At 35.4% G+C, this 72,089-nt stretch overlaps 4 long non-coding RNA genes and 3 pseudogenes across 5 annotated transcripts; 3 read left to right on the top strand and 4 right to left on the bottom strand.

Moving 5' to 3' along the window:
* Positions 1-27,656: 27,656 nt before the first annotated feature.
* On the top strand, positions 27,657-29,747 carry LOC147496233 (uncharacterized; annotated as a pseudogene).
* Positions 29,748-35,162: 5,415 nt separating this feature from the next.
* Positions 35,163-35,720, top strand: LOC147496232 (uncharacterized). The gene is made up of 3 exons (XR_015197162.1): positions 35,163-35,294; positions 35,379-35,540; positions 35,636-35,720. It is a non-coding gene; the product is annotated as an uncharacterized LOC147496232 (long non-coding RNA).
* Positions 35,721-35,805: 85 nt separating this feature from the next.
* LOC147496231 (uncharacterized) lies at positions 35,806-40,035 on the top strand. Its single transcript, XR_015197161.1, has 4 exons — positions 35,806-35,890; positions 35,980-36,075; positions 36,159-36,257; positions 39,910-40,035. It is a non-coding gene; the product is annotated as an uncharacterized LOC147496231 (long non-coding RNA).
* A 10,065-nt stretch (positions 40,036-50,100) lies between these two features.
* LOC147496230 (uncharacterized) lies at positions 50,101-52,308 on the bottom strand. The gene is made up of 4 exons (XR_015194567.1): positions 52,123-52,308; positions 51,859-52,005; positions 51,629-51,698; positions 50,101-50,374 (listed from the first exon to the last, which is right to left on the bottom strand). It is a non-coding gene; the product is annotated as an uncharacterized LOC147496230 (long non-coding RNA).
* Positions 52,309-52,334: 26 nt separating this feature from the next.
* On the bottom strand, positions 52,335-56,566 carry LOC147496229 (adenylate kinase 4-like; annotated as a pseudogene). Its single transcript, XR_015196549.1, has 7 exons — positions 56,279-56,566; positions 55,923-56,059; positions 55,727-55,837; positions 55,441-55,608; positions 53,915-53,977; positions 53,781-53,837; positions 52,335-52,378 (listed from the first exon to the last, which is right to left on the bottom strand). The product of XR_015196549.1 is annotated as an adenylate kinase 4-like (transcript).
* Positions 56,567-59,573: 3,007 nt separating this feature from the next.
* On the bottom strand, positions 59,574-66,262 carry LOC147496228 (uncharacterized; annotated as a pseudogene).
* A 532-nt stretch (positions 66,263-66,794) lies between these two features.
* Positions 66,795-67,372, bottom strand: LOC147496227 (uncharacterized). Its single transcript, XR_015196583.1, has 3 exons — positions 67,200-67,372; positions 67,010-67,095; positions 66,795-66,924 (listed from the first exon to the last, which is right to left on the bottom strand). It is a non-coding gene; the product is annotated as an uncharacterized LOC147496227 (long non-coding RNA).
* Between the last annotated feature and the right edge of the window lie 4,717 nt (positions 67,373-72,089).

Below are 72,089 nucleotides of genomic sequence, written 5' to 3'. Positions count from 1 at the left end.
GAAAAATCTTTGATAAAGCGCCTATAAAAACCTGCATGGCCTGGAAAGGCTCTAATATCACGGAAAGTCCATGATATAGGTAGAGTCGCTATCTTATCTAGTTTGGCCTTATCTACTTCGATGCCATCACTAGATACGATGTGACCTAGTACTATGCCTTTTTTCACCATGAAGTGACATTTTTCCCAATTTAAAATGAGACTCTTCTCTTCACATCGTGTTAAAACTTTAGATAAGTTAGACAGGCATTTAGTGAAAGAGTCTCCATAGATAGAAAAATCATCCATGAACACTTCCATGAAACGCTCTACCATGTCACTAAATATATGAAGCATACACCGCTGGAAGGTACTAGGAGCATTACAAAGGCCAAAAGACATTCGTTTATAGGCGTATGTTCCAAAAGGACATGTGAAGGTAGTTTTTTCTTGGTCATCAATATCAATAATAATTTGGAAATAGCCAGAGTAGCCATCCAAAAAACAATAAAAATTATGACCAGCTAGACGTTCAAGCATCTGATCTATAATGGGTAAAGGAAAATGACCCTTTAGTATCATGGCATTTTAATGTCCGTAATCAATATAGATCCTCCATTTCATAGGACCATGCGTGGCAACATATTCACCCTTGGCGTTACGTACCATAGTAATCCCTGATTTCTTTGGAACTACATGAATAGGACTTACCCATTCGCTATCAGAGATTGGGTATATGATACCCACATCGAGTAACCGTAAGACCTCTTCCCTGACTGCTTCTTTCATGGTAGGGTTTAAATGTCGCTGAGGTTTGCGAGAAGTCTTTGCGTTATCCTCTAAATGGATACGATGAGTGCACACATTAGGGTCAATTCCCTTAATGTCGACCAGGGACCAACCAATCGCAGAACGATGTTCCCTAATCACGATCAACCGTGTCTCTTCCTCCTTGGATAATAGAGAAGATATAATTATCGGATGACTACCATCCGGATCAAGTTGAATATACTTTAACTTAGGAGGAAGAGGTTTAAGCACTGGGGTGGAAGGAATATCGATAAATGGTTCTGGAGGGTCCTCATCTTAAGTAATGAATACTTGCTTAGGCAGCAGGTCTTCAAACTTTGTGTATGGAGCAACCGAAGGGTCTACGATTTGTGTAGACTCGAAGATGGTGCTGACTTCCTCTACATAGAAGTCATTGACAAAATCTGAACTTCCAAAAGAAAGGAATTTATGCATATGGTTTTCTGGAAACGTGTTATTAAAGTAATCTTGAGCTAATCTCTCGATCATGCTAACCTCTCCATTTATAGACGAATTTGGTAACTGTTTCATAATTTTAAAAACATTTACCTGAACTGAAAGATGGCCAAAAGACAAGGACATCGAACCATCGCGACAGTTTATAAACGCATTGGTAGTCGCCAAGAAGGGACGCCCTAAGGTGATCGGAACAGAGTCGTTAACGACTTCTATATCGAGGATAACAAAATCAGCAGGATAGTAGAAATCCTGGACCTTAACAAGCATGTTTTCAACCACACCCTTAAGGTACTTAATAGATCGATCTGCTAATTGCAACGACATTTTTGTAGGTTGCATCTCTTGTAGACTTATTTGTTTGTATAGATAATACGGGAGTAAGTTAACAGTCGCCCCCAGGTCTAGTAAAGTGGTCGTCGTGTGGGAATCTCCTAAGGTGCATTGTACAGTGGGACGACCAGGGTCCTTGTACTTAATGATTCCATTGTGTTCCATTAAAGTTGGAAACTGTTTAGTTAAAAAGACGTCTTTAGGAATATTTGTCTTACGCGTTTTAGTGCACAACTTTTTGAGAAACTTAGCATGGTAAGGTAATTTTTTAATTGCAACTAGAAAAGGTAAGTTTATCGTTAGATTTTAAAAAACTTTCCTAATCTCGTCAAAGTATGTATCCCTGTTTAACATAGCTAATTTCTAAGAAAACGGTGGTTTCTCTCTATATTTAGCGTATGGATCAACTGGATGTCTAACATTTGCTTTCTGTATCTTAGGTTGTGGTTTAACTGGTACCTCTACAGGGGTAGGCTCTTCAGTTTCTATTACAGTATCTAGTTCAATCTTTGGTGTAGGGACAACTGGTGGGGTAACTATAGGCATAGTTACTTTGTTATCAACCACTCTCCCTGAGCGGAGAGTGGTGATAGCATTTAGCTCACCTACGTTTGCATTTTCCGTACTAGTATTACCGTTCACCTCAAATGTTATGTTTGTTGTTTTAGGATTAGCTATCGCTTGTCCTAGAAACACACCTTTGGGTTGTACTTTCTCTTGTGCTATTTGATGAATGGTGTGGAACCTAAAGCTGCGATTGTATCGAGCGCGCAAGGAGAAAAGTGTTTTTTTTTTGTTAGATGAAGTTGTAGAGGGAGAGAGAACGAAGAGAACCAAAAGGTTTTCTAATCCCACAAAACACGGTCTCCAACTCTTCTAATTGTGGTTTAAGTCTGGAGAAACGAAGGGTTTTTTTGTTTAATTTCAGAATTAATGATCTAATTAATTTACACTGCCATCATGGCACTCGTCCCAACCGTTGATTTATCCACCCTTAGATTGAATCCCAGCCGCGAGTCAAGAAAGTGAGAAAACAACCCTGTTTTGTTAAGTTGATCTCGACCGTCGATTTATCCACCTTTAGATGAATCCCAGCCGCGAGTCAGGAAAGTGAGGAAACAACCCTGTTTTGTTAAGTTGATATTAGGAGTAACGGCTGCTCATATGTTGATTGTGGAAGCTCTTTATGTGGCTGATTTTATTTGGGTAGAAATTAAAATTTCTCCTATGTGAGCTTACTGAGCTCCTCTTATCAATTTATTTTCAACGTTTTGAATACGATAAAAAAAAGAGGGCTTCTTTAGTGCGCGAGATGTACCAAAACTCTCGGTGCGCGTGATTCCTGGCCACACAATTGAAGGGTAGAACCGGAAACCACCAGGACAAAAAGTTATTAATGAACTAAAAAAAAATTAATTTCCACCTCCCGCGGATTACTGGAGTTCTCAAAAACAAACAGAGTTCACCCCATGGGTCGTGCGATCTTTCTCTCCCGCTAAACCAACCAACAACAATTGAAATATTTGTTCTTGAATCTGATAAGTTAGTTTTTGTTCTCGTTCTATTCTGTTTAATCTGGAAAGAAGAAAAGAAAGAAGAAAGAAGAAAGAGAAAAGAGAGGAGAGAAGGACTCAAGGTCCAGAAGAGTGAAGAGAGAGTTATCGAGAAAAAGAAAAGGAGAAGAGAAGGAAAAATGGAGTGGGGAGAGAGGTGAATCCCACGAGAAAGAATTAAAAGTAATTGAGGGAGAAGATGAAGGCGATTTTGTCCAAGTTTGGAGCTCGGGAACTCTGTCGATTGAAGATTTGGGAAATTGCTATTAGGTGAGTAATCATTTCTTTCCTAAATCCATATTTTATGTGTATGGTTGACTGTTCTTAGAAATTTAGAAATTTTGAGTGGTTAGAGAGTTGTTGTTCATTGATTATTGTTATGTGAATTCAATTGCATTCAATTTGTATGTATTAAGTGAACTTGGGTGAATTGGAAATTTAAGCGTATTGAAAGCTATGGATTGATTTTGGGAGGAATCCAATCAATTCGATGTTGCATAATTTAGTTCCGTTGTTTGGGGTCATCTTTGTATGGTATTTACACGTGATTGTTCATTCGATTAGGGGTTTATTGTTCTATGAATAGGTTGCGAGGAAAATACTTCAACAACCTATTTGTATTAATTTAGAGTTTCTAGCTATGGTTATGGGAGAACTTGTAGGTTGGTGAGTGGATTGTTATATACGTGTTTTACATATTCTTATGATTTAGTAGAAAAAGTACTAGGTGGCATGTTTCTCAACTATATTTCGAGTAGGGCTTTGCATCTGGGACGCATAAATCGAGCGTCCAGACGCAATTCATGCGTCTGGACTCATTATCTATGCATCTCAGACTCAAGAAATGCGTCTGGACGCTCGATACATGCGTCCCAGACGCATAAGCCGATTTTCTCTCTTCTACTCTATCCTTCTATCCTCTTTTGCGGGCTTTGGTCCAAACAATGAATCCTTTGGCCTTGGGCTTCCAAATAGATTTTAAAATAGGTCCAAGTTGCATCTTTAACAGCTCCAATTCCTTGGCCTTCTCCATGATGTCCACGGGCCTCCCATGTGATCCTTAATGCTCCGAATTGCTTCGTTTTACCCCATTTTCTCTAATATTCTACAAAACTCTCTTTTTCACCTGTAGAATCTTAAAACACAACTTATAAACACTATTAGTCCACTAAGATGGCTAAACAAGAGGCATAATCGAGGGTTAAATAGCACTTTTTGAGCACTTATCACAACTCCCAACTAGCCTTTTGCTAGTCTCTTAGCAAATAAGATAAAAAAATGGGTAATTTTGACTTAACCCCCCACAGATGGGTAGTGGTTTGACTAAACCCCCCATTTTTAAAATTATTTGAGTTTGCCCCCCACTCCGTCAATTTTGTGTGTAACAGACGTTAGTATTTTAGCTATTGACCATTTTACCCTTATGAAATAGATGTTGCATTGCCCCCCACATTAACACGTTAAACCTAGCTTGATTTTGTAGATCCAGGTTATAAGCATACTAAGTAAAAATTTCAGTATAATTTAAAAGCTGTTGCTGTAATGACTTCTAACTATTGAATGCAACTGACAACTAAATATTCATTTTTCCACTGTTTGCAAATTTTGCTACTCATCATAATTAAATGGTAACTGTGTATGTGTTTCACTTCGCCAGTTAGTGCTTTCGAGAATAAGTTTGGGTGATGACTGGTAGAGTAACTTCCTAGCAGTTCGCAAAACCAACTTTTATTACCTCCTAATTAGTCTAGGTCAGAATATGGTACCGAATTGCTCGTAAGTTATTTCATGCTCCTGCAGCTGCCATATGGGGTGTATCCATCCATTTATCATCAAACTTCCACTAAATTGAAGGCAAGAGTGTTATTTCATGCTCCTGCAACTGCCATATGCTGGTCCACGTATGAAGCCATGAAAATATTTCTTCATCATGTTCATGAGAGCTCAGTACCCTTCCAATTGTGAGAACTTTGGAAACTGAATAACTATGTCCCAATCGTGAGATTTCTTCTTCTTGTTTACTGTTAACTAAAAAATTGGGGGGTTTATGCAAATATCATATTGACGTTTGGGGGGTTTACACTAACTAATAGTAAACCTCTTAATTTGTTTTAACTAAAGGAAGGGAAAAAAAAAAAAAAATCTTAATTTGTCAGAAAGGGCAAAATGGTTAATAAGTAAAATACGAGAGAGAGAGTGCAAGAATTAAATAATGGCAACGTTTGGGGGGTTTTCGCAAAGCTAGGTTTAACGTGTTAATGTGGGGGGCAATGCAACATCTATTTCATAAGGGTAAAATGGTCAATAGCTAAAATACTAACGTCTGTTACACACAAAATTGACGGAGTGGGGGGCAAACTCAAATGATTTTAAAAATGGGGGGTTTAGTCAAACCGCTACCCATCTGTGGGGGGTTAAGTCAAAATTACCCTAAAAAAATAGATAAGTGATCAAAATCACATCCTAATAACAAAAATAAAATCCTAACTCATTTTCGCAGGCATCGCGATTGCATTTACCATATGCAACAAGGCTTTAAACCTTTATGTTCCCCAAAAAGGACGAAGTTATAGTCTCGTGAGGAGGGTTTTCAGTGATATACCCACAAAATCAATCAATAGCATGTTCAAGAATGATAGTATTTTTCAGAGAGAGAAATTCCTTACCCACTTAGTGCTTACTCCAATAGACAATCTCCATTGCTAACTACATTGCTGCAAAGACTCATAGATTATGATGGGAGATAGTAAAAATTGACAAAATTCTCAATCAAGGCTTATATGTGTACTTAGTCAATCTCCTATACTCTCCTATCTAAGAAACGGAATCCCTAGTTTACCATAGGTAGATAATCTCGACTTTCAATCCTCACCGGTCATACTCTCAGAAAAGAATCTTTCAGAAGATGGTCTACTATTTTACCTCATGTATGTGGGGAAAAGAATAATGCATATGAACATGCCACATACTACTTTGAAAAACAAACTTCTGAATAAAAGTAGTCTCATGGAAAGAATGTCAATCACATATGAAGTGTCGGGTCCTTCACTTTAGCATCTTCTCACCTATTCTAGACTTCGTACCATACTGTAGTGATAAGCCATGGGTTGTAACTTGGCTTGGGTATTGGTTTATGAAGGAAAGGTAAAAAGGATTCTAAGGTTGTTTCTGAGAAAAACACTAAGGGTTTTGCTTCTTTCTTTGGAAGATTTCTTTAAATTTTGTATTCAGAGAAAATTCTTCCTTTGTCTTAGCTTTTCCATCCATTCAATTTCAACTTTTTTTTTTTTTTTTTTTTTTTTTTTTTTTTTGGTATATCCTTGATTAGTCTTGGATATGCTTGTTTTCCACTAGCTTCTTTTCACTTTGAACGAATGATGGTCTTCATTGTATCTCTCGATATTTCCTTGTAATCTTCCTTTTATGGTCTTTCTTCCTCCTTGTGCCCTCGTATTCTCATAAACATATGGGTATGGCTGATAAAGATTTTGGCTATACTCCTTGTCTGGAGTTGGGTAAAGGATAAAGGGTTTTGGAAGAAAATGGCTTATTGTAAAAAGCATAAAAGGTTTAACATGATGGTCCTACTAGGTGGGATAAAGGCTGAATGGGTTCACTACTTGGCTTATCAAGATGATACTACTGTTTGAATAGACTACAAGACCTAATGGCTATCTCCCCAGTTGATGTCACTTCGTGATTAACCAAATCAACAAAATAATGAGACTATATTACAACGACATAAAGAACTGAAAGATGTTGAGTCACTAAGACTCGGATTTTTTGTAAGAACTCTCCAAAGAATGGGTATAAAGCTCAAGTCTCACGGGCTAAGTCTAAATATTCTACTTCCAGTTTACTAGGGGTTTAAATCTCTCTTCTAGCAAAAGTATACAAAACTGATCAAGTATTATGGTGGTGCCTTAATAAAGAATTCTATCAACAAGAACTATGTCCGAGCATAATAAATAGTCTAAGCGGTAATGAAATCAATAATATCAACTATCTATCAAACTCAACACTAAGCAATTATAGAATATATATCCCGGACTCATCATTAAAATTCATTTTTCTCATGCAACTCGATATAGAAACAAAAATATTTTTGTTTTGAAAACTAATTTTCAAATTCATTTCTCAAGTACACACTGCTTTACCCCGGTGAGAGTGAGAGAAAAAGAATCAACTTGATACTCTCATCTTTGATATTCGGTTCTTGAAAGTTCGAGGGATGATAGAAATTTGTTCATGTGAACATATGGCTGAACATTGTCTGAACCATTAAACTTTGGAAGCATAGAGATTACTGATGCTCTAAGCTCAAACTGGTTAGCTTCACGTTTTCGGGAAAACAATATTTGGGTGGGTCTCCAATGATTGGCGAATAGAAATCGCTCAACTTCTTCCTCTGTTGTGCTTGCATGGGTGGGATAGCTTCAGGATTATTGGTGTCCAAAACACCTCCATCATTGCGTGCGGCCATTATATCAATCCTGTCTAGTATTCTTGCTATGGGAAGATGATGAAAACTATCCTATTATGCTTGAATGCAATTAAACTAATATGCAACTATTCTAAATTATACTAATATGCAAAACTACTTTCCTTCAACTTGGTTGGGCTTTGCAGCTATTATCTCGCCCGTTGTCTAAAGCTGTCTCTTCTAGGGTTATGGTGAATCACTTGGATTGCTTAAGTACCACGTCCCACAGACGATAGTCCGTTTGTCAAGATTCAGACAAGAAACACTAGAGTTTGATATTTCGCTGTGTTGCTTACAACTTCAATTGTTGAACAAAAGAAGCGTATTAGTATAATTATCCCTCAATAAGTAAAGGATGAGTAGGGTATCGTTCCACTTTTAAGTGTATGTTTATATGAAGGACATGACTAGAAAGGGGGTTTGAGGGATTAAAACTATTATTATAGATATTGTAGATTCTAATGTTAAACTAAACTAAACTAAACTAACTAACTAAACTTATACTAAAACTAAGAATTGGAAATAGGGAGAGAATATGAGAGAGATAGATTCAAGAGATTCAAATCCACCAATGCTTTTGATTCAATGACTTTTTGCTTCATGTTGTTCTCCAAGTAGACTACAATCGGGCAATCGAGCGAGTGCCGATGCCTTTTTGGGTGAAACATCGTTAACAAATTAACTCTACTTAAGGTTGTTCCTATGTTCATGTTACTAGTATTTTCTTTCCTTTTATGTGAGCTTGGGCAGCTATTCAATGAATCACCATCTAAGGCAAACACAAGGAATACTTCCCTTACTCTAAAACACTACACAATTAGAAGAAAAGTAGAGAATAATAGTATAATATTCAATTACAATAAATAAAACTTTATTCTAGCATTATATTCAATTGCAATAAATAAAAACATGTTACTAGCAAATATTCAATTGCAATAAATAAAACCCTAAACTAGCATGATATTCAATTGTAATAAATAAAAACCTTAATCTATACTTCCATCCCCTGGTGTGGGCAATGGAACTAATAACTAAAAACATAAAGAACTAACCTGATTGAAGAACACCATAAACCAGAAGAATCATTAAACCTTAAGCACCGGCTTCATCTCCTCCCTTGAAGGAGAAGATTAGCCTTCCATATAGAAGGAAGAACACGAAGAACGAGAAGAAGAAGAGTCGAAGAACATAAGACTAGAAAGACTAATTTATTAAGACTCAGCTAGTTAAAACCGATCTTTTATTATTAATCTCTCTCTGCCTCAAGTTCTGGAGACAAGAATATAAGTGAATTGGCAAATTACATGAGGCACTTATGTCCTCTATTTATAGGGGTTACAATGAGCTCTAGAAGCATTCCAAACCGTCATTTGTTTCCTAATACAAATAGACTTCTTTCAGAGTCCAACTTCGTCTCCAAAACTGAGAAGGAATTGGCTACAGTGTCGATTCATGCGTCTGGACTCATTATCCATGCGTCTCAGACTCAAGAAATGCATCTGGACGCTCGATTTATGTGTCCCAGACGCAATCAATGCGTCTAGACGCTCGATACATGCGTCCCAGACGCATAAGCCGATTTTCTCTCTTCTGCTCTATCCTTCTATCCTTTTTTGCGGGCTTTGGTCCAAACAACGAATCCTTTGGCCTTGGGCTTCCAAATAGATTTTAAAATAGGTCCAAGTCGCATCTTTAACAGCTCCAATTCCTTGGCCTTCTCCATGATGCCCACGGGCCTCCCATGTGATCCTTAATGCTCCGAATTGCTTCGTTTTACCCCATTTTCTCTAATATTCTACAAAACTCTCTTTTTCACCTGTAGAATCTTAAAACACAACTTATAAACACTATTAGTCCACTAAGATGGCTAAACAAGAGGCATAATCGAGGGTTAAATAGCACTTTTTGAGCACTTATCAGGCTTTTTCGGTGCGCGAGATGTACCAAAACTCTTGGTGCGCACGATTCCTAGCCACAATTGAAGGGTAGAACCGGAAACCACCGGGACAAAAAGTTATTAAGGAAGGAAAAAGAAAAAAGAAAATGATTTCCATGTTGTTTCCCCTTCCCACATACTACTTTTTGAGAGAGTTCGCCCCATGGGTCGTGTGAAATCAGCCTAACTCAAAAAAGAAAAAAGAAAATGATTTCAAACAACAATTGAAATTGAAATATTTAACCAACTCGAATCTGGTAAGTTAGTTTTTGTTCTTGTTCTATTTTGTTTAATCCGGAAAGAAGAAAAGAAAGAAGAAAGAGAAAAGAAAGGAGAGAAGGACTAAAGGTCCAGAAGAGTGGAGAGAAAAAGTAAAAGAGAAGGGAAGAGAAGGAAAAATAGAGTGGGGAGAGAGGTGAATTAAAAGTGATTAATTGAGGGAGAAGATGAAGGCGATTTCATCCAAGTTTGGAGCTCGGGAAGATTTGGGAAATTGTTATTAGGTGAGTAGTCTTTTCTTTCCTAAACCCATTTTTTTTTTGTGTATGGTTGATTATTCTTAGAAATTTAGAAATTTTGAGTGGTTAGAGAGTTGTTGTTCATTGATTAATGTTATATGAATTCAATTGCATTCGATTTGTATGTATTAAGTGAACTTGGGTGAAATTTTGAGAAAGCTTAACGCTGGATTGATTTCAAGCTCAATTTGGATTTAGTCTTGAACATGAAAAAATAAGATATGTGAGTATGTTTTTCAACCCAATTGGCCTGATCGCATTCCGAGGCTGGTGGAATTAGTTATGGTGTCTAGAAGTTTGGTTGGCAGAAAACCGTGTGCCAGAAATCAGTTTCTGCGCACTGTGTTCAAGCCCAGTTTTCGCATATTTAGAATTAGATTTAGAATTTTTGTAAAATATAAGAAAATAAGTTTTGTGTGTTAGCTTTTCAACACAAAAAGCCTCATTGCTTTTGGATAGCTGTGGAAAGAGTTGTGTCATTCGGAAGATAGCGTGTGAAAATTCTAGTTTGCTGAAAATTAGGCTTTTTACCAAGTTTGAGCTATTTTTACTTCTAGATGGTATGACATTGGGACTTCGAGTTATGTATAAAAAAGTAAGTTTACATATCCTAGTTTCTAAATAATCAAGTGGTGTATTATTTGGATGAATGTAGGGAAAGTTATAACATCGACAAAGTGGCTAGAAATCCTAATGTAGTATCTTTTTATATGTATGAACCCAGTTTGAGAAATATTCATAGTAATGAACAAAGCATTTTCATAAACTTTTCTTGGGGAATAGATGAGATTCTGAATATGAATGTTTATATAAAGTAAGAGCTACGTAAGGTTTGATTCCAATCTTGAAAGATTGGATACGTAGGCAGCCTTAGTTGACGGTGCAGCCGCTATAATATATATTATATCTTTAGTTTTTGCGATTAATATATGTGTTTTATGGATGTTGTATCCGTTTATGATTTTGTGTTTTACTTACGGGTCAAGAACCTTTATGCCTCTACTTAAACGAGAAACTATCCCGTGAGTCTCGAAAAGTATGAGGAATTACTTGTCTTGATGCATGTAAGGGGTTAAATAGTATTGTTGTATTCTCTTGAACTATTTAAACTAAATGGTGATCATGTGGTATCATATTGATATGTGATTGTGAGCACGTTCGGATTTTTTAGAACTTTAATATTTATTGGTGGTGGTGTGTTACCCATGGGAACTTAGGGGTTCTGAAGATGATATAAGAAATTGAAATGGATGAAGCTTGTGTTGTTTATTAATAAGTGGATATTATGGTATATATCCTGAAGAGCTTTGTACTAGTGTTGGTAGTGACTTTTCATTTCCGTTTTATTTTAAAATGATTGATCGACTCCTGGGGTTTTGGATTTACAATTAGTTTGCTTAAGGGCACGGTATAAGTTGTATATTTTTCTTTTGTAAACTTTTATTTCACTTATAAGAAATATTATATGTTTATGTGTAGTCCCTAGTCCGCCATGACTCTGGGTTTTTGATATTGTATTTATATATTAGGTTTGGGATTAATGAGAATGTCGGATAAAATTTCTTGTTAAGTTCAAGGTGTTAGAAAAATTCTTTGGTTGATCACCAAGGTGGATAGGTATTACCCGTTAGCCTAAGAATGGTTGTTTAAATCCTCGACCTAAAGAATAGGCGAGAGATATGATATATAGCGCGTAAATGCATAGATCCAACCTTCTCAGCGTTTTGTGTGCTGACCACCGAAGTCTATATCGACTAAGGCGGTTGCCTTTTCTTGAGAGTGGGGATTGGTTATGCAAGGAGACACAGATGGATATATGTGTCAGTCTGTATAGGTGACTATTGTGGCCGTGGCTAGGGATATTTGTGTGTTATATTATAATGATTTTAGACTATGTAGTTAAGTTTGAATTATTATATATATTAGCTAGTTTTACTCGTTTAAAATATGTTTTGCAGAATGGTAAGTATACTAACCTTCTTACAGGGGTGGATGATCGTATAATGATTTTGCAAAACGTAAATTTATTTTATTTGTTAGTTAACTTTGCTAAAAGGGCCTCATTAATCGTATAGAGGAACTAACAGTCCTGATGTAAATTATACAAGGTTTTTAGTAGATTTTAGATGCACAAGAGAAACTAATGCATTCCGAGGGAAGGAACTAAATTGTCTCGAGGCGTAAAGGTTACTCAGCAATTGCTTAACGGTCAGTTACTTTACTGTTCTAGCATTTGTGGAGACGATTAAGTAGCTGGGTTGAGCAATGAGATGTATATTATTATGATTTTCAGGTTTTGACAGGATTTATGTTTATGAAATGTTGAAAATACATAGGAGATTTTGTCGAATTTTTTTTTAGAATGTGATATATATTTTTTGTTTTAGTTTATTAGGTTATAGTTAGTGGGTATTTTAAGTTCCAGCCTGGACTCATGTGAGTCAAACCCGCTCACGTTCTGGTTTATTAGATTGTTGAATATTCAGATCAAGCTCTTTTATCTAAATATTCAATTGTCTGAAAAAAAAAATTAGGGCGTGACAATTATATTACTATTCTAGAACCCACCCACCCACATACACACACATACACATCTCAAGGAGCCATTCAGAAAGAGAGCACTGAGTGACCAATCTATATGACTTGACTACTAATGAGAGTTTATACCCACAAACTTGGAGTGTGTTGGGAATCAGCCTCCAACTACTGGTTACTTTTTTATGTTGTAATTGATTTGGCGGGTTGCGTGTCCTTATGGGATTCTTCTACACAAAGACAAAGTGTGATCTTTTCATTGTATACCAAACTACTCTATATCTTGTAGAAAGAATCAGGTCATTTTATTTGTTTGATCTTTACACTTACCAAGGGTTATGACATAAGCCATATTATATTTAGAAACTATAATCTAGCAAGAAACCACTCAAGCTAGCAGGTGACATTCTCTCTTTTTTTTTACTCCTTTCACTACAAGAAAATGGACTTTTTCCCATGGTTACCCAGTATTTTTCCCCACGGTCATAAACCTTTGCATATTCTCCCACAAATTTTGACCGTAGCAAATAGGTTTCTCCTTATTCCGTAACTTCAATACTTTTACCCACGGTTTAAATGTTTACTTGGACCGTTGGTGTAGCCACAAAGAGAAACCGTTGGTACTTTTTTTTAGATCTGGACAAATGTTCCATGCGTTTTGACCGTAGGAATAGGGGCTCCAAAATATTTTAACACGGAACAAAATAATTCCAACACACAGAAATTAAGTTCCCCCACTTAGCTTCGCCCCCACCGCCAGTTACTTTTTCTCCTTCCCCCACAGACAATTGTTTAATTTTTTTTTAAAAAGTAAGGATTTTGATGGCTTTCTTTTCTTCTATATATGTTCTTTTTCTCTAATTGTGTTGTTGACGTGCAGATTTGAAGAGGATATTTGGGCTGATTTGAAATTCTTTTTGCAAGCCTTCTTAAATTCTCGAAACCAAACGTTATGAGATCAGTGTTTCATCAGGTTGTAATCTTCTTGTTTCGTGCTTCACAAGATCGTGTTGCTTCGTTTTTCGATTTTCATCATTCTCGTCAGGTAAGAATTTGGTAAAAATTTATCGTTTATACTTCGAAATTCAAAGTGTGTTTCTTTTTATTACGTATCTAAAGTCTATTATTTAAATTTCTCATTTTCAATTCGAAATTTCTGGTGATTTTCTACTGTTTTGTCCATGTACAATGCGTTGGCTTCTGCTGGAGTCCAACCTGACATTGTGACGCTTAACACCTTGATAAATTGCTACTCTTATATGGGTCGAGTGGATTTCGGGTTTGCTATTTTGGGGAATATTTTAAAATGTGGATTTCAACTCGATGCTTTTACTTTCAGTTCTCTTCTTAAGGGGATTTCGGGTGGATTGTTTGATCCATCTGCATTCACAAATTTAGTCCAGCCTTCGGGGGAAATCAGTTCCACTGAATGAGCTGAAGTGCCTCAGACCAACCTTTGTATTCCATTTTCTTTATTTGTTTTGATTCCTTTAATCTTTGGGTGCAATTTTCACTACACCATATCTGTTGAAAAAAGACATGGCAGATGTGTCGTTTTTCCAAAAAAAAAGACACTTATGGGTGTCGTATGGTGACCCATTTTTTTTGCAGTCGTTTTTTTTCTACAACACTTGACAAGTGTCGTTTTTCATTTTTTCATTTTTTTTAAAACAAGGCCGAATCAGGGCCAAAAGAAGCCCCTAGCCCAAAATCTACTAAATCATAGCCAAAAGAAGCCCACCCAATCAGGTAATTGGATCCATTCTTTCCTAACCCAAAATTCTCTTTAGAAGCACAGCCCATATCCAAATATACCTTCCATAAAAAAATAAAGAACTTCACAAAGTAAATAATGGGTTGATCCTCCCACAAAGACTCAACATGCCCAAAATCGGACAAAGAGTGACGCGATGTATTAATGTTAGTGTGTCCATAAACCACTACACTATTTAACCAAAGTCCTACCCGGTGATGAAGCCCAATCCGGACTTTGGTCGTCAAAACTAACAAGCATTAGAAGCCACCCTGCAGGGAGTTAAATAGTGTAATTACTAATTAGAGACAAGATGAAATTAATAGCAGTGATCACTAAAAGTAGCTTTGCATCTGCTCTAGTCAATTTTCGATCAGAAGGTAGGTTTGCATCTTTTGGATTAGCTAATTGTATGTGGAATTGTGGATAAGAAAACTACTCTTGATTCATAAAAATCAATTATTAACTAGTCGTCATACTCATTAGTACTTGTTACATAATCCACTGCTCCAAGAGACAATAAATTAGTGGACAGGGCAGCAAGAATGTATTAAAAAAGAATAATGTTGATGCATACTCCTTAATCCCCCCCCCCCCTCTCAATCCCACATATATAAGAAACACATTTCATACGATCAAAACTAGGCACCTTGATAAATCGAAGAGGCAGGACCTAGACATCCCTGTTCTCATCATCTTGAAAGATGATGCATGTAATCTAACAAAAATGGTGCTAAGTTCAGAAACCCACGTTTGTCGATGAGGAGCTAGACTTTCCAACCTGGTTTTTTGAAGGTAGGGCTTTTTGCTATACCGGTTAACACGCATTCATGTCCACTAAAAGCAATCTCTAACCTTCTTTATAATAAGGATGGAGATTTTCAAAATTGGGAATAAGTACTAACTCCCGCCGAGACATCAATAAAAGATAAAAACATAAGCAAAATAAACACACGAAGGCCCGGAATGAACAAAAAAATAACATTGGAGGGTCATTCTTTAACTAGGAAAAAACTAAACCATCATGTTTTCCATTCAGAGGCAATTAGAAAATAAAGACCAACTGCTATATCTGACCTAAAAATCCATAAAATGACAATACAATTTTGCTATGCTACTAAACATGACAATATGTATACCAGCGTGATAGAATTGGCGTGTTTCTAATAATATAGATATACCTAGGGTGCGGAGAGCCCTTGATTGGCTTCTCTCATTACTTTCTCCATGAATACTCATCGGTGGTGGTATATCAGCAACCTTGTTACTAATAAATTTGGCACCTTAATTGATCTCTTCACTCTTAGTTTCCTACATAAACACAATAGCAGTTAGCAACTAAATATAGGTAAGAGCAATAAACTAACATAAAGAATGATATGAAATTAAACCTTCTCTTTGAGCAATGGCATTTACCACTACTTCCACATTTGACATTTCCATCTGTTCCCCTAACGGAACACCTCCTTTTGTGCATTTGTTGAGAACTTGATGATTTGTGGTGCACCAATCAACCTGGGAAAGAGTTGCTACTCAAGTTAGCCACACTCTTGTCAAAGCTTCCTTTGTATTATGTCTAGGTGGAAATACTGCATCTTGTTCCTTGGTGTTAACATCGTAGAAGCAGCGAGAAACTAACTTGTTTGCTTTGACTGAAAGCGGGCAAAATTGAATTTTTTCGTGGTGGCTAAATGAATTTCCTAAAATAGTTGTTCATAGAGAAGATGACACGCTCTGCCCGGTCTCACTTTCGGGACCTTGCTCTCCAAACTAAAGACATTACAGCAGTGAAATGTTTACGAAGTAGTAGCTCATTATCGGTAGCTCACCGCCACATCTAATAAGGTCCAAACACTATCCTGTAAGGAAGAATGATTGCCCATGATAAATCACCTCTTCCCAAGTAAGCGACAATATAAGATTTTATTTTCTTCATTAAATGCAGATCTTAATGAAGCAACAAATTTTCTCATACTTATTAAGAAACAAAAATTTAATCTGTAGAACGCAGATTGTTTATTAAAGGCAGATTTTAAAAAGAAGTGAAGTCAAAACACACAAAAACTCTTATGTACTATTGTGGTTCGGTGAAATCAAAATCAAATGTAAAATATGAAATGTGAGGAAATAGTTGTAATACCCATCAACATTCAGCAAACCCACCTGCACAAAAAGAAATAAATAGCTTCAAATCTCATTTAGGAAAAAAAAAAAACATAAAAAGTTCTTAGATATGTGCAATTTTGCTTCTTGGTTTGTCATGGATACCAAGTTGAGCCCAAGTGATAACTTCCAATAACTCTTCCAATGTTCCATACCCACCTAAATACACAAATAACTCTTCCATCTTACAGAGAATAGAAATAAATGGGGTGATGGAATCAGAAAAGGTAAGATTTTAGACACTGGTAATGCAATGAAGCAATCGAATGCCTAGCCATTTCAGCTTTCCTTCGATGCATGTCGCTCTTGGTTTTACTTCTCCAATAGCTTCACCGGTTATCTACTTAATAAACAATTTTTTTAGACCAAATAATGAATTATAAAAGCACATATCTCAATACATTTGACATTTTCAGCAAAACACTTTAGTTAGGCAAGGTGATATTAAATCCTCGCACTGAATGGCTCCAACTTATTCTCGGTGACTAAAAAAGTTGACAAGCCTGCACGAGAACCATTTTCAAAAAGGAAGAGGCACCAACTTATTTTTCCCGACTGCAAATGGAAATCGTGAATCACCATATATACGCCTCGGGCGTAATCTAACTTCTTGTGTAGAGAGACGGGAGCCAATGAAGCCAGTTATTAATGCCTCCTCTTGGCACGGTAACACGCGCATCTGAGAAAATGGTCAATGAAAGCTCATTTGTAACGACAAGAATTGGAATAAAAATTACTACTTACATAGAAGGATTGATGATTGGAAAGGCATACAAAGACGAACTAAACCAATACGTTGATTTTCAAAGCCTGAAAAACCGTTACCAATTATAAATGCTCTTCTAATCATGTAAATCCCACCTTGAATATCTCCAACATCCCTATTGATGGCGTGCTTGGTGGCTCACGGAAGCCTTATTGGCCTCATTATTATTTACTTTTTTTTTCAACCTACTAATTACTAAACACTAATTATTAAAACAAAATCCCCTTTCTTTTCTTTCTTTCTTTCAATTAAATAATTTAATAAGTTTTGTAATTGAGATTGGTTTTAAATTTGAACTAAAAAACAGTTTTTTCTTTATCGTCGCGAAATCAGTTTTGTTGTGGTGGGTATTAATGGGCCTTTTTTTTTTGTTAGTTTTAGTGCTAGATAATGATATCAGCAATTCACTATTTTGTTAATACCGTGACCTTCAACTTCACTTATGGACAGAAGATCCATGAGAAAAATCACTACAAATTCACCAACCTATATTCTAGTAGATTTGCGCGTCCAAGCCATATATAAGCAACCACACATAAACTTGTAGGAGAATAGTTAAAAACTTATTAAATTAAGAAAGTCAAGTCAAAGCAATACCAAATGAAGATATTGATGAAAGGTGTCTCAATTGTTTAGATCCAAATTAAGCCATATATACTTGAGCAGTAATAAGGTTAAAACAGATCTCGGGTGAGCGGGAAAATATCTCGCTACTCTCTATTAATAGCATAAAGATAGAGTTATCATAACCCATAAAGAACATCAAAGGCATGGGAAGTAGTACATACATGATAACTGCATGAAGATAGAGAAGTCCACCATTACTTCAACAATTTAATACGACATTGATTTACTTATGACCTTCAATGGCATCCCACAATTTCTGAAAAGATATTACATCAATTACTAGTCTTCAGTCATGATTTTGTAACTCTTTCTACAATCTAGAACTGGTATAAGCAATTAAATAGTATCACAAAATGAAGCAGATTTTCACTCATATAACGTCCATGCTAGATAGAGGTACATTACCTGTTAACATTGGCCACCAATTATTGTAAAGGGCACATGCCTACAACACCACACATAGAATTGATTAGGTAATGGTTAAAAAAAATGAATCTGAAATCTGGTTAAAAAACAAAGGCCCCAAGTTCAGCCAAGACACTTTACATGCTGCTACAAGGTAACAAGATCAACATGTAAAAGAGAGTTTTGTGACATCATGGAGGCAAGAGCTTAGATTTTGTCTACAAAGAGCTTCTATTTTCAAAAGAACTAAAATCAATGCTAACAAGCCATTATTACGCTTAACATGTTCCATATTTTTTTTTCAAATTGGTTGAATTGGTGCAGTGATACTTGACTCACCAAATTTCAAGAAATTGCATCGTTATACCGGTTTAAAACTCATAAGCTTTAAGTATTTGGAGGCACGGAGTCTGATGATATACCTTTAAAAAGGGTATAAACTCATAAGAATAGAAAATGAGCATAAAGCAAAGCTAAATAAACTCAAAAGGGTATAAACTTTAAAAAGTGAAGATAAGAAAGTTCGATTACATTATGTATCTTTGAAGATGCAAGAAAATGTACGCGACATAATTCAGTATTAACAAATGACAGTGTATTAACAAGCTTAATTCGAGTCGATAATTTTATTGGAGCATTGGAATTCAATTTCCAAATTTCGAGAAGCTCCAAAATTCCTAAACACAATATTAAATTCCTATACACACACTGAAAGTTCAGTTAAAATTCGTTAATTTTTTTTTCCAGAACCTAAAACTTACAATACAACAAACAACTGACAAAATGCAATTGAATTATAACTGACTGATACTTTTGTAACCATTACTAGTCATTTCCACCATAACATTAATGTTTTCTAATAAGGAGACCACACATTTCAAGTCATTTCAAGCTTTATTTCATATCGTCACATCACAAAAAAGCTAAAAACAATCAATAATAAGCTAAAAACATATCCAAAATAAACATTTAACATTTATACAAAAATTGAGGGCTATGAAAGCAAGGTTTGTTTACTTATCGATGATATTAAAACAATGATTAAACAAAGCTGAAAGTGAACAATCTGTAATGATTAAAAGTGATCGAAATCAATCAAAACATCAATTGAAGTGATCGAAATTAAAACTAAAATCGTTTATTTGGGATCGAAATCAAAAGATCAATTTAAGTGACCGAAATTACCCAAGAGAGATGGTATGTGATTGAGAAGAGAGTGATTTGAGAGCGATTTGAGATTTGAGATTCGAGAGTGATTTGAGATCGAGAGGCGATTTGAGAGCGAGGGTTTTCTTTATTTTGTGAAGAGAACGAATGAGTGAAAAGTGATTTTTCTTTTTCTTTTTGTTCTCTCCTGTTTTTATCTATGGGTTCGATCCGGCGCCTCATCGGGGACTTCAACGACACACGTGGTGCGTGCTCATAACAGACTAAAGAAGGGCGTCGGTAGTCTTGTCTTTTTTTTCGAATATCTGGTGTAGTGTTTATGTCATTTGATGGACTTTTTATTGGATTGTGCTGAGGTGCCTGATGCGCCAGTTGATCTCACATGCGCCGAAACACCTCTTTTAACTCCCATAGTTTGATGGTGATTTTTTAAGCATTGTTCTTATAAAGGTTGCTTGTTATCCGAGTGACCAGGAAAGGTTTTTGTTGTTGTTAAAGTAGCTGGAAAGAATGTCATGTCGACAACATCAGTTGTGACGACTGGGATAGTTTCTTACAAGTAGGTTTCAGTTCACTACATTGATGTTCCTTTGAAAACTTTATGTATTACAATTGAAGATATGTCCAAAAGGAGCATCTCACCGAATGTAGTAACCTTCAACATTCTGGTTTATGCTCTTTGCAAAGAGGGTAAGACCAACGAAGCACTTTAAGTTTCAGAATTGATGCTTCAAAGAGGTATAATACCTACTGTCGTTACATTTAATGCTTTGATCTATGGCCTCCTTTGCATTTATTAATGCATTGGAATGGTATGCTTTCCTCTGAACATCGATCTTATTTTGTCGAGTGGTGTGCTTTATTAATGCATTGGAGTCATCCTCATGGCTTATTGTTTCCATGCTGCCAGTGGATCTAAAATCTGAGTCTCTCACCTATTTAGCAGATAATTATCCAAGTTGATAATTAATTGAATGAAGAGAAAGGAAAAATGGAAGTCATGATAAAGATTGGATATCATGCTCATTTTTGTTTAAGAACTGACCTCCTGTAACTATTGTGTTATCGGCTAATGCTTCAACATCTTTAGCAGCAACCTCTTCGTCTATGGCCTGTTTTTCTATGTTCTCATTTTCGCCAGCTCTCTCAACTCGGTCAGGCATCTGTTACAAGAGTTAAAGCTTCAAGAAGTAGATCACAAACGAAATGTATAGTGGATTGACAACAACATATATCTATATTTCATTTTACCTCGTTGTTTACAGTTGTAATTAGAGTGCTGATTTATTTCCTTTTATCTTGTTTGTTAAACTTCTTGACATGTTGGGGTTTTCAAGCTTGGAAGCCTTGCATGTAAGTTTGGGTGTGCACTCCTCTTGTTTGCTTGCCAAATCTCCTTGCCATTCCCTAATTTCGATCTATGGATATTGATGTGGAGTTCTCTCAAGCAAATCTCCTTGCCATTCCCTAATTTTGATCTATGGATATTGATGTGGAGTTCTCTCTCAAATTCTTGCTGCTGTAATTCTTAAATTTGCTCATCATCTTGTTGGTTTTGGAGTGGGTTTTCTTGAATAGCTCGTTGGTTGCTCAAGGTTGAGGTAGGTGCTCTACTTCTTGTTTATTTCCATCATATTAAGAGCATGCTAAGGATTTACCTTAAGACTTGATTCATGTGTTTCTTGTGTTAGACTTCACCTCATTTTATTGAGTTCTAGTGTATGTATGGTGCTGAATTTCATAAACATGTTTAATCCATGTTCTAAGTTCTAACTAGTATGGTTTTTCGACGCATATTGAAGTATGGCTCACAAAACTTGTTTAGATTGCTGTAAATCCATTTTCATTGCTTGTAGTAGTTTAGTTATTAATTGTAAATATGTATTCAGCCATAAAACTTGAACTGCAACAAGTCTTAAGATCTAAAAATTGCAAAATTTTAGTAAGAGGTTCGGATTTGGTGATTTTTAGGGTAAAAAGAGCTATACACCATTTATTGTCATAACTTTCTCGTTATGACTCTATTTGTGGAACCATTTTCACCATTGTCTATGTGATTTCAGTGAGCATCTTTTAGAACTACTGAAATGCTTAGAGCTGGTAATTTAGTTCTATCAATTGGCCGTCCTTTGTTGTTGGTCGGAATACATCGAGACTTGGTATGTTGGTTCTGAAAATGTTGAGTTTAAGGTAATAGAGAACAAAAGTTGAATTGGTATACTGGTGATTCCTATGGTATATTAGTTTTAATCTTGTTACGCATATCTTTTGTAGGTTATTGGTTCGACTTTCCTAAAAAACACAACTAAGATTGTTTTAAAACTTTAAAACACCCTAGCACTAAATATAAGATTTATGGTTGCTATGAACCTGAGCACCTGCTTTCTTTGCCCTGCGAGTTGTCACGTGTGTTTACTAATTATTTCTTTTTTGTAGTGGACACTAGGTTTTGATGGCCATGAATTTATTGCAGATGAGTTTTAAGTGCTTGGATTCTTGTGTATAATTTCTTTCCTAAAGTGTATTAAATTTGTAAAGAGTAACTCTAATTCTAGTTATTTCAGTCGTAAATGCAACCTCATCTAGATTTAAGATTGATTAAAGGAATGAGAGCTTCTTGTTTTCGTATAATGTTTTTGATTTTTTTTTAATCTCTTATTCAGTTAGTTTTCACTTAACAGGATGTTTCTTCACGAGTATGCAACAATGGTGATCTCGACAGATTATACGTCACAACCAACTAACTATACTTCAACAATGGTGATCTCGATAGATTTAACAAGGTATCATAAGTGTTTAGTTATACGATTTCTAACCTGTACCTGTCGTACTTTTACTTTTTCTTTATTTTTTAATTACAATTATTTCTTTCTCAAAGTGATCAAACTTTGATTATTCATGGCTGAATGTTCTTAGGTCGAGAATGCCAACATAAAGGAGAATGTTCTTGGCCGGTGAAGTTATTGAGATTTTCATTTTTTTTTCTTTTGTAATTTTTTCATTGCAATATATTACAATGTAGAATACAGAACAAGATGGAATAAGTTGGTTTCGAGGTTCTTTATAATATATTGGTATTGATTATAATTTGGATTTTCGATTACTAAAGTATAATACTATAAGGACATGCACTGAAGGTAAGGGTATAGTCAATTGGACTGACCTAGCATGCTTAACATTAACTTGCATGCATGGATGATTAATTTTTATATACTTAGCATGTTTGTTTTCGAGATCTTGGTTAATTCAATCTTTGGTTTTGTGAGTTTTCTTTTATATATCTTTCGGGATAATTAATTAGGTGTAGGATGGTTATGGTGATTGGTGGTTATTTGTAGGTGTAAGACCTTTGCTAGGTGATTCGTGGATTGCATGTGAAAAGATCTAAGAATTGAAATATCAATTATTATTATTATTATTATTATTTTAAAATGACTGCCACGGTCTAAAGGCGTCTAAAAAAAACAGATCCCAAGAACCAAAATCGTAGGAAAAACTGACCTTTTGCCACATGCAAACACCGTCGCTATTGGTAGGTTTTACCCACAGTCATGGTTGTGGGTAGACCATTTCCGACGCACAAAAAGCCCACGGTCCTGCGACAGTCCAAAACCGTGGGAAAAGGTTTTGGACCATGGAGTAAAACCTGTTTTCTTGTAGTGTTTGTTTTAGTTGTTTTTTTTAATGGGTGTGTTTAGATTCAAACTTCCAGACTTTGTGTTGCAGACTGTGTGATGATGTGTGACTTGCAGATTGGTGTTATGCTGTGCGATATGATGGAGATTGGTGTTGCAGACTTGCATAAACAAACTAGTATTGATAAGGCGTTGGTGGGATATATATCAAGTTTTTAGAGGTAGTTCAAGGTTTACTTGCTTGGCTAAAGTGATGGCTGTCCTTGATCGATGTTTAAGATGAAACGTACATAATCTAGTATATATTTCAAGGGAGTATGATACGGTCGTTCAATTCCACCAAGGTCTTTGCAGTACTTTCATATAATTCTCCATTTCAAGACAACTACTAGTAAAGTGCAAAACTGGTATACGTGGTAGTCTTAGAAGATAAGGTCGCATAGTCGTAGGAGAAGATGAGAAAATCTACTCGGGCGTCTTTAGAAATGTAATCTTGTTGCATACATGCATGAATTTTTTTCCAACGCCAAGTTTGACCCATATGCCATTTGGAATGACATATATTTTTGCTATGCCAGTTGGAATGACATAGTATGGCTTATTTTAAGACAACAACACTCTAAATTGTTTGTATATATGACATAAAAATATAAATAATGTAGTACATAATTTTGAATGTCATAATCATTTTATGCTTATTGAAGTAACATGACTTTTTCCAGCCAGATGCCATTTGGTATGCAATATACCTTTATTATGACATTTTGAATGACATAAGTACGATTTGTTTCAACAACACATTAGCATTTAGTTTGGTGTCTAATGACTCTAAATTACACTATAATAAACATAATGTATAACAGTGTATTGTAATGTATATTATATGTATGTAATTCTAAATGTCAAATTTGATTCATATGTAATGTGCCATTTGGAATGACATACTTTTACTATATCATCTAGAATAACATAGGTATTGATTTGTTTCAACACCACACACTACTAAAAAAATGACATATTATGACTCTTGTTTTTTATCTATCTTGACGGCTTTGTTAAAAACCGTCAAGATAGGTGTTTTAGTAATATTTTTATGACGGCTATTACAATATTATGTCGTGTATGACACAAGCGTCACATAATTATAATAAATTTATGACGGCTATTACAATATTATGTCGTGTATGAGACAAGCGTCAAGAAAATATATTATATTTATGACGGCTGTTGCAACATTATGTCGTGTATGACACAAGCGTCAAAAAAATATAATAATTTTATGACGGTTGTTGCAACATTATGTCCTGTATGAGACAAGCATCAAGAAAATATATTAAATTTATGATGGCTGTTGCAACATTATGTCGTGTATGACACAAGCGTCAAAAAAATATAATAATTTTATGACAGCTGTTGCAACATTATGTCCTGTATGTCACAAGCGTCAAAAAAATATAATAATTTTATGACGGCTGTTGCAACATTATGTCGTGTATGACACAAACGTCAAAAACATTTAATAATTTTATGACGGCTGTTGGAACATTATGTCGTGTATGACACAAGTGTCAAAAAAATATGATGGTGTTTCCTAAAACAGTCAAATTAGCAATAGAATAAACCGTCAACATTCTCACAATTTTTTGGGGACTCGCTGGGTTGGACCATTTATTAAACCGTCAACAAGTTAACCGAAACAAGGAATGCCAAAATCAATAACCGTCAATAGACTCCTCACTTATGGAAACAGCTTTATCGAATTTTTTTTTATGGAAACAGCAATATTGAGAAATCCAAGTTCCCCTCGCGATAAAAATTCTCCCGCTCACCCCAATTATTTTTCCCTCTCGCCGGATATTAAGGGATTGATGTTAGGGTTCGCCTATTTATATTTCTTCCCCTTCCATTGCAAACCCTACCAGTTACGCCTTTTTCTTTTTCTTTGTCTCATTGGTTTCTCGCACACTCATTTCCTCGCTGTGCTTAAACTTGCTTGAGAAGGGATCAGTCTGATTACTACTACAACAGAAGGTTTCTTAAATCTAAAAGTAAGTTTCTTTTTCTTGTTTCAAATTTGCACGCATGTTATTGTTGTGTTTAAACTGGTTAAGTTCTGGTTTACATGCTTACTTCCATCATCTTAGTAAGTTGATACTTTCATATTGTGATATAGCTCTTTCAATGTGTATTAATCTATGTTCATATTTATTTCGTATTTTGCCTTCTAGAAACTGAAAACACTAACGGAGAACACTAACTTCAAGAGAAACACAGTTGTACCCAACACATTTGTATTTGACTCCACAATTAAACTTGCAGAATGAACTTCATTGAAAAAAAAAATGTAGTGATTCATTTTATTTAGCGAACAGATAGGATATGCATGAATTTGTTAACTTGATCCCAACTCTTCATGGTGCAATTTTTTCCATGTACATTGGTCTTGTGAGTTTATTAATCTGTCTCATCAAAATGCAAAACTATGATCTCTAAAAAAGCAATGTAATAGACTATAGACTAATAGATGATAGCACAGAAAAACCAATCCATTAAGATGTAAAGAGGGATCCCATGTGAGTGCCAGCTTTAGCTTTTTGGTGGAACTATAAATCATAGAAGGTTGTAAAGAAGGTGGGGCTGGATCATGGAAAGATAGAGTCTCTTTAAAATGTATGTAATGTCGGGTTCAGTTATTATTGCCACTAAAGTGCCTTTTTCTTACTTTAATGCGCATTATGAAGGGAAGCATGTCTTCTCCCCTGTGCCATTATATATAGTTAGTCTATTCTTCACATGGACTAGTTGTTGTATACCTTGGCATCTCGAGACCATTTGAGAGAATGCAAATCACTCGCACTATAGATTGCCTAACTCTATAACTTTAGGTATCCCAGCCAATTTCTAGTATATATAAGAAGCAATTATTCAGTGCAGTTGCTTCAGCATTGTCATGGGTTTATGTCCTCGAATCTCAGTAGGTGTAGAATTCTGTAGTTACTCCGCAAAAGAGAGATTATGCAGACAAGGAATAAGCAGAATCAGGAGATGATGCAGTAAATTTCCAGATTAAAAAAAAATGGATAACAGTAGCAACTTAAAGAGTACGAACGGTTTGCCCAACTATTCCACCCTTTTTTTCCAAACACGAAGTATAAAATTTGGTTTTTCTTCAATAGCATGTCATCATACTTTCAGCCAAATGTAGGCATGTAGCCAAATGTAGGCATGTAGCCAAATGAAATAAAAGTGAATTAACTTAAGTAAGATAAACCTCTTACGTGCTAACGATAAGTTCTTTGCCTTAACAGAGTTGAATATTAATTGAGTATGCTTAGACTTTGTATTTTGCCTTCTAGTTATTACTTACGTGTATTGTCATTTACTACGTATAAATATTTTCTTATAGTATGGTCATGTTATTGGGATTCCTCGTATGTTTTTTTAAAAAAAATGTATGTATGTCTAGTGTAATTGGGATTTATGAAAAGGAACTGCTTTCTCTTGTCGATCACCACGTTCGTTCATTTTGCTTGGAATTCCTAAATATGGTGTACTCTCTCTTTCTCTACATATCCTTTTCTCCACATGAGTAACAGTTAATGAAGTGATAAGGTACTGATATTATTAAGCTTTAGTTTAGGTAGTGAGGAACTTTTTCACCTTGATAGAGAAATCCTTCTTGTTGTTAGCTTTTGTGTGACTCTAACTTTATCATAAAAAATTGAATTAATTGAAATATATGTCCTCTATACCATTCTCCCTTGACTCTAAAAGTAAGGTTTCTGAATTTTGACTAATTGATAACTTGTATTGTATACTAGACCACACACGTGGAAAGATTAATTGTTGAGCTGCTATTGTATATCTTACTTGAGGTTGATTTTATTAACCTTTTAGTTCTTAGTGTTGGTTTCATATTTAAGCTAATATGGTCAATTAAAACTGTAGGTGAAACTATCCTAAAACATTTAATTTAAAGGTCATAATTCATCTAAGTTATTTCCTTTATATACTTTTGCATTTTTTATTTATTTATATGTTTAGCAAAATTGAGTGCTTTGTTTGGATGTCTTCAGGAATTTCTTGTCACATACTTATTAGATACTAAATGGACAAATCGTGGATGTCCAAGGATAGGTTGTCAGATGAATATATTCAAGGGGTTGCAAATTTTCTTTTATTTGCAAACCCCACAGAGAATGAGGAGACTTGTATGAGATGTCCATGTGAGCACTGTGTCAATCTGTGTGAGTTAAGTCAAAAGGTGGTTAGAAATCACCTTTTCCATCATGGTATTGATAAGCAATACACGATATGGGTATTTCATGGGGAGCAAATTCTTAGTGCAGCTCCTTGTTTTGATAGACAGGATGCCTTCGTTCACGGGATGGAAACTCCAGACAATGTAGCGAGCACAAAAAAATTGCTACAAAATTTGGACTTGAACAATATCCGGGGATCCCGGAGAGTTTGGAAAACGGCTTAAAGATGCTGAGGAACCATTATATGAAGGGTGTTCCAAGTATACCAAGTTATCAATGGTGGTGAAATTGTACAATCTAAAAGCGAAGGGTGGGTGGTCTGACAAGTCTTTTTCTGAGTTGTTGAGATTGTTTAGAGACGGGCTTCCTGAAGGTAATTTACTACCCTCTTCAATGGGGAAGGTGAAGAAGATGTTGTCCGTTTATGGAATGAAGTATGAAAAGATACATGCATGTCCTAACGATTGTATACTATATAGAGGTGATGCTAATAAGGATCGCACTACGTGTCCTACTTGTGGAGTGTCAAGGTTTAAGGAGAATAAGAATATGACTGAGACAAGCAAAGGTGTGCCCGCAAAAGTTATATGGTATTTTCCACCCATCCCGAGGTTCAGAAAGATGTTCCAGTCTGTAAAAACTGCTGAGGATTTGACATGGCATGCCAATGAAAGAGAAGTTGATGACAAACTTCGTCACCCAGCAGATTCCCCGGCATGGAAGTCTGTAGATGCTATGTGGCTAGAGTTTGCAGCAGATTCAAGGAATCTTCGTCTAGCCCTTTCTATAGATGGATTCAACCCACATGGTTCTTTGAGTAGTAAATACAGTTGTTGGCCTGTTATGTTGATCACTTACAACCTTCCACCTTGGTTGTGCGTGAAAAGAAAGTTTATGATGTTAACTATGTTAATATCAGGTCCACGACAACCAGGAAACGATATAGATGTATACTTGCAGCCTTTGATTGATGACTTAAAAGTTCTATGGAATACTGGGGTTGATGTTTATGATGTTTATCGACAAGAAACCTTCACATTGAGATCTGTGTTATTATGGACAATAAATGATTTCCCTGCGTTTGGTAATCTATCTGGTTGTTGTGTTAAAGGGTATTATGCTTGTCCTGTATGTGGTGAAAAAACACGTTCGTTTAGATTAAAGCATTCTTGTAAAAATGTATACATGGCCACCAGAAGATTCCTCCCAAAGAACCACCCATTTAGAAAACAAAGGAAGGCGTTTTATGGCAAGCAAGAGTTTGAGTTATAGCCAGAAGTGTTGGATGGTGATAAAGTAAAAGCAAAGGTTAGCATGATCAAAGTCTCTGGGGGAAAAAAGAAGAAGAACACATGTTTAAGCAAATCAATGCAAAAAGGGGGGAAAAAAGGTCACAGGAGGAAAATCAGTAAAGCGAGTGGGTAAAAGGAAGCGACGAGGTGTAGGAGGACAAGCAAAGAGGTCAACCACACCAAGGTCAAAACAGGTTGATGATGGAGTCGACGAAGTTGTTAAGAAATGTTGGAAGAAGAAGTCAGTGTTTTTTGAATTGGACTACTGGGAGTTTTTGCTTGTCAGACACATTTTGGATGTCATGCACATTGAGAAGAATGTGTGTGACAACATTATTGGTACATTGCTTAACATTCCCTCGAAAACAAAGGACACTGTTAATGGTTGTCTTGACCTTCAGGACATGGGAAAGGATGAACTAGCACCAAAGATTGGTAAAACTAGGACATTCTTACCCCCAGCTTGTTACACATTATCTAGAGCTGAAAAACATAGGGTTTGCCAAACATTGCATGAGATGAAAGTCCCAGAAGGATACTCTTCTAATTTCAAGACATGTGTTTCAATGGAAGAGTTGAAGTTACAAGGGCTGAAGTCACACGACTGCCATGTTTTGATGCAGCAATTGCTTCTAGTGGCAATACGGTCTGTCTTGCCGAAACATGTGAGGTATACAATTATTAGACTGTGCTTCTTCTTTAATGCACTTTGTGCGAAAGTAATAGATGTGATGAAGTTGAGTAAAATTCAAAGGGATGTCGTCGTCACACTATGTTTGTTGGAGAAATACTTTCCACCGTCGTTCTTCGACATCATGGTTCATCTCACTGTCCATCTCGTTAGAGAGGTTAAACTTTGCAGTCCAGTTTTCTTCCGATGGATGTACCCATTTGAGAGGTAAAAAAACTTTATCCCACTTTTTTGTCTTTATAATGTATGAAAAATGGAGAATCATCCTATCCTTTTGTCTTATAATGTCTTAGGTATATGAGTGTTTTGAAGGGTTATGTACGAAATCGCAATCGTCCAGAAGGTTGCATGGCTGAAAATTATATTGCAGAGGAAGCAATTTAGTTTTGTAGTGAATTCTTATCTGATTTGGACCCAATTGGAGTTCCTACCAACTCTAAAATCACACCTTATGATATGCTTCTAGAAGGAATCACTCCAGTGGGGGGGTGTTGCCACTGCAGTTGATGGTACTGCCTTAGAGCAAGCACATCTTTATGTCTTGCGAAACACAAAAGTTGTTGAACCTTATATTGGGTAAATTTCTTTAAGTGTTTCCTTGTTGATTATTCCATTAGCTTAGAAATTCTATAACTAATTCATTCTAAAACTTAATAGGGAGCACATGGAGTACCTAAAGAAAAAACACCCCCGTTCCTCAAAGAAACCAACTTGGTTACAAGAAGAACACATCCGTACTTTTAGTGATTGGCTGAAAGGAAGGGTAAGATAAACTATTGTGAAGTAATAATTTTGTGTACGCCTTGGTTACTAACTTTAAACATAATATAGGTTTCAGAAGAGCGAAGCATCCCTAATAACAAAATCTCAAGTGTGTTAACTTGGATAGCTCAGGGACCTCGAATGCATGCATTGAAATATGAGAGTTATGTCATCAATGGTTATCGGTTTTCCACAAAAGGTCATGATGCTTCATGAGTGAATCAAAATAGTGGTGTAAGCTTGGTGGCAGGAGCAATGCAAGTTGCAAGTGCAAAGGACAAAAATCCAGACTTTTCCAACATGTCCTTCTATGGTGTTGTCATTGAAATATGGCTTCTTGATTATTTTCAGTTTCACATTCCAGTGTTCAAGTGTGATTGGGTTAACAGCGGGAATGGCATAAAAACCGATGATCTGGGTTTCACACTAGTGGATCTTGGTAGAGTTAGGCATAAATCTGATCCCTTTATCTTAGCCTCTCAAGCCAAGCAAGTCTTTTATGTTCCCAATCAACTTGATCCTAAATGGTCGATTGCTCTAACAGCTCCTAAAAGATGTTATAATGTTAGTGATATTGGTAATGACGTGTTTGATGGGGATATTGGAGATAGGGTTCAGCCTGAAGTCGTGCCAAGTGTTGATTCATTTGATGTGAATGATGAATCTCAACCAATTTTCTCACGTAAAGACTATGAGGGAATATGGGTCGAGAATGATTCTTCTAAAACCTAGTGTTTGTTTTTCCTCTCTTTATTGCAATTTTTTTGGTTGTAAGACTTTTATTAAGTGTTTTTAATAATTTCAAGTGATTGAGATTTTTTTTTAAAAGTGGTTAGTCCATCTTGTATTTATTCATTTTAATCGTCTATTTACTACTGCATTCAGTTTACTACTCTATATAATATGGTTTGAATGTAGATAATATGGTTTGAATGTGGATAATATGGTTTATCTTACGTACTAATGACTACTATATGTTATTCATAGTTCAGCGATGGATCCAGAAGAGGTTGTCCATTCAAAGGCGAAGAAGAACTAAGTGAAATACTAAAGCACTAAGTGAGTGAGAGGTGTGACCATAATGCATGCCTTGTCTTGTAAGTGGGATGGCATAATAATTATTGTTGAATTTAATGGAAAAGGTAAGCCTATAGGTCAAAAGGTGCGCAACAAGCTTTCTGGTTGGGAAGGTGCTCTTGCGAGGGCCCTAATTCCTTTAAGTGCTTTTCAAACATGGAAAAAAGCACCTGAGGAGCTTCTAAATCTTTTGTGGGTCGGCATTCTGGTAAATATATCTTGTATAGTTCCTTATTTTTGGTTTGTTTCTTATCATGCTTGTATCTTGAATTTTTTTGGTTTGTTCATTACTCAGATTAGATTCAATATAGATGTTAAGTATAGGAAGGCAGTTTTGAAATCAATTGGAGTTCGTTGGAGGACCTTCAAGAATATGCTTACGAAGAAGTTTATCTTCCCTTTTAAAGTGATCAAGATGCATTTACAAATCCACCTAAAAAATATAAGATAAGGAAACCCGACTGGCATGCATTTGTGAAATCGAGATTAACGGGAGAGTTCCAGGTATATCATAAATTTTATTAGAATAGAATTTTCAGTAAATTGGTTATGTTTATTCATGCGTACTTGTGAGATATATATACTAAGAATGCATGTAAACCATTTTTGAAAGGAGAGAAGCAAATTACAATCAAGACGAAGGAAAATGAATAAGTATAACCATCGAATCGTGAGGCTTGGATATCTTTGGCCTAGAAGATAAATTGGTAAGTACTTGCACAAATCTTTTAAATATCAATTTATATATTGAACGTAGCATATACTCTACAAATAATTGGACTTTCTATTTATATGTTTTCTAATAGAAAGAAGAGTTGGGAGAATCTTTTGATGAGGATGATAGAGCTAATTTGTGGCTTTTAGCTCGTCAAGACAAGAATGGTGGATATTATGATGATGATACGAGGGAAGTGGCAAAAAAAAATTGTAAGTTGTTTATATCCTTTTATAGATATTTGAGTATATGTACTTATGTGTAATGTGTAGTAATACTATTAGATATAGCAAACATGTAGTAGGTTGTGTGCTGGTATTTCTAACACCGTTTCCAGCTCTTTTGTCTCACCTGAGTCCCTACCTTATGTACTCTCTGTTTGCATCATCTCCTTAGTTTTATTGCCTATGGCTTCTACTGAGGTGGGTTGACATATGTTGTCATTCTGCTTCTCCGTTTGCTCTTCTCTTGCTGCTGCACTCTCCTTAGATTCTTTGCTATTCTCTCCCCCCTCATGAAGGAAGTAGATTGATCAACAGTCTGCGAGCTCCCTTCCCCTTGATTTTTTCGAGCTCGACATCTATGTTTCTTGCTAGGAGACTCCCATCCAGTTTTTTATCTTGATTTTCTGTGTCCTTGATTTTCTTGTCTTGATTTCCTGTGTCCTTGTTTTCTGATCTTGTTGTTTTCTGATCTTGCTGTTTTCTGATGGTCAAATGGTCAAATGTTTGTTGTTTTCTGATCTTGCTTTTTTTTTTTGGGAACTCGTCAAATGGTCGTCCTATCAAACACATAGCATTAATACTCTTTCTTTTCCCAAAGATGCAGCTATTTAGGGAGTTCAAGTACAATACTCCAAAGATCCCTGACCTTTAAGGTTATTTCAAAGATAAACAGTATCAATAGTAAAGATATTGACTTAGTCTCCTTCTAAAAGTTAAAACAATGCAGGCATGTTCAAAACAACAAACAAGAAACCTCGCAAGTATATCCAATCAAGTAATCCCCGGCCTATTACAATATATGATCACCAAAAAAGTCATACAGAAAAAAATGTGCAAATTCTAAAGTTGTCGCCACCACAAACCACAGGCAATCCTAACAAGTTCTACCACTTGCCACAAGCCTTGTTTGCAATGTTGTTTGATAGCCAATCCAGGCCCTCATAAAGGCCTTCTCCAGAGGTTGCACAAGTACTCTGATCAATGGCTTATCTAACGATGATATATATTGGACTGATAGAGTATAAGACCCCCTTAAGTTTCTTTTATGTTCCGATTGTCACTTTAATTAAGTAAAAGTTCAATTGACGTGCAGGACCAACTAAAAAAAGAAGAGGCTAATGGGAAATTAGTAACCCAAGGAAGCGACGATGTTCTTGCGAAGGCACTAGGGACTCCAGAACATTGTGGAAGGGTAAGAGCAGGAGGTAAGTATGTCACTCCAACAACTTACTTCAATATCCCGAAGAAAGGGTCAAAGGCACATAGAGCAGAGATGGAATCCAGGATCCGTAAGAAAAAAGATGAGAACAAGGCGTTAAAGGAAAGAGTGAGACAGTTAGAGGCATTAGGTATTATACAAGGAATTACCACCAACGTGCCATAACTAGAGAAAGTTGCTTCCAACAGTTCTAAAAATGAGGGAAGAAAGTTTAATGTCAAGCCCATTGGGTGACCAACTATCTAATGGTGCTAACAACAAGACAAATTATGAATGTCTTAACATTGAACTTGAAGCAAATGTGAGAAAGAAGTGCAAACAGGTAAATTTTTACACTTGTGATTATATAATGCAAATAGGTAATTATATTTAATAACTCAAACTATCCAATGCGTAGACAAAGAGCAGTGCTAAATCAAAAAGCGACGAGGGAATCTCAAAACCTAAATATGGAAAGGAGCAGGTATATGTTACTTAATGTTTAAACCGTAAATGTTGTTTTATGTATATAATTGTTCAATTTTACTTTTATTTTTTTGTTAGGCTATGGGCTTGAAAAACAAGAGTGTTGCTAAAACCAAATGCAAAGTGGCGGTCGTGAAACCTACTCTAGGAAATGAGCAGGTACTTGTTATTTTAGTGTAAACTACAATAACTAGTTGTACTATCAATATTAGTGTATGATTTTCATTGTGTGTTTATTAGGCTATGGGCTCAAAATGTGATGTGGCAATCCCAAAACCTAAATCAAGAAATGTGGCGGTAAATGTTGTGTAATTTCTATAGTGAGTTATCATGGTATTCTAGGATATTTGAACTTATCATTATTGTTATATTTGTCATTGATATCAAAAGTGTAAGTGGCTTTGGAGTCAAAAGACAATGTTGTTGCTGATGCTAGTCTCATTGAGGGGTCAGGACTAGACGAGAAGATCCATAACGTTACATTGGGGGAAGGATATGTACGTGTTCATATTATACGTGCAATTTCAGTAATAGCCATTTTGCCAAGACCAGTTCTTGATGATGATGTTACCACTGTTGGAGGAGCGGTTGGTTACATTGTGGCTTGGCCTCGGGAATTTGTGCTACTTTGTGATAATGCAATATCAAAACCTAAGTCGGGAAATGAGCAGGTACTTGATATTAACATGTTTACTAAAGGTTATACACTCACCATATTATTATGCTTGTTAGGCTATTCGCTCGAAGGACAATAACAAGGTTCTTGAAGCCAAAAAGGACATGCCAATCTCTAAGTCTAAATCAGGAAATGCGAAGGTAAACTCTGTGTAATGTCCATAATTAGTGACCATAGTACTCTATTGTCTCCAAACTTACTATTATCGCTACGTTTGTCGTAGTTTCCAATGTGTAAGTTAATTTTGGAGTCAAAAGGCAATGTTGTTGCTAATGCTAGTCTAATTGAGAGGTCAGGAGCAGATGAAATGATAAATGATGTTAGATTGGGGGAAGGTTATGTGCGTGTTCAAATTATACGTGCAATTTTTGCAACTACCCTTTTGCCAAGACCGATTTTTGATGATGACATTACCACTGTTGGAGGTGCGGTTGGGTACCATGTGGCTTGGCCTCGTGACTTTGTGCTGCTTGAAAATATGGTAAAACATTTAACACTTTTTACATATATCTATAACTATTTATTCTTTTTTTTCCTATAACTATTTATTCTTATTATGAGTTGTTTTTTTTTTTGTTAGATTGATGAAGTTGAATGTGATGAGTTCGATGAATGTACGCTGAAAGAGTTTGGGGTTTTGTGGGGGAAGTGTAATGAAAGAAAATCACATAAGTCAAATGGACACTAGGGTTTTTGAGCGTGAGTTGCAATTTTTTATCGCCAAAGATGAGATCATGGATGTTTGTCAACCTAAGAATTTGTTGAATGCCAATTGCATTATTGCTTATATCAGGTGTGTCAAATATTTTTGATTGATGGGTTGTTTGATTACTCCTCTTCGATGTGTAGATGTACTAATGTTTACTTTCCCTTTTAGATATTTGTTTGAGAAATATGAAAGTTCTCAACAAAGGTTTGGATTTTGCTATCCCGCTGATTTCAGCCGTTATGGTGATAAGAAAGAGATGAGCCGTTTTGTCTTGAATAGATTACAGGCAAGACAAAGAGACCAAGTTATTTTCCTTCCTTACAACCCAGGGTAAACATGTTGGCTATGTTAATTAAGATCTGTTGGATCTCATTAATTTTGTTTTATATTATTTTGTGATGCTATTGTTCTATATATGATTTTAGGAATCATTGGGTCTTGGTAATGATTGACGTAAGTGCAAAAGAAGTATATTATCTTGATTCAATTGGATGTGAACCGAATATAAACCTAAAAGTGGTGGTGAACACGTGAGTTGATTTTTACTTTTACTTTTAATTTTTGTATGATACGTACATATGCCTACATCTTTTAACATATTGAAATTCTTCTTTAGTGGGATCAAAACACTAGCATTGGGTGAAGGAAAGAGAGTGGAACCAAAATGGCAGCGTGTCCAGGTAAATAAGCATTACATGAATATACAATGTAAATTATAGTCCATTATCGATCAAATGTTGATCAACAATTTTTTGATGTTGGTGTGGAGTGCCCTAAACAACCAGGAGATTTTGAATGTGGATATTACGTCATGCGGTTCATGAGACACTTTATGAAGAACCCTAATCAATCACTTAAAACAAAGGTTAATAGTTGTTATTTCTCATACTAATTGCAAGTATATAAAAAGAACAGAGATGATTGTAATTTCTTTGTTGACTTATGTAGCTAATGGAGTTGGCTAACACTAGGACATATGCAAGCGCGGACCTTATTGAAATTCGTATGGAGTTTATCGAGTACATCGAGAAATTTATCTCGGCATAGGTATGTTCACCATTTATATATCTTTTATGTTTGATAGGTATTTGGGGGTTGTATATAAAGCTTTAGTCTGAAATTTTTCCACCATACATTTCGAATTTAGGTATGATTTCTTATGTTCTTTCCTTTGCTTATTAGCTAAAGGGTTATTTGTTGTCGGGAAAAGGAGCTCAAATGGTACTTTAGAATAATAGGGACTAATAGCCAAATCCGGGCTTTTTGAGTTTGTAGCTAGGCTGACTACTCTCTAGCTTCCGGCTATTCTTCCTTCTCTTATGGGACTTGAAGCCAAGTAAAGGCAACTTGCTTTGTTGAGTTATAGTCTTTAAGATATAGGACTTAGGCGGGGAACCTCAGTTAAACAAACTAGTAATCTTAGGCTTCGCTACCGACTTATCAACCAGACAAGTAAACTACCTTAACCCCCGAAATCTAAGTAAGGAGTTGGCAGCGTTTGAGCTAGGAGTTGAACCAAGGCCGCTATTCGGACTTAGAGATAGTAGTTCCCAAGTATGATATGAAATAGGAAGGATAAAGGCCTTGTCCTACTCTAATACAAGTAAGTAGCTAACGCTTACCTTAATCCCTTTAAAGTAAGGATTTTGAAGCTCGGGGAGCAAGAGTAATCAGTAGTTTCTACAGCCCGGGGAGCTAGTCCCAGAAGCTGGCGGGGAGTTTGAGTTCTTTACAAGACGGATGGGAACTCAGTAGCTAACAAGTGTGCCCCGAGTGGAATCCTACTTATACTCTTTCTACTATATTGGCGGGATGGGTGCCAAGTTATTAGTAGCTAGGCAGCTAAAAAGGCGTAGTAGTTCAGTCAGTCAGTCGGGGCATGAAGCTCTGAGGTTCTATTTTGCGGTCGTGAGACGAGAGGTCGAGGCAACTTGTTATATAGGTAGCCGGCGTGTTAATAGATCTTCTTCTATACTAGTAGTAGGTAGTGGGTGAATCGGTTTCTTAGGTTATTAGGCTTAGTTTTTTTATTAGAAGGATAAGCACGGTTATTGCCGTTTGTCCCAACATCCGGCCGAGGTAGGCTACTAACTTGCTCGTTAGAAGTAGTTAACGAACGGAAATAAGGCCATTTGATGTCTATAAGTGAAGATTGGATGGATGCCCGCTCCTTCAATACAGTGCAGAGCCAGCCTGCACTCCTTCAATCTTGACTCAAGACGCAAAGTATTCATGGTGGTGGGACAACCATATACCAAAGAATTCAAAATGGCTTCAGGAAAATCTTACGGTATTGCTTTCCCATTACTAGTTTTGGCTACATTTCGTTTGAGAATGTTGCGTGTTCGATCCTTGTTACGTTCATATAGATAAAAAAAAAAAGTGCATTTGTCTTTTTTTCTAATGAGCGAAAGTCGCGAGGTTTTTCCTTGCTAAAGGATTATATGATACAAAGGTTTAGCTGCAGAGGTTTGGATGCATTAGTTTGTCTATCTTTATCCATTGTCGGTCCTTTCCACGCTCTCTCATCACTAAAACCCAGTTGTTGTGTTCTCAAGTCGTTTTTATCATGAAATTGGTACCTCTTGGAAATTTGTATTCTTTTGTATCAAGGTTCAAAAACACACTTTGGTTTTTATATACTTGCTCAGTTGCACCATAAAGGCATATACGTAGAGTAATCCAATCTGAAACTATAATGGGTTAGTAATGTTCATCGATAACATTTCGATCAATGATGCACGTAATGGAATTCTCGATCAATGATGTTCAATTCGTAACAGATATGGATTCCAAGGTCAAAGCAATGTTCAAGCTCATTGAAGAAGATGCGATTCTTTTGCGAGAGCGGCGGAGATGTACTACAAGAAACGCGTCGAGCTAATGAAACGGGTCGAAGAGTTCTACCGAGCTTATCGTGCTTTAGCGAGAAAGATACGATCACTTGATACAGAGCACTCCATCGGGCCCATCAAACCATGGCGTAAGCGTTTCCCAACCAAGTTCCTTTTGTACTACCTCGATGATTCACCATCCTCCATGGCGAATCGAGACTGAACGCGACACTCACGAGATGACACGCCCCCATGCGTGCATCCCTTGACCCTAATGATTTCTGAAGGATGCTTTGGGTTTGTCATCGCCCCGGTTTACCTCTGTTAGTAGAAATGGGGCATACTCGATGAATATGATCACTTTATAAGCAAAAGGGATTGAAGCGGCTCAATGAGTTGTTTGGATCAGGAGAAGGAAGGGTTAGAAAAGGCCTCCATTTTCATGATGATGACGGAATGGACTTTGAGAGCTAGAATCTCAAGGCAAAGGTAGCTGCAGAGTCGGTAAGAGCATAAATGCCGAGATGAAGTTCGGACCCTAAAGGATGCCCTTGCAAAATTAGAAGCGAGAAAAGGAGTGAAGGGCTAAGCGAGGCTTAACGGTTGCTTTTCTTGATCTTTCCCCGATTGGGCGAGACGGTTGCTGTAAGTTAGCCAATTTCACTCTGTCTCTTCATCTTCTTTTTCTTTCTTATCGAAAGGAGTGAAAGGCTTCCGGTGGGGATCCCAAGCGTTATTTATTTAGCTCTTTCTTTTGATTCCTCTATGCCTAACAAAACCAGAGCAAACCATTTATAGAAGAGTAAAAAAAAGCATTCTTGCTCTTATCTTCCTCCTTCGTGTAGTAAGGGATTGTAATAGGTAGCTAGCCCGAGTCCGATCCTCCTCCCTTCTTTGGATCGATTCGATCCATTGGACTCTTAGGAGGGGAGATGGCCCCTTTGCGGGAATGCATCTAGTTCTTGTCCATTTTCCTTGCTTTGCTTCCTTTCTTCCTTCTTTCCGTAATGAGTGTAATAAGGCCTGTAAAGCTTCTTGTTTTCACTTGCTAGTCTTAGATTGAACCATTCTCATTGCCTCTATCCCTATGATGGTGAGGGGAGTTTTTCTTCTAATGCTTCCGATTGGAAATTCCTTACTCTATCTTTTCTAGTATCGGGTCAGATTTCACTAAAAAGAGTTACTACCTCAAGTTTTTTTTTTTGCCTTTTTACGGTTAGTTCATCTTTGATATGTCCTTGAGTCCAATGAGGCTAAAGAGTTAGAAGTTTTAGACTCCAAGAGCAAGTGGTCTAACCCGAACTACTAGTAACGGATTTGCCTGCAATTGAGTAAAGGGGAATGGAACTCTTGTTTGAGAACTTTAGCTACGGACTTAGGTTAGCTAGCTCGGCTTCTCCTATGGCTATTTGGATTAAGGAAGTAGGGTAATGCACAGACAAAGAGGCCTAATCTAATAATGGTGAGTCGAATCGGTAGCGGCAGCCGTCCAAGGCTTTTATGCCACCTAAAGGCCTAAGATAGGAGAATGAGGTTCATGTTTAAGTATCCTCGGGTTTTTTGTCTATATTCTTTGCTTTAGCGATTGAGTTCCTTTTTCGAAAGTGGTAGCCTATACCTTTTAGTGCTGGCTAGTTAGTACATATCGATATATCCTACTGAGTGGTGTAATGCGTTATTTGGGGCTTAACCAATATGATTCTCTGTCATAGTTGATTGTATCTCTTTCATTTAGTAGTTATTGACTTAGTGTGCTAACACATTGTTTGTGATTTTTTTTAATCTTGTGTAAAAGTTGTTATATGATTATATTTTTAGTTTAGTTATTAAACAAACTAACACATTCTTCTTCATATTGTTTTTAGGTTATAAGTGAGATAACACGGTAGCTCAATTAAGTTTGTTTGAGATGGATCGGTTGATTAGCAATTTGTTGGATGGGTTATGTAAATTACATTGTTGTTGGATTATGAGACTTGATTTTGAATCAAGTGCTTACTTTTATTTAATTTTTTTTTTTCCGTGAATAAATCATGTAATATGAACAAGTTCTTGGAATGATTTATGTTAGTAATAAAAGTATGATTCTTGTTTCCGTAATGGACTCTAGTTGTCAAGTGTCCGAATGTATTGGTGGTGTCGGAATGTATTGGTTTATAGGAATTTTCAGATTTTTAGGAAAAAAAAAAAAAAAAGTTATGTTATGGCTTCCAAAGAAAGAAGACCGTCGTGGCATACCAATTCTTGATGGTTTTTAGTGTTATTTTCTTGACGCTTTTGTTTCTCTCGGGATGACACTTAAATAAAAAAACAGTCATAAATGAAGGTTTATTTTTTGACACTTTTTCTAATAAATTATGACGGTTAAGTAAAACATGTCATGCAAAAGGATCCAGTTATGACGTTTATAAATGAGTTTTTGTCATATTAAATTCGAGCTTTGATGTCAGCTTCTCTAGAACCGTCATCAAAATTATGACGCTTTTGGTTAACTTTTATGACGGGCTCTATAATGACGGTAGTTTTTTTAATGAAAAAATGTCATTAAACCTGTTTCATGACGACTAAAAGCAGTCATCACAAGTCATTTTTTTAGTAGTGACATCGTGTTTGGCCTCAAGTGACTATAAATTGCTTGTATACGACACAAACATTTGTATAATGTCGTATGTATGTAATTCTCAATGTCATATAGTTGTCAAAGTGACATACATAAGACTTTTTATAACGCCAAATTTAATCTATATGTCATTCAGAATGATATACCTTTACTATTTCAAATTGAATAAATTGCACTATAATAAGCATAATGTATAATATTGTATGTAACATGACATATACCATATGTATGTAATTCTCAATGTCAAGTTTGATTCACATGCGATATGTCATTTGGAATGACATATACTTTTACTATGTCATCTGGAATGATATAAGTATTGACTTGTTTCAACACCACATCATGTTTGGCCTTAATTGACTCTAAATTGTTTGTGTATGACAGAAAATTTTACATAATGTCATATGTATGTAATTCTCAATGTCATTGTTTTTTTTTCATATAGTTGTCAAAGTGACATACATAAGACATTTTCTAACGCCAAATTTAATCTATATGTCATTCAGAATGACATACATTTACTATTTCAAATGGAATAATATAATAAGCATAATGTATAATATTATACTATAAATTGTAATGACTCTAAATTACACTATAATAAGCATAATGTATAATATTGTATGTAAGTATGTAACGTGACATATATATCATATGTATGTAATTCTCAATGTCAAGTTTGATTCATATGCCATTTGGAATGATATATACTTTTACTATGTCATCTGGAACAACATAAGTACTTACTTGTTTCAACTTTCAACACCACATCGTGTTTGGCCTCAAGTGACTCTCAATTGCTTGTATACGACACAAACATTTGCATAATGTCGTATGTATGTAATTATCAATATCATATAGTTGTCAAAATGACATAAGACTTTTTCTAACGCCAAATTTAATCTATATGTCATTCAAAATGATATACATTTACTATTTCAAATGGAATAAATTACAATATAATAAGCATAATGTATAATATTATATGTAACATGAACATATACCATATGTATGTAATTCTCAATGTCAAGTTTGATTCATATCCGATATGTCATTTGGAATGACATATACTTTTACTATTTCATCGGGAATGATATAAGTATTGACTTGTTTCAACACCACATCATGCATGTTTGGCCTTAAGTGACTCTAAATTGTTTGTGTATGACAGAAAATTTTACATAATATCATATGTATGTAATTCTCAATATCATATTTTTTTTCTTCATATAGTTATCAAAGTGACCTACATAAGACTTTTTCTAATGTCAAATTTAATCTATATGTCATTCAGAATAACATACATTTACTATTTCAAATGGAATAACATAATAAGCATATTGTATAATATTACACTATAAATTGCAATGACTCTAAATTACACTATAATAAGTACAATGTATAATATTGTATGTAACGTGACATATATCATATGTATATAATTCTCAATGTCAAGTTTGATTCATATGCCATTTGGAATGATATATACTTTTACTATGTCATCTAGAACAACATAAGTACTGACTTGTTTCAACACCACATCATGTTTGGCCTCAAGTGACTCTAAATTGTTTGTATACGACACAAACATTTGCATAATGTCGTATGTATGTAATTCTCAATGTCATATAGTTGTCAAAGTGACATACATAAGACTTTTTCTAATGCCAAATTTAATCTATATGTCATTCAGAATAACATACATTTACTATTTCAAATGAAATAAATTACACTATAATAAGCATAATGTATAATATTGTATGTAACATGACATATACCATATATATGTAATTCTCAATGTCAAGTTTGATTTATATACAATATGCCATTTGAAATGACATATACTTTTACTATGTCATCTGGAATGATATAAGTATTGATTTGTTTTAACACCACATCATGTTTGGCCTTAAGTGACTCTAAATTGTTTGTGTATGACAAATTTTTTTACATAATGTCATATATATGTAATTCTCAATGTCGTATTATTTTTTTCATATAGTTCTCAAAGTGACATACATAAGACTTTTTCTAACGCTAAATTTAATCTATATGCCATTCAGAATGACATACATTTACTATTTCAAATGGAATAACACAATAAGCATAATGTATAATATTGTATGTAACGTGACATATATTATATGTATGTAATTCTCAATGTCAAGTTTGATTCATATGCCATTTGTAATGATATATACTTTTACTATGTCATCTGGAACAATATAAGTACTAACTTGTTTCAACACCACATCATGTTTGGCCTTAAGTGACTCGAAATTGCTTGTATACAACACAAACATTTGTATAATGTCGTATGTATGTAATTCTCAATGTCATATAGTTGTCAAAGTGAAATACATAAGACTTTTTATAACGCCAAATTTAATCTATATGTCATTCAAAATGATATACATTTACTATTTCAAATGGAATAAATTACACTATAATAAGCATAATGTATAATATTGTTTGTAACATGACATATACCATATGTATGTAATTCTCAATGTCAGGTTTGATTCATATGCGATATGCCATTTGGAATTACATATACTTTTACTATGTCATTTGGAATGATATAAATATTGACTTGTTTCAACACCACATCATGTTTGGCCTTAAGTGACTCTAAATTGTTTGTGTATGACAGAAAATTTTACATAACGTCGTATGTATGTAATTCTCAATGTTTTTTTTCATATAGTTGTCAAAGTGACATACATAAGACTTTTTCTAACTCCAAATTTAATCTATATGCCATTCAGAATGACATACATTTACTATTTCAAATTGAATAACATAATATGCATAATGTATAATATTACACTATAAATTGCAATGACTCTAAATTACACTATAATAAACATAATGTATAATATTGTATATAACGTAACATATATCATATATATGTAATTCTCAATGTTAAGTTTGATTCATATGCCATTTGGAATGATATATACTTTTACTATATCATCTGGAACAACATAAGTACTAACTTGTTTCAACACCACATCGTGTTTGGTCTCAAGTGACTCTAAATTGCTTGTATACGACACAAACATTTGCATAATGTCGTATGTATGTAATTCTCAATGTCATATAGCTGTCAAAGTGACATACACAAGACTTTTTCTAACGCCAAATTTAATCCATATACTATTCGGAATGACGTACCTTTACTATTTCAAATGGAATAACATAAATACAACCTATTCCAACACCACATGAAATTTGGTCTATTACTATAAATATCTTGCATGACACAAAAATAGGCATAATGTCATATGTGATTTCTCATTATCATATATGTCTTACGCTTATTAAAATGACATACACAAAATTTTGTCAAGCCATATATATCATTTAGAAATTTAGAATGACATAAGTCTTGTTTCACGCCAAATCAAATTTGCTCTAATCTGACTCTACATTGTTTGTGTTACACAAAAGTAGATATAACTACCTCATGCCCATGACACAAGATACTTGTTTCACACATCCTTACCATCTTCAACCCCATAAAAATTCTAGTTAAATTTTTAGATAACCACAAAGCAATGTGTAATGTTAAAACACAGCTACTCATTACTTTTAATTTTACATCATTCAGGTGTCACCAATCTCACCTATTCTATTACTCTTTGACTTGCCCTCTCATTATAGTAAAAGGCCTTGTTGATGGGAGGAGCATTTTCTAATAGCGCTAAATCAGCTCCAAAATTGCATTTTCCCCATGTATGAACTTACAAAGCACTATTTTCCTAGTTGATTGCCTCCATCTAGGTGCATGTTCCTATATAACTAAATCTCCATCAAAAGATGTATCCTAATTATGGTTCCAAGTCTTCTCTACCGCTTAATTATGGTGTAGAAAATTTCAGTGGTTTAGCAGGCTTGGAAGATATTGGAACCTACTAGAAAACCTCTTAGGTCGTTGAGTACTTGAAAAACCACCAATACATCACCAAGAAAAAAATAAAAATAAATAAACTTCCAAAGATTATAAAACATAAATAATGAACCGAGTGTGTTACCATTATTATCATAATTAAAGGTATTTCACATATTTATACAAATATATACCTGAACAAAAAGTGATGTATCATTAGCTTCGAGTATGAAACCATCAAAGAGGATAAAAATGCCTAGGAAATATACCCATAAAAAATCTATCACAAAATACAACATCAAAAAGAGCCAATAAGAAAATTTTATATGAAAAACAGTGAATCCAATCCTAATATAAAATATATGAGGTGTTACTTCACTGATATTATAGAAATCCATGTGAACACACTTGCTCATAAAATATAATCAATGGATTTTGATCCCCACCATACGACTTGTTTTAACAACACACATTTCACAATATTGTATGGCAAGCATGATAGAATAGATTTTGTTATGCCAATATACTAAACACCATGCAACGTGAAGCTCCATCTCTTTCTATAGCTCTTCCCTTATTCTTAGGAACTATTGCAGTATGGGTTATAATAGGAAATACAAATTACTACTTTACACGTGTTTTTTCAATAAAAAAAATAATAATAAAAAAATAATAATTGGTAGAAAAATAGTTATGGATCCTTGTATAGTTGATTTTCTTAAGTTGTAGGTGGAGTAGATCTCTCTATTCAAGGATATTCAAATAATATTTAGGTGCAAAACGTACAATTTTGAGTATAACTTTTCTGTTAGTTAGCAAGTGAGTATTTGTCCAAAGGATGAATGTGTTCTATTCATTTTGCTCTTAAGCTCATAGCGTTAATGCATATAAACAAATAGATATCTCTAAATATATTAAAAAAAAATGTTGTCTCTAGTAGTATAGTATACTCCTCTAGCTAGTGACTACAAAGTTAATAACAAAGTCAGATTTTTGAAGAGTTTGGTGTTTGGAGGGGTGTTGGTGCACTTAACCTATTTTTGCCACCCTATAATGTCACGCTCCAAATTTCATAATGACTGAATACCAAAGACACGTGGCATATACAGTCATTACAAAACTCAAGACGTGATACGGACTAACCAAACAAAACCCAAACTATACAAAAACAGAAAAATTCTACAAAATTTTTGGCAAAATCTCCTATATATTTTCAACATTTTCATAAACTTAAATCCTATCATAACCTGTAAATCATAACAATATATATATCTCATTGTTTAACCGAGCTACTTAACCATCTCGACAAATACCAAAACAGCTAAATAACCCTTACGCCTCAGAGACAATTTAGTTCCTTCCCTCGGAAGGCATTAGTTTCTCTAACGCGTTTAAAATCTACCAAAAACATAGTATAATTTACATCAGGATTGTTAGTTCCTCTATACATTGTGAGGCGTCCTTTTATCAAAGTTAACCAACAAATGAAATAAATTTACCTTGTTCAAAAATCTTTATATGGCGATCCGCCCTTTCAAGAAAATTAGTATGTTTACTATCCTGCAAAACATATTTTTAAACGAATAAAAAATTGCTAGCATTTAAAATATTTCAAATTTAACCACATAAGATTCATTATAACATTCCACAACAATATCAGACCACGATAGTCACATCTACACACTGTTGTGACTGACACATATATCCATCTGTCTCCTCGCATAACCAGCACCCACTCTCAATAACAAACACCCATCTCAGTTGGGATATCAACTCAGGCTCACAAAACGCTGAGAGAGTTGGATATATGCGTTCGCGTGCTACATATCATATCTCTCGCCTACTTTTGAGGTCGAAGATTAAAATAACCACTCTTGAGTTAACGGGCTATACCTGTCCACCTTGGTGATCAGTCAAGGAATTTTTCTAACACCTTGAACTTAACAAGATATTTTCAACAGGCATTCTCATTAATGCCAAGCCCAATAAAAATATATTAAATAAAATCAGGAGTCGTGGTGGACTAAGGACTACAAACAAGCATACAAATTATTATCTTTAGGCATATAAAAGTTTACAAAAGAAAAATATTCAACTTATACCATGGCATTAAGCAAACCACCACTAGGAAATTCTCAAGGAACCAAAACAGTATCACAACTGAAAATAAAATGAAACCAAAGTACACTAAGGCAATTACAAGCCTCTTCATAGTATACCTTACAATACACATTTATCAATACACAATCCAAGCTTCATCAAACTTTTTTAGGTATATCATTCAATACCCATTTATAAATAATAATAATACAAGCTTAATCCATTTAAATTCTTATACCCTCTTCAGAACCCCTAAGTTCCCGTGGTAGCACCACCACTGCACCACCACCAATAAATATTAGATTTCCACAAAATCTGAACATGACCACCATCACATATAAATACAATACCACAAGACCACTGTTTAGTTTAAGCAGTTCAAAGGAAAACAACAATACTATTTAACCCTTACGTACATCAAGATGAATAGTTCATCTTACTTTCCGAGATTCACGAGATAGTTTCTCGTTTAAGTAGAGGCATATAGTTTCTTAACTCGTATGTAAAACACAAGATCATATATATAAAACACATCCATATGCATACATCCATATATATTATGCATATGTCGGATTCACAAAACTAAAAAACATAATATATATTATAGCAGTTGGTCGACCAACTCTTCAACTAAGTTGTACCTTCAACTAAGGTTGCCTACATATCCAATCTTTCAAGATTAGAATCAAGCCTTACGTAGCTTTACTTTATATAAACATTCATATTCCGAACCTCATATATTCCCTAAGGCATATCTAATACTAGCACAGTAAAAATACTTCCAAGTTCAATCAACATTCGTTATGAATTAATTGCATATTTCAACAAGAGAACTTATCTAGAGCTCTCTTCATAACTCTAGGGTACAAAATAGTCTCCACGACATCCAAGCATAAAATTCCTCAAACAATAAAGCAAATCCGAAAGCAATATGCATAAATCTCATTATATTTACAAATAATAAAACCAGCGGCTTAGATCATCTAAAAATAGTTACAACAAGTTCCAAATACTCCGACAATAATATATATAAAATTTCAGCCTTAATGATGCACGATGAACCTATAAGTCAAACTTGCTCAAAATGAATTTTACTATACTTTTGGGTCACAAAAAACTATCTTAAGAACCATGTTGTTCAAAATAAAAACCACTACCTAAAAGTAGGTTACAAACAGCGTACAAAACACCCAGGAATGATTTAAGAAGCTCTTAGTTCATTTCGATAAATATTCCTCAAAATAGGTTCGGGCACCTAGAAAAAGGACATTGTACATTTTCTAGCCAACTTGTCAAAACAAAAACTTACCCTACATTTATCCAAATGATACACCACTTGATTATTTAGAAACCAGTATATGTACACTTACTTTTTCGTGTAGAACTCGAAGTCCCAATCTCATTCCTATCTAGGAATAAATATAGCTCAAACTTGCTAAAAAATCCTAATTTCAGCAAACTAAAATTCTAACGCAATATCTTCCGAAGAGCACAACTCTTTCCACAGGTATCCAAAAGCAACAAGACTTTTTGCGTTGAAAAGCTAACATACAGAACTTACTTTCTTATATTTTACAAAAAATCTCAATCTCGTTCTAAATATACGAAAACTGGACTCGAACTTAGTGCGCAGAAACTGATTTCTGACGCACTATTTTCTGCCATCCAAACTTCTAGACATCATAACTAATTCCATAGGCCTCAAAATGCGATGAGGCCAATTGGGATGGAAATCAGACTCACAAAACTTACTTTTTCATGTTTTCCCGAACACCTAACTCTCATCCCAACTATATAAAAATTGGACTATAATATAGTGCACAGAAACTATTCATGAAGCGCAAATTTCTGACGCACAGACTTATGGAGCTCATATCTTTCTCTACACACACCCAAATGATCTGATTTTTGGATGTACTTCTCCTACATGTCTTATATCTACCATAAAAATTTCAAATCGTTTGAATACGGGAAAGTCAGTCAATTGGCTGTTTTATATCAGCATGGCAGATTGAGAAGAAAACAAATAGTTCACTTCCTAAAACCATAGTATACATGAAATACCAAAAATATTCAAAATCAAAGTATAACCTAAGGATTTCAACAATGATTAACCAACACATACAATAAATTTGGTATATTTATCTTAAATCAATAAAAAAGAAGATAGAATAAATAAGAGAGTAGAAAATAACTCACTAAAGCATGCATTGGCTACCAAACATTGACACCCAAAGAAAATTTTTAGAACTCCACATGATTCCTTCAATTCTTATTTCTTCTTACCTAATTTGTCTTCAATTTCTTCCTACAATTGAATCCCTCCTACGTCTAATTATGTAAAAGTGTTTCTTTCTTTCCATTTCTTCTCATTATCTCTCTGAGGGTTTTAACACCATGAAAGAGGAAGCTCTCCCCTCACTTTTTGTCTCATCTCTCAGTTTATTCAAAACAAAAAAAATCGAAATTTGCAAAACAGCCCCTTCCAAAATAATATTTGTAGAAAAGTCCTTATCAGGTTAGAATTTCCAAAAAAGACCCCTAAAATCAGTTATTAGAAGAAAGTCTAAACAGGGCGGAATGTTACATATAACAACGCTATACTTGCTCATAATAGCTTCAATCAAACATAAAACTGAAAACTAAGAGAATTTTCTTTTGTCTATAATTACTTCTCTCTCTTCTTCTTAGGCAGCAAATTGAAACTAAATTGAATACATTAGGATTAGCGTTGAACACCTAGGGTATATCATGAGTGAATAAGAAAGTATATAAACTGTTGGATCGCTAATACTTCCCCTCACTTTCACCTATTTTTCCCTAGGTCTCTCTCTCTAGATTTGCCAAAAAGTCCCCTTTCTCTCTCTCTCACTGTTCTTTTTATACCCCTGGCCTTCTATCGTAGTCGTCCACCTATTCCCTCATCCCACACTCCCTCTTCTTCCACGTGTAGGGCTTCTACCGTGTACTTGCGAGTCCGCAGACCGATCTTATGCTCGTGAGTTCTCCGCATATCTTACCTCGGGCCCATTCTTCTGCTAATCCTCTACACCCTGGCTTCCACTACCACAGCCTACATCAGGCCAATATTACCCCCGATCCTTTATATCACAGACCCTACCACCACAGATACCCTTTCTCAACTCCACGACCCTATATAGTCCCAGGGTCAAGAATTCTCCTCACTTCTTTGCCTCCACTATTCATCGGTATGTGTGTGCTGCAGAGAGTACTCATCACATGCATCTTTTCATTACCTTTTCGTATTTTGAGCCTCCACATGTCACATCCGTTGAACCACCTGCCGACTCTTCGGTTTCTTCACCCTAAGGATTTTACCCTTTTACCCTTCCCTACTTAAAGTCCCGCTCATTTCTTCTTCCTTACTCTCTTCGGCTCAAGCTCGCTCATTTAACTATATGAGCCGAGCTCGAGCTCAAATTAAAGCTCGTGTAACAAATGAGCTTGATGAAGCTCGACTCGTTTAGCTCAAATAGCATATTTGTAATGTAAAATAACTGAGCGGCTCGGGCTCAGCTCGGCTCGAGCTCGTTTGTTTAACTATATGAGCCGAGCTCAAGCTCGAGCTCAATTTAAAGCTCATGTAATTAACAAGCCGAGCTTGAGCATGGTAAAGCTCGGCTCGTTTAGCTCGAATTCCACCCTTATTAAGAGGAACACCTCCTGGAGAAGGTTGTGCAGCCCAATGAATCACACCCTGCATTGATGTCGAATAAATGTCTATGTTAACACCATCATAAGTTTGAATATCAACTTAACTCTTTTATCAAGAAACTAAACTTTGACTTTGAATTCTAGAATGGATCGTACTCTACTCGGATCTCAAGAACAGTCTCCTTATCATTGCCATAAATAACTTAAGTGCATCTACATCTTATAGGGAAAGCAAACATTTATACAGCAAAGAAACATTGAATGCCAAAAGGTATTTCTTAATTAAGTCTGTGAGACTGACCCCTAATACAAGACAGCTTATATCTATGTGACCACCAGAATTCATATTCAAATCCTATAAATTTATTGGTTTGCTACTGGAAAGTTGTGTTTTATAGTGATTTATAACACTTCTTTAAAGGTAGGACATATATGTGATTCTAAGGAATTGGATTATCATAATAAACAACACTAGCACATGCATATGTTAACTTCCATGAATGTAGATATGCAATATAAAGTATATACTGTCAACAACTACATACATCCACTGCAAGTGCTAAAAAATATATATCAAATGAAGAAAAAACATCAAACAAAAATGTAAAAGAGTAAGGTGGTACTAGCACACATCTTAAACAAGTTTTGATAACATTATCACAGTCAGTGATGGATCCAGGGAGAGGGGACCCCAGAATTTGAAACAAATTATCAATATATAATAGAAGCAATTAAACTAGTGTAAGAAATATTTGAATCAATAAGGGACTAAAGGTTTTCCCTAAATTTTTTGATTGATAACAAAGCCTTGACAAATCAAGGAGAGCCTTGATTTTGAAAAATAAATATATTTCTATATGGTGGAAGTAGTTAAACTAGTGTAAGAAATGTTTGAATCGATAAGGATTTGCCCCCAACCTTTTTCACTTCACAATAAAGCTTGACCAACCAAAAAAAATTTAAGAATTAAGCTTGCAAAATGTATCAAGTGATTACAAAATATATCATAGTACTTGGTGTAGTAAAATTTCCATGCATAGTGGTAAAAGAAAAGCAATAAACCAGGGGGGTGAGTGGACATTTACATGAAACTAAAAATCCCTTCTAGGTTGGCACCCTATAAATAAAGCCCACTTATTATTTGACATTCAACCCAATTCAGTTGGACAGGAATTCTGCCAAGCAAATTGTTATTTCTCAACATGTTGAACAAGTTTAAGGAGAACTAAGCATAATAATGTATTATCATAAAAACAATATTCTAAACTTGCAGATGAAAAATAATGCAGATACTTACATTGTATCAATGTTTTGTTGTTGCCCTAGTTTAACGGGTATCTTGCCAGAAAGTTTGTTAAACGACATCACTCCAAGAGTCCAACATGAATCATTTCAGTGCAAATTGATGTGTGGGCTGGTTGAAGTTACTAACATATAGAACATACTTTCTTATAATTTAAATGTCATAATAGAATAATATAGAGAAGATCTTGTTCAAATTAAACAAAAGATGACTTTTGGACTTACATAATCTGAATACTTAGGCATAGAGATCTTCTTTGAGTTGAGTTTATACAATTTCTAATCCCCAACATAACCTGGTGGAACTATTGCAAGAACAAGTGCATTACTTTCTTCTAGTTCAGCAGCTACAAGAATTATTTTACTCAGACCCTGCAGAAGATGTACATAATTGTATTTAATAGGTGTTTTTCCACAACTTAATAATGAAACAGATAAAATTTATTAGCAAATCTCATGTTTCTTTAGTAGGAGCTTTGACGGTATTACCTCTTCTACGGGTTTCTCACTCTCTAGAGGAGAAGGTTCTTGATTTTGTGGGTGTGGCTTCTCTCCATGTTGTGGATCATTTTATTGTAATGGGATAAGGCTCACTAAGCCCCTCTCCTCCCCATGTTTCATCTTTAAAATTATAATATGGCAAGCCTCATTGGAAAATAAGAGGGAAAAAAGGTCCTTTCAATCCCCCCTACACACTCACTACTGGGAAAAAAGACATGAAAACAATCCTTTCACAATGCCCCACCTGCAATTGGTAGATTGAAATATGGGTCATATTTAATTAAATCATTAAATGTGTTACCATTATAATCATATGTTAAAAACAAAAGTCAAAATGGTTGTAATGATAAACCTATATAACTTGCACAGCCAGAAACGAATTGTCCCTTGAATGTCATTAAGTAAATTGTTTACAACGTAACTTAGGTTCAATTCCATAAAAAATGATATTACACATAATGCACATAAAAAATAGACTCACAATACTAACTTTTGTATGTAGGAAATCCAAGCCTAAATCTGACTCCTATGTCAAAATTTGCTCTTACAAAGAACGTCGTAATAGTTCCAATTCAATCATTTCTACAAGCTTCTTTCCAAACTATTGTCTTCCCCAAGCTTGTTACTAGTTGGTACGGTATCAAATCCCAAAAGTTTACACATGAATAAGAAACCTCATTGGTAATATATTAGAACCTTTAATTGTCCATTACAAAGTCCTTTATGAATCAAGTCATCTAACATCTTACCATAGCCAGCACCAACATATAAAGTATTGTTGGTTCACACAACTCCATAAATAATATTGAACCACATAGACTATATATCTAGATATAAAAGAATCCACAAATATAATATTGAAGGCGGTCAATAGATCATATATACAAACCACTGGATTGATCCCAAGTGATTTATTTGGAAAAAGTAAAAAAAAAAAAATAGTTTCGAATACAACCCAACATCCCCAAATAATCCTAAGATTTCTCCCTGATAAATGTAGGAAACCAGACTCGGACAAATTATTAACCTTGTGTGGCCTAACATCTTAGGATTAGAATCTGTAAGTTTCATCTTGACCTCATTCATTTTTCAATTATGATAATCACAATTACAACACCTTCGCCTCTCCTCTCATCTCTTTCCTATTTCATATCTCACCAATGCTCAAAAACACGATGGAGCTGGTGGTAGTGATGAATTGCAGTTTAAAATTGGATCTAGTGAAGCCTAACAGAATAAACCGGACATGCAAGATTACCTAAAAGGCCTTGCACGAGACTGATTTAACTTGGTGATTAAAATCAATTTGGACCGTTCTTTATTTTTGCCTAAACGTTATTCAAAACAAGATGAAAAAAGAAAAATGCTTCTCAATTAAAAAAAAAAAATCGAGGTCGTGAGAAAGGGATCATGTCAAATGCCATGCACAATTGCACACTATCTAATAGTTCGGTTAAAGTGTTAAATTAGTACAATCTTTTACAACGTGATAGGACATTAAAGATAGACCGATAGTCATCCACAAAAAAAACTGCAAGTACATAGCTTGTAGATGTCACCTAGAGTCAGTTTTTAAGAACTTAAATCTCTAATGAGTAATTTATACCTAATCAGAAGTGGAGTTGGTAAAGACTCGCATTTGTAACCTTTGACCAATTCCTTGCCTAATGAGCAATGCATTCACTTGTGATTGTCTGCAATACCTGAATGGGACCTTAATCAGTTAAGTTTATTTCTCGATTGGAACAAAATAAATATGTAAATGTCTTTCGATTCATACCATTTTTTTGTCTAACTTCATCTGAAAGGGATGATCCAATACACGACCTCGTATGTGTTGCCACTTAAAAATCAGTGCATGAAGGGGTATTAATTAATAAGATCATCCATTAGCAACCTATAAGAAAAATAGCGTGATCTATGTCCGAGAAGCTATACAAACAACCTCAGAATTATGTGTACCAACACAAATGATATAATAAGAACACATGAAAATCACGAATGTGCAGCAAATAAACACATTAGTCTAAAGAACAAATAAAATAACTTATTGTGGCAGTGCCAAATGGAATTTTAGGAACATATTAAGATCACAACCTGTTCTGCTCTCATTCAGTCTCATCTTGTATGGACATAGTCTGATTATATAGTTACATTGGCTCAAATACTAGATATTCTTCCTAAGCATTTTTTCTCCTTGTTCCAAACAAAAGAATTTGAATATACTAATAAGTTCAACAACCATTAAATTAGCGGAGGCGTTTTAGTATGTATATTCTATAATTTATTCACAAACCTTATAATCTGTTGGTAGCAACTACTAAAAGTACAAGCACCATCGAATTGTTATCAAAACCAAAATAACCAATTAATACGATCTACTATTCACCATTCAGTCAAAGTGCTTATGATGATGACAAGTGAAGCACTACAATTAGTACAAGGGGAAATACTTTGTGTACCACGATTAATAATTTAATGGTGACAAGTGAAGCAACAACAGATAAGAGTTTGACAAAAGAAAAAAAAACTTGAATAAATAAAAAGAACATTGGTTCTGGTCATGTGTTAAGATAAACTTACGTATCCATCACTGCCTAGAGTGTCACCAAATGAACTACTTTTAGAAATGAAGAAGTCGGCACACAACAAGCTGACCATATGCCAATCAAGCAATCTGGTCACCCATCAAACGCATGTCACAAGCATAATTAGATATAACACCATTCTCGATCAGTCTTAATTTTCTAGGTAGTTTATGTATATTGGCTTTACATAGCTCCAGCAAACCCTTTCCATATAGTGAACGATAATAGAGAAATTCCCATAGCAAGGAGTATGGCAATAATAAAATTATTTAAAATGATTTTCCACCTAACGTTAAAGACCTATAGAGCTTAAACATCCAGAATGAAATTCCCTCCAAATTAAACCAATGCTATGTGCTAACCACTTTGGGAAAAGAATGCATTTGATGATAAAAACAATATGAGGAAAGCATATGTTTGAGACTCAAAATGGTACCATGTGTCCCAACTCCCAAATGATGGTAAAGTAAACAATGCCACTCTGCCAACCCTAAAAGATACATTAGCACACACTCTAAAGTTCCTGTGTGATGAATTATCAAACCCTAGATCAATAGGTGGTAACAACACTCTTGACACTCCCTAATACGTCATTCCACCCCAACATCAATATTACTAATAATATTAAATAAATATCTTTTTATGCAAGTCACAAAAAAATAATAATAAAAATATGAGTATCTTAAAAAGCCAAAATTGAAAAATCAAAATAGCTTACGTCATCAACACCTGAAACTTTTGGGACATGCATATTTGTTTGATAGGTTCGGCCACTGGAAGGGTGGACCCAACTGCCAGTGATTCTCTCCTCTAAGAAGGAATCAAAAATGGTAAAGTTAAGAACCTTGTCAACTTTGGTTCCTTGCTTTTCCAGCATCTCGTCAAGCTACACAAAAGGAAGATACAAACAAGAGAAAATTTCAATAAAATGATATTCAAACCAAGAAAGAAAATATGGGGCGCAAAAGAATAAATTTCTAACGATAAATGAAAAGATCGTAAACCTTTTCTACTTGAACCACAGTTCTAGGTAACCCATCAAGAATGAACCTTTCTGACATGATGGCCTCTTCATCGATTATTCCAACAACCAAGTCATCAGTTACAAGCTCCCCCTATATATAAACAAACTCCACAATCAGGAACGACAACAAATATAAACTTGTCTCATGACCAAAGAACACTTTGTAAAGTGCATACCTTCTCCATGGCTTCTTTCGCCTAGAGGTGTTTTAGTAGAAACAACAGCTCTTAGCATATCACCTATAGCCAAGTGGCACAAACAACAGTCATCCTTGATAATAAGAGACTGGGTTCCTTTTCCGATCCGGGTGGACCTGTCAGTCAACTAATTTTTCATTAATAGCTAGGTTTATTTATCATGGGTATTTAAATAAATCTTTACAGTCAAAGTGAAGCTTTACATTCAAAATTATAGTCAAATCAATCGATTAGGAGTATAATATAAATCAAAATAAAAAAAAAAATCATAATGTTCGAAGCCCCAAAATGAAATACCCATTCATCTCGCTCAACATTGAAAAAAAAAGGTATACCGATGAGAATGAGACGCTTATCGGGTTTGGATTGACGAAAAAAATCAAACATTATATCTACTGATGGTACGTTCTCCAAATCCACTGCGGTATTTTATTTTCTGTCTCTCTCTGTGAAGAAGGGATTGGAAAAATGAGGAGTTTTTTTTGGGTTGGTGTAATTATAGGTGCAGCCTACCTGCCTGCCAGTTTGCAGACGTTGGTTTCAAAGCTTGGAACTGAAATCTTTAGTCATTTAGTGGCGAGGTGGAGAGAGAAGAGAGTAAACTTTATGGACGGTCTCTAAATGTTTCAGTGGGAAATTGAAATTTGGGCGGCATGCTTAAATTTTTCACCGAGATACACAGGTGGGAAGAAAATAGTTCTACATGGTTTTCAGAACCAGGACCGGTTTTTGAACCCCGATCCGGTTCAAACCACTGGTTCAACTAAAACTCGTTTGGTTCTTTGTTAAGAAAAGTATTAAACTATATATTTAAGGTTAACAAAGATTAAAGAAAAGTAATTAATATTTGGGTTGAGTCAACTCGGTTGGATTGAATAAAAATCATCGAGTTGAACTGATTTTTTCTTTTTTAAACTGAGTTTAATGGTTTCTAACTTGAATTGGACCCTTCAAATCGGTGTTGAAACCGGTCTATGTTGAACCAATTCAACATAAAAAAGTCAACTAGGAGCTTTGACTCTGGTTCAGTCTTGAACCAGTCGAGTCATAAAACCATGGGCACAAGCACACATACTGGAACAAAGGCTACTAACCCTACACGTGATTTGGTTCGATTAAGCTTGACGTAGAAAATTTTGAGTTAGCAAAAGATAGGTTCAATCATATTGTCAACTGGGTGCGCTGAGTTGAGAGACTTGATAGCCATATCATAATTGATGTAGATTTCAACATTTCTGCCAACTTGGTCTATTTGAAAACAATATTACTTAACTTCTAGCTGGATGATTAAACATGAGAAAACTTTAGGTTTGCATCTGAATACATGATGTTAAAGCTTAATATGTATAACTAATGACCTTGTGTTGACTTTTGCATGGATGCCTTATTTGAATTTTGATTCCCCGGGCATAAAGTATGTAAAACGCAAGAATTAGCTAAGCCAAGCAATATCTTTAGAGATTACCACAAACATAAAGTAAAATGTAATAAATCACATTATGTACACTGAACTGGTGTTGCTATCCTCAGTCAGTAATTACGCCTAAGCAATCACCTATAAATAGGAGAACCATAACTACTTAGATTGATTTGATCGTTATCTATCAAATCATGAGTAGGCAACTTCAATTCTATTATGGAGTGAAAAATTGTTGTCATTATACGTGTCATATTGCCAACTATCTTGTGACTAGCTAAGGGATGAATTTGTAACATTTATAAATACATGTACTTAAAATTTTCGTACCCGAGTGTTTAAAAGATTACTCGGGCCATTCACTTGTTAAACTCAGTTTCATGCAAGGTTTACAATTGGACGAGATTTTTACGAGGAATGAAGAATCAGTGAAAGTAAAGAGTTCTTACTGAACGAGATAACCCTAGTTGAAAAGTACCTCGATACAAATTATATTAAAACGAATACTACAACATCTCGACACTTCATTCATTTCAAAATTTCGATATAGTCTCCTTTATATTTTTAACGTTTTTAAGAATGTGAGACCTGCATAATACATTTTCAACCAAATCCAATCATTTTCCAATCAATCCAACAAAAGCAAGGAAACAATTAGAGTTTACAATACATTACGTAAAATAAGATAACATCGCTCTCCCATAAGACGTTATTACATATACAAACAACACTAAATGCTACACATAGGGTGCAACATGTTCCAATTTTAATACACGCACGAGGAACATATTATGCCAAATCACATACCAAAATCCATTCATAAAACATGATTCAAATAGATACATTTTATTTATTCTTCATTTAAATCATATACAAACGGATTCCCGCGTATTTAACTAATTAACATGTGAAGGTAAAAGATCTGCATTAAGCGACTTCATCATTTCTGTATCATCTTACTTAAGGTAGTCCTGGAATTCACAGATTAATAAAGAGAGGTTAGTGCAATAAAAGATGTAGAAAAGCTTCAGGCTCCAAAACTTCAAAGGACATTCATACTAATATTACAAGGAATATTTGCAAATGCCAATTTTAAATCCAAAAGTGTAGCAAATATATGAAACCTTAAAATTCTTGATGAGCCCAGGGCATTCTTAAAACACTAATAAAATTCAAGTTCGATCATGCAAACACCATAACAAAAAAAAAAAGACAAAACCAGTTATTTCACTAGCAACAAACTCAACCATACTAACACGCAGTTCTGATTTTAACCACTTACATACCGTAGCTTAAATAGTGAGACCAGAAAAGGTCGAGAATGGTAACAAATAAATACTTGAGAACTAAATTCAAAACCCATGAACATATTTTAGGTTGTACATGTATATAAAATGTGTCACCGCTTTAATGTTTAGCATTAGTCTTAATACACTACACCATAACAGGCTATTACTAACGGCAAAAAACCATTGCAAATAATTTTCACAATGCTTAAAAAGTGTTGCAAATATGGCGTGGTTAAAGTGTTGGAAATGTTTGCAACAGTTAAAAAGCGTTGCAAACCAAATTTTCCAACGGTTATTAACCCGTTGCAGAGTGACAATTACTAACCTGTTTAAAAGCATGCAAACCAAACCATATTTTTCCAACGGTTATTAACCGTTGTAGAGTAACAATTACTAACAGTTAAAAAGCATTTCGTAGTTTGATTTGTAACGATTATTGATGGATGTTTTAATATTTATTTTTTGCTTTAATGTGTTGATATGGTCAACAAGATTATTTTAATTTTTTTCCTACCCTAAACCTGCACCTCCTGTTTTCATATAAAAACAAATAAAATTACCAATGTTTTTTCATACCATTTGACAAGTAAAATAAACACAAGTAAACGCCTGAAAAAAAATATTATATTCATTGAACCATATATATAGCTTCAAAAGAGTTTTGAGGGTTACAAATTCATATTTACTAAGGATTACAAATTTCTATATGATTTTCCAAGCAATCCGAGCGGCGGCAAAACAAAGTAGTTCAGTTTCCTGCAAAGTTAAAATATGATCATAAATTGGTAAAAATTGTTCAACTATTTAATTTATGAATAACTAAGACTATATTGAGATTAAAGAAGAAAAAGAAACAGTACTTGCCATAAACTATACCCACGGAGAAAAAAGCGGAATAAAAATCTTTCCCATCGGTTTGTCTCTCTAGCAAAAAGATAATGTCTCTTTTGCCTTGAGCCAATCATCATTCTTAAGCTCCAAAGCACCAAACATCATTCTTATATATTCACCAACATTTGGAAGCCCAACTCCTAACCAAAGCGACCTAACACTATATGACAACAATATACAAAAATAAGAAAATATAATATAAAAATAAGAAAAATAAAAAGAAGTAATAATAATATGCAAAAACGAAACTTGAACGGAGGTTCGGGGCACAAATCTTACAAATGGAGATTTTAAAATCCATAACCCTATTTCTGAACATGGCTTTGTGCAACACAATAAACATCCCTTTGTGCAACACTAAATCTAGTCTACCAAAAATGAAAAAGAGTGTTATTGTGAGCCAAAACATAGTTTGTACTCATAAACTTTGGAGCATCCAACTTAAAACAATTGCCTACGAGCAGAGCAGCACCAGCCCCGGGAACTATATACTATTATGCACGGCCTTCAATGTCCCATGTGGGACTATATTAAGCATCTCAATATGCCTCACATGTAGCGTTACTTAGGCCTAACATGTGGACAAACATACTTAGGTGACATGGAGTAATTAGGCCAAATACAAATGTACTGCTCGGTAGTCTGGTACCATCTTAAACTTTAGAGCGTCCAACTCAAAACCAATTTCTACGAGTAAAGCATCTAAGGGAGGCCGGGAGTTATATACTATTGTGTAAGGCTTTCAATGTTCTGGAAGGGATTTTTTTTACTTTGCTTGACCAAGTAATGGGAATTTCAGATGCTCCACTAAGTCTTAAGGAAAAATGTGGGAGCCACACAACTAATTAGGCTGATTTTTTGTGGATATTATCTCTCCGCCATGGAGATCATCTTCACGAAAAATCAGCTCATTTGAAAAGGTTCAGCCTTATCAATAGAGTTGGAAAATGTAAAACATTGGAACTCAAAGACAACTTTTGGCGCGGTTAGAAATGTCTAAATGAGATGATTTGTGGTTAGAATGAAATCCACTAAGAGTAAAACATACCCACACAAAAGGTCAGGCGCCAATTCATCTTCAAGCCCACCTTGTTTCAAAGGACTTGGTGGAGTATCTCAAATTCCTATTAGAATGATGATCATGTCAGATGAAGATCATGGACTCCAAAAATCATATCGTTGGTAAATCTCTAACCTTGTTAAAAGGATTGAGAGTTATTCTCCAAATAACGGATGGCCCAAATATTTAGCAACTTGAATAAATATCCTCTTGTGAATATGATAAGTTCAAAAATGTCACAAAGACTTAACTTTCGGGATGATAGTCTCTATGACATCAAATCAACGTCAGCAGAAATATAGAAACGGGAGGAGGAGGACAGTGACTTATGGAAGAAGGAAAAGATGAAGAGGTATAAATATAAGTATCTTAAGACAATCTAACTGTCTAACAGAAAGTGGCCATGTTTCCTAATCTAAAAAGGAATTAATTATTCAAGTAAACAAGTTCCATTTCCTTAAACTATTTTATAGTAACTGGTCCTATCTTTTTTTTTTGAGAAAGGCCAATATTTTTTTCAAAAACCGAAAAGCCGGTTATTATTAAAGACACTTCACTTTATAATTAATCAAAATAAACTTATAAATACAAAAGGACTGGAAATACCTTTCAAAGCTTTCACATATTCCTCCAAACCCAAGAGACCGAAGCTCCTTGCAGATGCGGGAATGGTAGTTTTTTCGAGGATGGTGCTTTAGTAGTATTAACACATGCCCGAGAGAAACATGTTAAATTTGGGTAGTATTAACACATGCCTACAAAAGATAAATTTGAGTAAATATAATTTAAAGGGACGATTGAGATAGGTAAATCGGGGATGCTTTCTTACATTTTGTGAAAGGAAGATATATTTATAAGTACCAAACCAGAACTAAGAGGGAAAAAAATTAAGGAAGTCGAGGTGGCCTACATGGCCAACATATAATAAGCAAAAAAAGGCGAGAAAACACCCACATGCGCTAAAGTCGGGGAAAAACTCACTCTCACCCTAAGAAAGTATCTCATATAAAACAAAGTAATCGAGGCGGAGTACCGTCAAGTTCCTCTACCACAATACAACATAAGAACTTTTGCTCTTAATCTTGAACTAAGAAAAAACAGACTCAACAATCAACATGCCTCTTAACTCCATCGCGAACCGATTGCCTTCGGAAGAGATCGCACGTACCACGGTGCTAAATGGTCTTTCACTGAACCATCTCCAACTACATTATGTTAGAGGGAGAACTGAAATACCATCAAACAATCCAAGAGGACGGACATTAGCAACATCACTCCCCATACCATAATGGTCTTCTCTAAGAATTTTTTTTATTCTCGGAAGCTTGATCGAGAACAATAATTAAACAAGGATCTTCCATTTCGTCTTATATGTGATGTGGCATGTCTCCCCATCGAGAACATATCCTCGAGAAGGAAACATCTCGAAAGTGGTCATCCATTGTGCCACTCGGGTTTTTTCGGTGAGTGATCAACTTCAGGTAATGATGTGTCAAATCAAATACTCATCATCACTATTGCTAGTATCACTATATCGATGATGCCAATGAATAAGATTCCACCGGAGAGCTGCATAAATTCTTCCTCTAAGTTGTAGCGGCGGTGTAGTATATCCTCCCGGTAATGCGGAGGAGACACGGGGGTAAGAGGAAGATAAGTGGTGCGACTCCATCATCTCGTCAATAGCTGTCACCGGCGTTGGACTAACCTCCACATTTTTCATACCTCTTTTTGGGCTGTCAAAGAATCGGGGAAGGGGTTCCTTTGCCAAAGGAAGACAATTAAATCCTTCTTGCGAGCAAACTTCTACTTGCACTGTTTAAAATTAACTTCCCTATTTTCTACATGTGGTCGGAATCTCCTTTACACTTAGTTGTTGAGGACTTTAAAGCCACCTCACCAACTAAGTTGAAGTTGTTATGGTCATGAGAACCTATAGAAATATCTTCAACGTAATTGGCGGAATCCAAGCGTGCAATGCGGTTTCTCCTCTCCGAAGCTTGAGCGGTGTCCACGACATCTTTTGAACTTTCCCCAAGTTGCCTATGGCCTCTTCTACTTCTTGTATAATTTTTCTTCGCGGGGCCGATTGAAACCTGAATGTTTGCTACTCACTAAACTTTTAGAAGTCTGGTCCATCCAATCCTTAAACTCCCGCAGCCAAAGAACATAATACTCTTTCTTCATGAACTCCACTCTATTCATTAGGCCAACTACTTACGCTTCACTATCGAAGCGACATTTTTCCTCCTCAGCGGATTTCACTTTCGCGATGAGCACTGAATCTTGCTCAACAGCCTCGGAAAGAATAGACCTCCTCCTTGGGACAATTTTTTTCTGTCATAAAGAGAAAGTTGTTAGATAGCTCAGATATTAGTGTGGATGACATGAGAGGGGAAAAACAAGTCGCCAACATATGACCCCATATAATTGTTCACATGTTGAGAAACATGGCTTTTCGTATCTTTGACCCTTGTTATTCAATGAGTCAAATTAACCCAATTTCAATTAGAATAGTCACTAACCCTGTCTCGGTGAGAGTTCCCTCATCTTCATCATTGTCTATAGCAGGGCAATAAAAACCAAATCCAGCAGGTCTTTTCAGCTTGCTTGCAATAACAGTTTGCCTCTTCCAAGATTTTCTAGTTGTGATTCCTCTTTCACCTAATTTCAGCTAAGTCATTCAATCACGGAAAGGAACAAGTTACATTAGGAGCATGAGATTTGATTAAATCAAATGACCCATGCTTCAAATATTACACCGCTCAATCCGTCAAAAATAAGTACAAAATGACTATCCGGGTTACCCATATTTGACAATGGTTAAGCAAAAAAGTGAGAAGTGACTAAGTGAATGATCGATGCCCCAAAGTAGAGATTAGCATGTACTTACTTTTTCGGGATGAGCAAACAAGCTAAAAACTTTGCCTGTACCATGGGGCACAACAAATGGGGTTTCCTTCCAACCACAAACTTTGAAGAAATGGGAGGCTAGTGAGGATCTCCAACTCGACACATTGGAAATAACATTGTAAGAAAGATCAAGCCCTTCAATCGACTTCAAAGTCTCAATCCCATTCAAACTAGTCGAGCATTGTTCCAAGAAAACTAGTTTAACTATTGAGCATGCAACCTGCATGATCCAACCATTTCCTAGTTGTAAATTCCGGATAATGGATGAATTGAATTTTTTTTTTACAAAGAAAAGCAAAAGATAGGGGCAAAACCGCAAACTTATATATAATGTCTTTGCTCCTTGCTCTTTATTTGGTGTTCAAGTTGACAAACTATTCTCATCTTCTCTAAATAGCTCCATACTATTTAAGTAAGATTACACAACAGTTCTTGCCCAATGCAAAAACTATTGAAAAATGTAAAGAAGAACTAGTGTTCGACGTTCAAAAGTTTATTAAATTGAATCCTATTCACTCACTGAAAATGAAACACAATTAAGTTGCTTTCTAACCAGAAACTGTTGTTGGACAGTTTCAAGAGGCGTCCATGCAAAAACTTTCTCCACCCATCTTCACTCTAGGTCACCAATGTGATATTTTATGTTTCAAAATATTATCCCTGAGTCTAGCAAAGTTTTGCGTCGGTGTGGCTGGGGATTTAAAAAATTCACTTGAGTGCCTCATTGTCTATCCTTTCTAATCTCTCCCCCCCAAATGCAGGTACATTTTGCGAGGGGTTAATTATTAGTCTACATAAGTCGCTAGACAAAATTAGTATGCAACTTATATTGAATCTCTCAGAATCTCATTGCTCTAAAGATGGGAAAATAAATCACACTAGAGTATAAGATCCTACTATCCAACAGAAGTTTGATCATGGCGTATGTGTGGTCATTAGACAAACTCGAAGTCCGAAGGTTATATGAGATTCCATGCAGGGTTGATACATAAATGTGATTAAAAAAAAGGATTTCCAACACTTGAAACAAACTTAACTAGTGAGTTTGTATATGCTGCTCATTGATGATGAATGACAATTAGACTAAAACACTAAAGAGAAGTAGTAACATACCTCACTTAGGGAAGATATAGAGCGCAAGTGATTAAACCCAAGATCCAAGTAACTTAACTTAGCACATTTCTTCAAATTATCCCTTTTGCCAAACCTATTCCTACTCTCGACATTAGGAAGCAATTGCAAAGAATCATCCATGAGTAGCTAGCAATCCATTACAAGGACAGGAAACTAAGAAAAGCCTATTCAGGGCAGTGAGTCCTTAATATCCACTATCCTACTAGCAAACACGCATTGGTAAGATCCTGAATTATTAAATTATTAATGAGAAACTAATAATAATAATAATAATAAAAGTTTGTATTGAATTATTAAAGAAACTTACAGTGGAATTATGAAGAATGAGTTTCTCCAAAGTATGTCTGAGTTGGAGAAGACCTTTAGCAGGTGAGGTGGAAAGATCACAACCACGGAGTTCCAAAACTTTGAGTCTACCAAACGGTAATAAAGAAAGCGGAGTTGGATCTCTATCGGGTGGTGGGAGAACTGAAACGACTTTCAACGAAGTCAAGAGTCTCAAAATCCTACATAATTGTTCCAACACACGATGATCACCGAGATCAGATATATATCCAGCATACACAAATCATAACTTGGGGTTTTAGACGATAGAAAATCGGAGAAGATGAGAAAAACCCAAAAAAAATTCAGAAGGAGTTAGGGTTCTTACAGTGAGAGTGTGTGTGGGCAGAGAGAGAGGGAGGAGACTGGAGAGTGTAGTGGCGGTGAGAGAGAGGGAGGAGACTGGAGAGAAAGTAAAGTTATGTTTTATATTTCAAGATTTTAATTTGCAACACTTCTCACACGATTTTTAAGAGTTAGCAATGAATTCCAAAAATTCACCTAAATAAATTAACGCTTTATAACATTGCTAACGCTTATATAGCGTTGGCAACTTGCTAACGGTAAATAACCGTTGCAAAGCAAAAAATGTATGTGTTGCAAATATCCTATTATGGTGTAGTGATAGTCGGTACAAATTGTCCACCCCAAACTTCACCACAAGTATTTTCAAACCTCCCAATATTGAATTCTTGATCAACACAAACACACATCATAAGATACGTTTTAATCATAAAATACCTATGAGGGCATGAGATTTATACATTAGAATTAAAATAACTTTTATTTTCCAGTAAGCAACCTTGTCCAAAGTTTACTTAGGTACATGATGCTTAAATCAATCAACATATAAGTACTTAATGTGTCCCACATCTATCCAATAAACAAATACTAGTTATATCAAACGACACAAGAATAATGGAGGTTCATGTAAACCTTCAGCTTCTTAAATAAAGCATGACAATTTTCAGTTCCACAACATCAATAAAGGCATCTAAAGCCTGCTATAGTTGTATCAATATAATCCTGCTATAATACAAGAAGCGCATGACAACTTTCAAGTTCCACAACGTCAATAAAGGCATCTAAAGCTTGCTATAGTTGTATCAATATATCCCTGCTATAATACAAGAAGCACGCCCAAGCCGTAAATCCTTTATACACAGAAGAAAAACATAACACCTAGCTCAAAACAAAAACAATTGAATTACCTGCGACATTTTAATATGCCAAATTTCCGGTGATGTACTCTACTTTCATCCTCAAAATTTGCAAGTGTCGGAAGCACCATCCAAGAACTAAATTGTATGTAAAGCAAAGAATGATCCGCTAAGAGAAAACTCAAATAAGAACACAACACTCGAAGTTCTAAGCATGGTTAGAGCAGAAAACTCGGGCTAACAAATCCAAAGTGATCGGACCCCTCGTGCTTTTAATTACCGGACACTAAACCGATAAGTAGAGTATGCTAAAGTAAATTTGTGCCTAATTTAAACTCTTAAAACCAAAACCCATACATGGGGTACTCGGTCATATATCATAGTAATGGTGAGGCTCTCAAGTAATTGTTTGCAGGCAGAATTTAAGCACTCAATCCCCTGAGCACTGCATTGAACTTATGAACACATGTGTACACATGGGTGGGACAACCTTAACATGTCCAAACAAAAAAGAACTGTCTCTTGATTCGTTGATGATGAGTGCACCTAGGAAAAACCATATTTGTTGGTTTGCATACAAGTGAATAACAGAATTTGACATGTAAGCAATGTGTATAATGGAACTATATCCATCTTGATGGAGAACTGGGTCCAATTACAATGAAAAACTAACCTCGAGTGTATGACTAGGTGCCATGACAACTGCATTAAGTGGTTGACAGATCCAACTCTTTCAAAGACGTTTACAGATGCTATTGAACACTTAACAAAATATTGGTATTATATACGGTGCCTGAAAATCAAGGAAACATACCTTGTTAGAAAGAAACCAATATATAAAACTTTGTAATTGATAAAGATTGTGAAACAGTACTTACTACTTGCCTTCTAGTTGTATAGTACTCGACTACATGTACTGGGCCCCCCACATCAACCCTATTGACCAAAATTCCCAAGCATCCAACTGTTTTAGAATGGAGAAAATTATCAAAAACTGAAAACGCGGTGAAGATACGAAGATATAGAAAGAAAGAAAGAAACATAAATTATTATTATCTTATCATCCACCTCAATAAGTGATTAACAAGTCCACCAAAGACTATACAACAACTTCATGATGTATACCACCATACAATGCAATGATAGCCAAGGTATTAAATGAGCCTTTGAAGTTTCTCTTGTACTCAATTGGTTCTTGAACTGCAAAAGCTTCCAAAATATTTGTGGGTGATAACACTGAATGTCAAGGTGGTGGCACCCGCAAAATCGAATACCAAATTAAAGAGAGAGAAGAGGAAAACAACTTGACATGTTAAGGGCTGGGGAGAATGCTTTTAACATATATTCAAATTTAGGACTGTGGTCAAAAAATAAATAAATGTACCTTCAAACCAGATAATACCAAATAGTTAAGGGAATAGCTATCCACGTAACTCAAGACTTCCAAAGAATATGTGTCAAGATTATGCAAGATGCTACTTCGAAAAAAGAAAAACTTGTGGTGCTTATCAAATCCATAAAGTATACCTTCCAAGATTTAATTGTTTTATCATTAGTAGAGAAAAGAAACAAGGAACTGTTGTTTTGTTTGGCACCATCTTATCTTGTTGATTTTCTCCTCTATTTCCAAGCTCTAGAGGTAGTCGAACTGAATTACAGAAAAGAAAAACATTATTAAATGGGGGATTACAACATTAAAATCCAACAAGCACAATAGTGTGTACTCATACAGATTCTTATGAGGTGTAATTGAGAAGATAATACCTCGGGCTAGTGGCTTTGAAACTCTGTTTTATAGCGGAACTCAGGATGCACGCCATCGATTGGGTAGACCATCCTAACATACTAATGTAAAAGCCAGTAGCTAGGATAATTTCACATGGCAGATAAAAAATATTCACAAGAGCATAAACCATCACAACATGGACTGCACCTAGCAAAGAGCTATGAAGTGTTGGTATGCAAAAAACAAGGATGATTCCCTATCCTTACCTGCAAAAAACAAAAATGATTTTAGGAATAAAGTCAAGATAGACCTTTAATGCTTACTATTCAGGATATGCTAATATGATTGTCAAAACATATTAAATGTGTAACCTCACTATATGCATGGGACCTAGTCTATTCTTGTCATGAGTGCATACAAGCTCAAAAGCAATCTAAAGGCCACTAGAATGAAAGTACCACTAAAACCAGACGCACAAAAGCTTATGCATTCAAACCAGAAATGCTACTGGTTTCAAACCAGAGTAGCTAAATACCATCAATTATACAAAAGTTCCACCTTCTTCAGAGTTGCAAAGTATCAGGGGATGACTTTGGCATGGTATCATCATAGAAGTCCCTTTCATCGGATATTTCAATATAAATAAATAAAAGGAAGTCAGCAAGAGAAAACAAATAGGTAAAAGGGAGACAAAGCAGAGAGAGAGATTACCTATGCTATTCCAAGCTTAGGCATACTACAAACACGATGCTTGAATGGATTGCTTTTGCAGTTGCAATTTTTCTGTTTTGTACATATATGGTTTGAGTGAGTTTGACGGGAACAAACATTTTCTCAGAAACTCATTTCACTTAAGGCATTGTTTGTAGTGAATATGCTACTATTAACTCCTTAGTTGTTGTCAAAGCTAAAACCATTTTAGCCAACCTCATGTCTGACACAAAAGAGTAATCTCTAGGATTTTAACTTGCATACATAAAGACATTCAAGGACCAAATGATTAAAAATATACAAAAGCACAAAAACATACTCACCACTTCACCGGTCATCATATCCTCCATGAGACCAAAGATAGCCCTTTCAAAACCACCATGCTTATATAAAGTCATTACACATCTATATTCTTTGGGCCTTGCTTAATTCCTACAAAATTATGAAAGAATGAATTCTTTGAAAGGCAGCATAGTTGAGAGAGAGATATTACTTGTATTATCCCGAACTCAAGCATCACGAAGACCAATTCTTCACTTTACAAACATCGGCCCATGTTTCAATTCTTCAAACTCCAAAACAAGCAATCATAGCCTGTCAATCATAGTTGTTTGTTTGGGAATAAGTTTCAAAAATACATCAGGGTGGATCATGCCCTCATTAAAAGCTCAAGGGGGTACACATTTTTAACAACAACCATTTACACATATAAAGAAGAAAGAAATCCAACATTCCTTGAGTACCTTCTTATAATTAGAATTTCACAGCCTTTAATATTTCAATCAATTCAAAGCATAATCTTATAAAACTAAGAGCGTAAGAAAGAACTAGGTTCAAATCATATAGTAGGACGGTTCACAATAAAATAGTAAACTTAGTTCAGGATGAGCAGCGTGTACTAAACTAAGTTTTAACCAATAGTTCACACTAGTGAATCAATTGGTTATGAATGAGGTGAAACAAGCTTAAGGTACAAGAATCAGCAACAAGGCAAGTTCCACAAACAAAAAAAAATTCTTTGAGGCTAAGGTTTACTATTTAGAAATATTTCAAGTGATAACATGCTTCCCTAATTAAGCAAATTGGATAGTCAACTACATGAGGTCAACAAATAAAATAATGCAATAAGCAAAAAAAAAAAAAAATAACTAGAGAATGCACCCGACATGGTATCTTACATGATGATCCTAAGTTTATGTGAATGGTGTGATTCCATTTGACTCTTACCAAGAACACATGAATGACAAAGGTATAAACCTGTATTGCATGTAATGCGGCATGAAAGTGTCCGATTTGGACACGGGTACAACAATTTGACACGGCGAAGAAAGTCTGTAAATAGTGGAACACACGGGGACATGCCTAATATTTTTAATTTTATATATTTTTTAAAATTATTTGATATTGCCCGGCCATTAGTCTTTTAAAACAATTATTACTTGAATATATGGCCCATTAACCATTTAAAATAGTTATTACTTGAATGTAAAGTCCATTAGCCATTTAAAATAGTTATTACTTGAATATAAGGCCCATTAGCCCATTAGCTTTTTAGAAACCAAGGTGTAAATGTTTAGATCTTGAATATAATACCCATTCTAGAAAGGCCCAAGTCCACTGCTCACTTAAAACTGTCCATTTTGTAATTGTCTTCCTTAACTTTAGGTCTTCTTCTCAAACTAGCACAGCCGCCATGGTAGAAAGTAGAAAGTAGAAACCCTAGACCTCTCTCTCTCCTCTTTCACAACAACCATGCCTCTCCTCATTTCTCATTTCTTCATAAGGTGAACCTCTCTCTCTCTCAGAAAATAACCACGCCTCTCAACGAATCTGTATCGTGTTGCTGTCTGTGTTGACAAGACACGACACGACACGGGACACGCCACCAATATCAGCGTACCCATGCAACACAGGTGTAAACCAAAAGACCCCTCTATACCATTCATTTTTTTTTATTATTCGATCACCATTAAAAGTGAACACTTCTCAAATTGAAGTTGACATAAAAGACATTATATAAAATAAACTTCATACAAAACTCCAATAGCAAATTCCATACAATCTTTCAGTATGTCATACAAAGCAATTAAAGCAAAACAAAGCAAGCAATTATCTTGAACACAATTAAATCAGCAAAACTCATCACTAAGCCCAACATGATAAATAGATCTCTCATCTATTTCCAGCATCACCTCGCCAACAAATGATCAATCAAACGCAGGCCCCATTCTTTGAAGGCATATTTCACATCAAGTATATTGTGCCTCTTCTAGACACCAACACCATTAATAAAGGATAGAAAATTATTTTCCATAATGTTTCGACCCCCACCTACGTGGCAAACGTCCATTAGTAGGGGTCTCTATTTTATTCATTTAATCAACAGGGCTAAAGCCCAATTCGCAATATCATGGATCAATGTACAGGCCCATTAACTCATGTGTCTAAGGCTGAACCTTAGCCACATGGCTTGCCACTAATATACATTGATTTATGTCCAGATTCATTTCTTATCAAAAAGATAATTATCAGTTGACAGTTATATTCTATCACAATAGCTCAAGTAACAAGACTACTTGAGCTACAAGGACTCTCTACTCTACCTCTATAAATATCAAACTATTTTTCATAAGGAACTACGTGGAAACTTGATCCCTAGAGAATAGATCTTGGGTACGTAGGCAGCCATTATTTGGTTCAGTTTCATCTCCCCCAACATCAAAATCCTCTGTTTCTTAGTGCGTTCGTCACCATTGCTCTCGTTGTGTTGAAGCAGTTTATTGCCGAAACATAATTGGCGTCGTGGGGAAAAAGAATTCATTATCACGTGAAACAATCAAGATGGTAAGCACGAAGTAGACCAAATAGTCAACATATTCCTCCTACTAACAAGAATCGCGAACCCCTCGAAATTCAAATCGGCCGATGCATGAACCGTTGAACAATCAAGTTGCTCCTAGTAGTAGGATCAATTCTCAACATCCGATCAGAGTAAATAAGATCCGCCACCGCCTCCCAGAAAAGGCGATACAAGTGCCACCACCCTTAACGGCCTTGCAACAAGAAAATCGACAAGTCAGTAGTCCTCCATGCGGTCCGCCGTCTGTCCATGTCGATCCTTCAGTTGACATGGATATGGACGTGGACATTACTCTTACGCCAAATAGCGGAAAAGGTGATAGTAACAGCCAATTCACCCCTAATACGGTTGAGCGGGAGTTACGACGAGTCAAAAATTTAAACATAAATTTGAGAAGGAAGCTGGCAAAGAGGCAAAGGCCGGTGGACGACGTTGCAAATTCAACAACATCAAGGCGACCATGAAGGGACGCAGGCCATTCCAGTGTATGGGACCGTCTTGACGATCCACTTCGTCGTCCTCAGCAACGTGCTATTTCTCAAGCACAATCAACCAGTGCACGCTCTAGGAGTAATGACCCTATTACCCGTACTTATGGGGAGAATCGGATTGGCAGGGATAACTACTACCCTAGACATGTCCGATCTCAAAGGGAAGATTT

Source organism: Coptis chinensis, chromosome 5 (assembly GCF_015680905.1).
Source record: "Coptis chinensis isolate HL-2020 chromosome 5, ASM1568090v1, whole genome shotgun sequence".
Classification (NCBI taxonomy): Eukaryota; Viridiplantae; Streptophyta; class Magnoliopsida; order Ranunculales; family Ranunculaceae; genus Coptis; species Coptis chinensis.
This window is presented reverse-complemented; position numbering and strand designations above follow the sequence as displayed.